The sequence below is a fragment of the Pelodiscus sinensis genome, chromosome 28, assembly GCF_052426305.1.
Source record: "Pelodiscus sinensis isolate ZL-2025 chromosome 28, ASM5242630v1, whole genome shotgun sequence".
Lineage (NCBI taxonomy): Eukaryota > Metazoa > Chordata > Testudines > Trionychidae > Pelodiscus > Pelodiscus sinensis.
Window position 1 is genome coordinate 12,850,330 of NC_143079.1, and position 66,523 is coordinate 12,916,852.

Sequence of the window (66,523 nt, forward strand, 5' to 3'; positions counted from 1 at the left end):
CGTCTGAGGCCTCGACTCGGCCCATCAGACCCCGTGGCCTGTTCTGTGCTGGGAAGCTGCCGCGCCTCCTGCTCTGCACGAAAGTGAGACTGAGCCAGCGACATTTCTCCCCCCCCCCACCCCGAGCCCGGCTCTGCTGAGGGCAGAATTCTGCCTCCCAGAAGGCGGGTTCACTGAGGGGGGAAACGCCCCCCCCCGTGGCGCAGCTGGTGTCTGTCCCCCCCCCCCCCCCCCCCCCGTGGCGCAGCTGGTGTCTGCCCCGCACCCGGGAGCTGCAGCCGAGCCCTCCGAGGCCGGCAGGGAATCCCCGGCCCCAGCTAGGCCAGCGTCCGCCCAGCGTCCGCAAACAGCCACGAGCCACGTCCCGGCGTGTGACACCCGCCTTCCTCTGCTGGCTCCCGGGCCCCGCGTGGCCTCGCCTGGGCCTGTGGGCTCCTGTGACGTCCCCCCGGGGGGCTCATTGCCAGGGGATGGGGCGAAGGCCACAAGGGGCCCGGTGCATTGCCGGAGCGCAGGCCGCCCCTAGCCAGCAGCCATGGGCCGGGACGCTCTGACTGCCGGGCGGTTCGCTCCAGCCGCCCCCCTTGGGACTCTCCCTCTGACGCACGCGGTGCTGCCAGGACCCTGGGGCCCTGCTCTGACCCGCTAGGGCTGGGCCCGTGCTCCAGTGTATTCCAGCAACGAAAGGGTTAATCCCCCCTCCCCGGCCAGCATGGTGCCTTGTTGCCACGCGTGGTCTAGTGGTCACTGGGCGTTAGTGCGTGGGCCCCGCTCTGCGGCGTACGGGCACTACGGAGGTGCCTTGCAAAGCTGTCAGGGCCATTTTGGGCCCCCCCCCCCTTCCTGGGAGACCGTCCTTTCAGGAGGGGTTGCAGGGCAAGGCAGGAGTCAGGACCCCCCGCCTCAATGCGAACCTGGGCTCTGGGAGGGAAGTGGAGTCTAGTGGTTATAGCCGGGCCTGGGTTCCAGTCTTAGCTCTGACTCTCACCATCGCTGTGTGCCTCAGTTTCCCCATGCGCCAGGGGAGCAGTCACCCCTGCCGGACAGGGTTGAGTCAAGGCTGACAGGTGTGCTCAGATCCTTGTGCGACACACAGGGTGGAGCCACCGGGAGCGAGGGGAGGGGAGACTCATCTGACAGGTGGGGACGTAGAGCCCCTGCCGGGGGACGCCTGGCCGGCTACTCCGCTGCCCAGCTGCCAGGCTGCTGGGACTGACGCTGTGCCAGGCCGGGCTGGGGGCAACGGCCTGTCTCCCAAGCACAGGGAAGGTGGGGCCAGGCGAGTGCCACCCCGCCCGGCTTTGGGGAGACCCACCCCGACAGGCAGAGCTGCAGCCACCCAGAGCAGCTAGAGTCCAGTGGGCCCGTGCCAAATTGCCCTCTGCCCTGCTGTTTCCTGGCCCTCGGAGCAGGCCCTGGGGCTTGGCCCTGCCGGGACCAGCAGTCACCTCCAGCTGCCCCCAGCACCAGGGACGCCTCTGCTGCCCCCCAGGCTGGGCTTGGCTAATCGGGGTGCAGAGCAGGGGCAGCCGGCGGGCGGAGCTGGGTGTTGGGTGGTGCAGGCATCTGCACGTAGGCAGTTTGCAGAGCACCCCAGGACACATGCTGGCTCACGGCCGCCCCCCCCCCCCCCCCGAGCCTCCCTCCTGCCCATCTCCTGGGTGTTGATCCTACAGAGCAGGGCGGGCCAAACACTGCCCAGCGGGGAAACTGAGGCACAGAGCCACCCAAAGGCAGCTTTGTTAGCAGGCTGAGTGCCACGCAGGCAGCCCTGCCTTACGCCCAGCCTGCTCGCCCAGGCTTCCCTGTGTGGCGCAGTGGGGGGGGTCTGCTCTGTGACCCGGGGTCCCCCTGCGCTGGGCTGTGCGATTCCCACTGACTCACCCACGAGGGATGGGCCCAGACACCCAGTCCCAAGGCTCTTCCCCGGGGGAGACAAAGGGAGGGAGGCGCAGACACCGGGTTGGGGGGGGCGGAGTCTAGACCTGCCCCCCAGCGAGTGGGGCAGGCTGAGTGCCCGGGGCTGCAGGGGACTGGGGCAGCCTTGGGATCTGCGCTGGCCTGGCCCCAGCAGGGGAAGCTGCCTGAAATGTGGGGCAAAGGGGGGGTGCCCAGCAGCAGAGGCAGCCTCCCTGTCCAAGGAGGAAGGGCAGGTCTCCCCAGGGCCCTGCCGGCTGCAGGGGACCCGACCCCTGGTGCCCTCACCTGGCTGGGGGGCTCTGGCTGCCCCTTGCGCGAGGGGGTTCCCGGAGCCCAGCCGGAGCGTGGCGGGGAGCGAGGTCCCCTGGCTGGTGGGGCTGGGGGCAGGGCCGTGCCTCTGGCCCGGGGATGGAGGACGCTTGCCCCGTGCCCAGCTCGGGGTGTGTTGGGGGCGGGGAGCCTGGCCTGCCCTGTGCCCAGAGGGCTCTGCAGCTCGTCTCCCCTGCACTCAAGGGGGCGCTGCCCGGAGGTGGGGGTGAGCTCCGTGGGTGGGGGTGGGGCGGGGGCGCTGCAGCCGGGCGCCCGTCGGGGAGGCGGGGGCAGCGCCGGCTGCTGGGCGGTGGGAGGGCGCGTTCCCCAGCCCGGCGCCGCAGACCCAAGAGCCTGGGCAGGGGCCCGGCCAGAGGGGGAGGGGTCACCAGAAACAGGGGTCACCCCGGGAGCCAGGCAGGGAGGCAGAAGCGGGTGCGAGGCGAGCGGCTCGAGGGCAGGGCCTGGCTCAGGAGGAGCCCGCGAGGCCCAGGCTGGGCCAGCTGCCAGCATGTCCTGCCCTTGCCCCTCGCCCTGCCCCCCATCCCTAGGGCTCCTTCCCTGCCGGGTGCTGGCCGGGCTGCCGGTGGCCTGGGGCGCCCATGGTCATGGCCGGAGCGAGCCGGAGCGAGCCGGAGTCCCGGAGCGTGTCTGAGGTCCAGCCCGCTGGGTCGTGGGGGGACGGGCCGGCTGGCCGTGGCCTAGAAATGACAGAGGAAGGCTCCAGGTCAGCAGCGTCGCGGGGGCCTCCGGCCTGAGGGGAGCGGCCGTCCGGGCCCTCGGGCTCGTTCCCACGAGGCAGGGAAAGCGATGGCGCGAGGGGGATTTCCTTGGGGCCAGCCTGTGGCTTTATGGGGGAGGTCCACGTGCCCTCTCTCCCCGCTCCCTGCTTCCTCTCAGGGCTGCGTCTCTTCCCACTTTTCTCCCCCGCACACGGCCTCCCAAACAGCCCAGCGAGGGGCAGCCCAGGCTGGCGCGGGGGCTCCCCCCAGTGGGCCGGGTCCCGGGGCAGGGAGTTTCGCTCACGGCCTGGCGGACCTGCAATGTGCGGGGGTGCCGATTGCCCGGCAGCAGCACTGGGACGGGCTGTAGAGCGCGCGCCCGGCTCTCCCGGTCAGTGCTGAGAGCGATCCCCACCCACCTCCCTTCCCGGGCCTGGCTTTACGTGCACATCGCTCTCGTAGCCCCAGGAGGAAAACCACGACGTGGCAGCCTGGCACGTGGGCAACGCTACACAAAACGTCCCCTGGGCTGCATGGAGCCCAGGCCGCCCACCGGTGGAACCATCTCTTGGCAGCCCCATTTGCAAGGAAACCCCTGAGACCACGGGACCGAGTGCTTGGGTGGTGGCTTTCCTCTCAGCTATCACTACATAAAGACTCATTTAATCGCTCCTCCCACTTAGCCTAAAAGAAAGGTGCTTAGCACAGCAGTTCTGGGATCCTCCATGTATCAAAGACCCACTTCCTAGCAATCATTAACCCTTTGCAACAGGATGGGGCAATTCTACCAATGAATCACATCAGAACCTGGAAAATGGGGAAATCAGCTGACTACACTGTCTTTGACCTGCGAACAGGCAGCGTGATCTCCAACTGTCTCCTCTCACGGCAGGTGACACAGAAATTAACTGATTTTTTTCCTGGTCATTTTCGCGGTGCAATTGGCTTTATTTGCTGTTCACAGATTGCTGCTGGCCCAGCTGTGACTTGGCTTCCGGCTCCAGGCGGGGGCGAGAGTCAATCATGGAACGTTTGCTGAACGATTTGGAAGGGTCAGTTCTCTGCAGGACCTCGGGGGAGGTCGCAGCCTCGGCACAGCCCGGCTCTGCCCCGCAGACTCCTGCAGGGAGCGTGGTGCGGAGCTCCAGGCAGGCGACCTGGGAAGGGGGGAACAAGCTGCATTGCTTGGCTGCTGCCAGGTAGGGGAGGAAGGCCTGAGAGGCGCCTGCAGGACGCCAGAGCGTTCTCAGCCTTTCTGGGGGTGCTTTGCCCCCGAGGATCGGGCAGGTCCTGGAGGAGCACGAAGCCCTCAGAGCTTGGCTGGCGTGTCCCGCCACATCCCCCATCAGCCACAGGGCCAGACCTGAATTGACCGTGTGAAAAGCAACCGGGCCCGCTCCCACCTGCATTCCCCGTCATTCAGCAGGGCACGCTGCCCTGGCCGCTGACCCAGGAGCGGGGTACAGGGTGTGAGCCCCCGGGCGATCCATCGGCACTGCAGGCTCGCTCCCTAGACGTTCTGCTGCAGTGCGTGGCGCCCAGTGGCCACGCTGGGGCCTGGAGTCTGTGGTTCCAGGCCAGCTCAGGGAGGGGGTGTCTGCAGAACGCGAGCTCCGGGCTTCGTACCACAGTAGTGCGCAACCGTGCACCCAGGGGCCAGGCAGAGAGCACCTGCCCCGCTGCTTTGCATCTCAGCTTTGAACAGTGGGGGAGAATGAATGTGTTCCCTGCATGCAGGACCCCTGCAGCCACTGCCTCTCTGAGCCCCTTCCCTCCGCCGAAGGAAGGTATCTTGGGGAGGGGCAGAGCTGAAGTACACAGTAGCACCTACAGCTGGATTTCAGCTTTCATGCAGGCAAAGCCCTTCCTAGCTGGGAAGGAGCAACGTTCCAGCCAGTGTGACACAGTAACTCCAACTGCCGCGTCTGTTTGACAGGGCTGTTGATTCTGAAACCTACTGATGGTAGCGGAAAACTTCACTACTACAGGAGTTTTATTCCACTTAGTGGAATCCATAGGGAAGGTCTCTGTTTTAAAGGTGAAATGGAGTGAATCTCAAATACATGATTGTATTTCTTAGGGCCAGAATCTTGGAAGGAGTGGAAGAAATGGAGGCGAGGGGGAGGTGAGGGTCCTTCCTATGACTGGGGACTCTAGAACTTAGCTAGACTCTGCCTAGGTCTGCTGGAAACTTGGAGGCTACGTTTACACTGCAGGCTTCTTGCACAAGAACTGTTTTGCATGAAGAGTTCTTGTGCAAAAGTTCTTGCACAAGAGAACGTCCACACTGCCATGTGCTTTTGTGCAAGAGATGTGCTTTTGCACCAGAGTGTCCATGGCAGTGTGGATGCTCTCTTGCACAAGAAAGCTCTGATGGCCATTTTAGCCATAGGGATTTCTTGCACAAGAAATTCATGTTGCCTGCCTACACTGGCCTTTTGTGGAAGAGCTCTTGTGCAAGAGGGCTTATTCCTCACGGGGAGAGGAATAACTCTTCTGGAAGAAGCCCTGTTTTGCGACGCTGGCTGTAAATTGTACTTGCGCAAGAACACGTGTGCAGTGTAGACACCCAGCAAGTTTTTGCACAAGAACAGCTGTTCCTGCATAAAAAGCCTGCCGTGTAGACGTAGCCAGAAAGGGTGCAGAGAAGCGTTACAAACGTTATTGAAGGGCTGGGTCTGTCTGGCCTGTGACATGATTGTGGTGTGAGTATTGTTATTATTCAGACTTGGCACAGGAGTGGGCAAGATATGGCCCATGGGCCAAACTGTTTGATCTGGCCCATGGCCCGCCCTGCCACGCCCCCATCCCCAGGCCAATTGAGACCCAGAGGGAACCGCCCCTTCCATCCGAGGCCTCACCCTTCCACGTGACGCCCCGCCCCTTCCGGGGTCAGCCCACCACCACTACCAAAATTGGTGAAGTGGCTCCCCTCCAGAAATGATTGCTCGCCCCTGCCCTTGCACTGAGGCGCCCCTGTCCTGGACCAGGTGCTGTGCACACACCCCACCTTCGGAGGCAGAAAACACTGGGTGCAGAAGGGCTGTTTAAACCAGAGAGCGGGGCCCGCAATGCCCTTAGCAATGAAGCACAGATTTGTACCTGGGCGGGTGACTAGTATCGACTGCCACAAACTCCTCATGAAGGCGTGAAATTCCTGGCCTGATCTATGACCCCTCCTGGCCTTAAAATCTGTGTGTGACCTTAGGCAGCACAGCCTGGGTTAGGCAGTTTGGGGGTGAAGAACCCCCCGGTCCATCCGCATCCAGCAGACTTGGCGACCAGAAATCCCCTTTGGCTGCACCCCAAACTGACCCCCTTCTCTTCTCTCCCAGGAGGGACCCAGAAAATTGCTGCCCTTTCCCTGCCCCTGTGTGCCACACATCTCAAAGTTGGGCAGTGTCATTTAGCCCCACATTACAGATGGGGAAACTGAGGCAAGGCACAGCAGCAAGGCCTGCTTTTAAGTTGAGTAGGAGGCCGAGGAAGAGCTGATCCGGGAGCCCGGGCTGCTAACCCTGGGCTGCAAGCACTGAAACGGCCCTGGAAGATCTTGGCCAGACAGGTAGGATTGTAATGAAAACCGAGATTAGCATGGATGAAACAAAATAACTTTTATTGGTAGCTCACCATGCACTCGCTAGGCTCGGACCCTGCAATTCCCCCGGGAGGGCTGGAGCTGGGACCCGAGGAGCGGAAGGACTGTGTGCACTGATGGTAACAGGCAGATTTGGGTCAATTTGCTTTAAAATCCCCCACTGAATCCACACAGAAAGTTCCCCAGTGGTGCGCAGCCTCTTACTGTAGGATACGAGCACCGCACAGCTTTTTAACAGGTTTATCCTCATAACCTCCCTGGGCACAGCTAGTAGCCCTGTTGTGCTGTTGGGGCCAGGGAGACCAAGGCTCAGATCCTAAAAGAGACTCAGTCTCTTGACTTCCATGGCATGATGGGTTAAGTGATATGCCCAAGGTTGCACAGGAAGCCGGTGGCAGAGCAAGATAAACTCCAGGCCTCCAAAGTCACAGGTTAGGCCTCACCATCACTGGTCATCCTTGGGCCGGGAATAGCCTGCTGATTTCCAGAGCCCCTTTATATCTCCGCAGCGTGGGGCACTGGCTCCAGATGTGCCTGGACACCTACCAGGCCTGGCTGTCCAAAGGGCTAGGGCTACATTCCTCCCCCAGCCAAAGGGGGCTGCAGGCTCCTAGCAGATCACATTCCCTGCCCCCACATCTGGAGCGCTCGGCCTAGGTGAGTGTCCGCTCCCGAGCCAACAGGCAGCAGCGCTGTCCCCTGGGAACAGGTGTGGCTGCTAACCCCCAGGAGTCAAGGAAGGGAGTGAGAAAGAGAAGGGGAGGAACAAACGGAAAAGGCAGGGAGAGGAAGTATAAAGGTGGGACTGGAGAGGCTGATATCATCGTCCTGCCAAGCCACATGCCTGCATTTACCCAGGGACTCAATCCCCGTTCACTCTGAACCCTACTGGCAAACCACATGGAAGTGCTGTGCACTGTCCCACGCTGCTCAGCCAAGGCCTGCTCTGAGAGCCCCACTGGCGCATGGCTGGCTCTCCGGCACCGTTCCCTTCGCCCTGTTACAACTCACACGGAAGATGCCCCTGCACGGGGGGAGGCTCAGGCGCTGGCACACAGAGGGCACCGAAATCTTACCCCAACCTGCATTCCACGCCTGAGCAGCACGGAGGAGGGGGCATGTTCCCACCTCTTTGGCCGCATGGCTGAAAATACGATGGCGATGAAACAAACCAGACTGGTCCCAGGAGACCCCCGACTCGTGTCCTGGGGAAAGCCAGACTCAGGAAGTGTCAGGAAGGAACAGGAACTGGTTTAAAAACGGAGGGAAAATGGCCCCCTTTGGCCTGGCCGCGCAGGGGGAGGGTCCCCAGCAGAGCTGCCGTAGGCCCCAGGGGGACTGTGGCCCAGTCGCATGCAAACTTGCCGGGGTTCCAGGCTCCTTGGAAGTCTCCTCCGAAGGCACCTGCTCCTCCCCCCGCTCCGTCCAACATGCCTCTGATCAGCAGGGGGGCCGGGCCGTGGGGGCGCGCACACTGAGACCACGCTGCAATAGTAGCGCACGGCGGGAGCTGGGCTCGGCCAACGTGGGGTGTTTCGGGGTCAGGTGGGGGGTGCCGGGTTCCTAACACTCCTCCGGAGCTGATGTATAAAAGCTTTTCCCCTGGGGACCATGTCCAGCTGGGGGGGGGGGAGGCTTGGCAGATTGGTGGGGCAGTGTCCAGTGCGGGGCTGCTGGCCGGGGTGTTTTGCCTGCAGGGCGCAAGGGGCCCTGGTGGGGAACGGAGTCGGGGAAGGCACGTCCGGGCTGGCGGGGATATTCTCTTGGCTGCCACCAGGACCCGAGCCTGGGCACCCTGGAGCCAAAAGGGCCAAGGCCAGGCCCTCCACGCCGGTTGGGTTCATACGCCCCTCCGGAGCTTTCTAGCGGGTGGGCAGGGAGCAGGTGTGAAACATCAGGTGGGGGGAATAGCCTCGGATGTGTGTGTCCCCCCCCACGTCTCTCTAGGACACTGCGCCCCCAGCGGTGGGAGGCAGATGTGCCCCCCCTCCCCCTGTCTCCGGGACACTGCGCCCCCTCCCCGGCAGGTCGCGGTGCCGGGATGGTGGGGGACAGAGCGGCCTGCCCCCCTGGTGTCTCCGGGACACTGCGCCCCCTCCCCGGCAGGTCGCGGTGCCGGGATGGTGGGGGACAGAGCGGCCTGCCCCCCTGGTGTCTCCGGGACACTGCGCCCCCTCCCCGGCAGGTCGCGGTGCCGGGATGGTGGGGGACAGAGCGGCCTGCCCCCCTGGTGTCTCCGGGACACTGCGCGCCCTCCCCGGCAGATCGCGGTGCCGGGTGGGCGGCGGGGAGCCGGGCGCACAAGCGGGCCAGGCGGGATGATCCTGCGCCCACGTGCTGAGCCCCCCGGCAGCGCCCTCCCCACAGGGGCGCCCCTGCCCAGCGGGCACGGCCAGTGGGGGGCGGGGTCCCCCCTTTCCCTGCGCCTGGAAGCCCCGCGCCGCGCGCCCAGCCTGGCCAGGGAGCGGAGCCCTTTGTCTGCCTTTCCCACCCCGGGCGTGCGTGCGCGGGCGCGGGCGGGGGCGGGGGCGGTGGGGGGGGGGAGGCTGCAGCTCCCCCCCCCCGCCTCCGGATAGGAGCTCCATTGCTCTGGCCTGGCGGGGGGGGGCGGGCCATGAATATTGATGAGGCCGCCGGGGCGCTATTGTGCAATTGGCGCGGGGCGGGCGGCAGGATGGAGGTGGGGAGCTGCGCGCAGCGGCTCACTCGCCCCGCGGTGGCTCAGGCGGCGGCGGCAGGGCGCGGAGGGGCCGCGGAGCCCGGGCTTTGTTAGCTGCACCCCCGCCATGGAGCCGCGCCCGCAGGCCCAGTGACCCCCCGGCTGCGCCGCGCCCCGAGCCAGGCGAGGACGGGAAGGGCCGGTCGGTCCCCTTGGAAGGTAGGTGCGCGCGGGGGGGCAGGGCGCTCCGCGGCGGGGGGGCCCTCGGGCGGGGGGGGGCGCCCCCCGGGGCCGGCGCGTCGGGCGGGGGGGTCTGGCTCGCGCCGCCGCTTTGTGCCCGGGGGCGCTGCCGGGGTTGGGGCTTTGTGCGCCGGGGCGCGACGCTGCTGCCCGCGCCGGACTTCGGGTGCGGGTTGCCCGGGAAAGGGGGTTTCCATGGCAACAGCGCGGATGCCCTGGGCGGGGCGGGTCGGTGCCGGGCGGGGGGAGCGGGGTCGCCCCGTTCTCCCCCCCCCCGGGGCGCGGGGGCTGGCGCTGCCCCGGGTGCCGGGAATTCACGCGCGGGGCTGCGTGGGGGCGGGCTGGGGGGTTTCCAGCCCGGGCTGCTGCCGGGGGGGCTTTCCCGTGCGGGCCCGGCCGGCTGCGAGTGCGGGGGGGTCTGGAGCGGCGCTCGGGCTGTTCCAGCCGGTTTCAGGCCCTGGACAGTGTCTCCGCGGGGGCAGGGCGAGCCTGGCCTCTGGGCCGGGGCCTTTCTGCCTGGCTGGCGGGGGGGGGGGCCAGGGTGGGGGCCGGAGCCCTCCTAGGACTGGCCGCTGCAGATCCAGCCCTGTGAGCCGGGCGGGGGGCGGGGGCTGTGCCACGCTGTGACCCCCCCCCCCGCTGCTGGCTTGGCTGGCCGGGGGGGCCCGCTGGGGTGTCTTACCTTGACTGGCGGCTGCGAGCGCGCAGGCCGGGAGCCGCCGGGCCCCCCCGTGTTCGCGGACAGGCGATCCACGTGCACCGCAGCTCCCTGCCCGGTGGTGTCGTGCTGCCACTGCCTAAAACTGGCCACGACTCGGAAGTGCTGTGGGCAGCAGCCCCCGCTTGTCAGCCGCTCGCTGGGGAGGCTTTGGTGGCTGCAGCCGGCGCTGGGCTGGCTTCGGTGCAGTGTGTTTTCCAGCAGGGAGCCAGGCCAGGAGGTGGGTGGGGGGCTCCGGGGTGGGGCCAGCTGGTTCTGAGCATCTGGGGAGCTGGAAGGGCTGAAGTTTGGTATCTGGCCTCCCCTGGTGGGCCCAGAGCAGGGCCATTCCCTGTCGCCCACTGGGACCCCCTGGCCAGGCCCCCTGTCCCTCTGCCCGGTTTGTTAGGACCAGCCCTAAATCCCTCCCTCCCTCGTCCTCCTGCGGACTTGCCCTCTGCACGTGGCCTGTCTGGAGTCTCCCGCCTCACTGCCCATTCCTGTCACTTTGACGCCAGCCCGGGGCGCGGCAGCGTGACCTTGTGGAAGGCTGGTTGGTTTGCACTGGGATGGGGAGGGGCTGCTGTGACTCGGCTCCCCAGTTTCCGAAGGCCTGGCCGTGCTGGCCCACGGAGACGTGGGGCAGGGCGAGTTCGTGCCCTGCTGCTGTGAATGGGCTCCCGTTCCGGGGACTCTGGACGCTGCCCCGGGACTAGCTGCTTTGGACACACTGGTGCTGGAAGCCAGAGGTGCTGTGGGGGCGGGGCTCAGCACCTCCCAGTGCCCGGGAGAACATCCCCTCCCTGTTTCGAGGGACTCCTGTGGCTTCCCTCTTGTCCCGGGGGGGCTTTCCATCTCCAGCCTGGACTCGGCAGCGCCGGCCACTCGTGTCGGCTTCAGGGCCCCCAGAAATGCCCTGGATGCCTGGTGGCTGCAGGAAGGCGGATGTGGCCCCTGGGGTGCACTCGTGAGGGGCAAAGCCAGGAGGCTGGGGAGCTCCGGGGAGGAGAGCTCACGCCAGGCCCCCCAGCCTTGTGCTTTCTTCGGAGGCCCCGACCCCCGGGGGGCGGGCGATGCAAACCCCCCTCGGATCAAACTCTGCCCGCCGTCCCACTGTTGCCAGGGCAGCAGCTGGCTCTGTCTCCGCCCTCCCCCGCTGGGTGCGGTGCCCGCTGTCCTGGCAGGTTCTCCGCTGGCGTGTCGGCTCAGGGCGCCTTGGAAATAGTTCACTGGGTAACTGGGTTAAGCAGAGGCTCCTCCACCCACCCACCCACTTACATAACGCTGGGCGGGCCGGGCGAGTGGCCTGGAAGGTCAGGTTGTGTTGCCTCCATGGCGACCCGGTTGGCGGGGGGAAGCAGCGTGTGGGTTCAGCCAAGGGCCAGTGGGGGGGCAGAGGGCTGTGTGACGCACCCACCCAGCTGTGGCTGAGCCCACCTGTTGTGAATCTCACTCGGGGCCCTGGCGAGCCAGGGAACCTGCAGCCACCTCCGAGGAGACGGGCGGTCCCGGGGCTCGGAGGGCAGGCGGGCAGCGGCACCTGGCCCCGGGGGGGCAAGCGCAGGACAGGCCCAGACCTTCGCTGAGCCGCACCTGAGAGCAGCCTGGGCCAGGCCCCGAGCTGCTTAGCAGCTGGATTCCCGGGCAGTCCGGCTCCCACGGTCCATCAGCCTGGGGCTTGTTTTGCTGCCCTTTGCCAGAGACCCCCAGCGCAGGGGGCCGGCTGGGCAGCCAGGAGCGAGCGAGCGGCAGAGCTCCCAAGGCAGAGGGGCTGGATGAGCCCTGGGACCGTAGCGCTGCCATTAGCAGGGGGAGGGAAGGTGGCCCCGGGGCCCGTCCCCAGGGCACTGCTGGATTGCCCTGGCTGGAGACCGGCGAAGCAACCACTGAGCGAGAACTGAAAAGTTACCAGCCGCTGAGCGGGCGGGACTGGCTGGAACCTCTGAGCACGGACCCAGAGCCCGGCTCTTGAGCGGTTAGTCGGGGGGCTCACAGTTTGGCTTCTGCAGTCCACTGACCCCCTGGGCTGGGCGTCTGGGGCCTGCACTTCACTGGCTGTCAAGGGCTTGGCGATGCAGGAGGGTGGGTGAGCTCAGGGCTGCAGCAGAGGGTCCTACGGGCATGGGGAGACCCTTGCGCCAGGCTTCCTACAGAGGTGTCATGGCTAAGCTTAGGGGTTGGTCTCTGCCAGGGTGTCGCTGGGTCCAGGGGCCAGTGCGCTTGAGGGGCTGGAGCCGGGGCTGTTCACGGTTCGGGCAGAAGGGGTGCAAAGTGACTTGTGGATCGGAGCCCTGAGAGGCTCCCCGAGCTGCGGCTGTTCAGCTTAACGCAGAAGGCTGGGGGGTCGTGGACTGGCAGCGCCCTCGCTCGGTGCCCGGCACGGTCTGCGTTGCTGGACACATTGGGACACCACGGCAGGGGACGTGTGCACTGACCGGGAACCTCGCATCCGGCTCCTGGAACCAGCATCCTCTCTGGAAGGTGGAACCCACCTGCCGAGTGCGCCCGCCCGCTCCAGGCCGGGGAGATAAATGGGGATTTATACGCTGCGGCGGCTGCGCACACGCAGCCGCTCCCCCAGCCAGCGTGGGAACGACTTGGAGAGCCGCCCCGGGCGCTGCTGCCAGGCTCCTTGGTGCCGCGCACCCCGATGGGGAGAGACCGGAGTCCCCAGCCTGGCCGGAAGGGCGGGCGCACCTGGGCAGAGAGGTGCCTCTGGGGGCCACAGGGGCGGAGCATCTGTGTCCCCGTGCATGGGCCTGGGGAGCAGGCTCGCACGCGCATGTGCCCCGAAGGAGGAGTGTGTGTGCACGTCCACTGGTGAGTGTAACCAGACCCTGCCCCACTGGGGCACCGCGCTTGGGGGAGGTGAAAGGTCCTGGGGCCAGCCTCGGATTCTTTTCCATGACAAAGGAGCCTCTGATGGCAGAGCCAGTCCCTTTGAATGGGAGGCTCCTGTCCCATGAGCCGCTCTGCCCCACAGGCCCTGGGGCGTCAGAGCCGGCCCCTCCTCTGCCCCAGCTTGTTCCAGTGGGGGCTGGACCTGGGAGAGGGAATTCCCCCCCCCCCATGCCCCGAGGGGGGGGGGGGGGCTCTGCCATCTGAGATGGCGCCTTAAACTCCCCAGGGACCTCTGACCTGGAGCTTTGCTTTCCAAGCTGCCATGGGGGGGTGGGGGGGGGGGCAGCAAGTGCACGTGCCCTGCAGCTGGGACCCCTGGGCTGGGGGTAACAACCCCTCGGGTGCTGCCCTGTTGCTCAGGTGCCCTGAGGGGGGTGTTGCTGCAGCGGGGGCCCTGGAGAGGAGGCGGCTCTGGGGAGAGCCGGGCGAGGGGCCAGGGGGTGCTCGGAGCCGGCCTGGCATTGCCTTCCCTGTGGATTGCAGCATCCCGGCTCCTGGGGAGCTGGGTCAGAGCCCTGCGCGGGGGGAGGGGCGGCCAGCTCTGGGGCTGAGCCGTGACGTGTCAGGCTCGCCTGGGGCCCAGCGCCTCCCGGCAGGAGCAGACACCAGGGGGAACCGAAAGTGTCTGCATGGCGCCCGCAGCCGAAACCCAGCCATGAGCCGGGAATTACCCGCCTCCCCCGGGGGAGGGGCCTGTTGTGAGCAGGACCCTGGCTGCGAGCGAGGCGCATCCCCGGGCAGGGGGTGCCTGGACCGGCTAGCGCCCGGGGGCTGGTTCCCGTCGGGGGCTACCGGCCCCTACGCAGCCCTCGCCCTTCCCCCGGCTGGCAAAGGACGCCCAGGGCTGGTGTGGGGGGGCAGACCCCTTCCCTGGCTTCGTTCCCCGCCCCTTGGGCGGACGCTGCTTCCCCAGGCTGCAGGGCAGAGCCCACTGTGGGGGGGGGGGGCTGTGGGAGAGCTGCTCGTACCAGCTGCTGCTCTGGGCTGGGCGCTAAGCGGGGGGAGCATGGGAAGCCCCTGTGATTCCCATGGGGGGGGGCTGCTACGCTCATTCCAGACATTCTCAGGACTGAGGAGTGTGATCCCCCTGGTGTGTCATCCTGCCCCCCCCCCCCGCTCCCAGCGACCCTGCCCCCCAACTCTACTTCCAGGAGGCTGGCGGGCAGGGCCGGGGGGAGACACTGGGTGTGTGTGTCACGGGGGGAGGGGGAGACAGCGGCCGGGGGGGTCGTAGGACGTAATGAGGGGCGTGGGCCCGGGAGCCCCTCCCCATCCTCCCTGGCCTGGGCTCAGACGCTGGGCCGGTGGGAGGCCCGTTGTCAGCCTAGGTGCCGCCTGGACCCATCTCTGGGGGGCTCCCATGTGCCGGGGCAGCGGTGGGGGCCGCCTCGTCCCTCACGCGGGCAGCTACCGCCCCAGTGGCCCCGTTTGCTGGCAGCTTCTGCAGGGTGCTGGGCCCCGGGGCCTGGCTGGGCTCCCCAGGGCTGGGGGCATGGTGGCCGGAGCAGGCTGCCCGGCATCCAGGGCTCCACCCGCCTTGCCACTCCCGGCTATTGCTGCTCTGCCTGCGCCTGGCCCCGGGCCTGTGCCGTGCCCAGCTGTGTGTCGCGCCGGCCCTGCTGGCCGGTAGCAGGTCTCCGCTGGGTGCCACGTGGCTAACGGGGGCGGGGCTGGCGGGGCGGGGGGCACGGCTGGCGACCTTGCCGGCGTTTGGGGGAGGGTGGGATCAGCGCTCGGCCCGGAGGGAGGCAGGTGGGAAGCGCCGCGCAGCTCCTGCACCCACTCTGCCCCCGCGACAGGCCGGGGGGAGCGTGCAGGGGGCCCGGCGATGGGGCTGGGCACGGGGCACTAGGGGTTGCTCTACTGTGACAGCACCCAGCGAGCCTGGGCGCTGCTGCCAGGCCCTTCTCCTTGCTCCTCTGCCTACGGAGGCCCCGTTTCCATGCTGGGGCAGGAGCCCAGAGCCCCTGCGGGGCAGCGCATGTGTCTGCTGCCCCCTCCCGCCGAGCAGCGCCACGGGGCCCTGCCACCGCCTCCTTGCTGGACACGAGGGCAGCTGCCACCTGCAGGCCCTGCCTGGGCTCCTGGCTGGCTGCCCGCTGGGCCCTTCCCAGGCTCGGGTTACGCCCGAGCGCAGCCAGCCAGGGCAGGTATCGGCTTCTTGGCTCCAGCTCGGGGCACCGAGGGACTCGCAGGGCTCCGGCCCGGGGCACCAGGCTGCCCAGCGGAGCTGCTGGCGAGGGCTGGGGGCGCGTGTCCCGGGCGTGGGGCGGGGGTGCTGCAGCCCTAACGTGGGGCTCCCCGACCACTGGGGCTTAGACTCCTCCCCCAGCGCCCCTGGAGGCAGCTCTACAGCCTGGGGGAGCTAGCGTCAGCCAATGGCTCCGCTCCTTAGCCTTAGCACCCCTCTTCCTGCTCCCCCCGCACTGCCCCCCCGCCCCATCAGCTGTCGAGTAGCGGGGCTGCCGACCCTGCTGGCAAGGGGGAGGTGCCACCTCGGGGGCGGGGCGGGGGGGGGGTTCCCTGGCAGGAGGCTCCATGTGACTGCCCAGTGCAGTTTACTGGGGCATCCCCCTGCCCCGAGCAGCTGTGTGTGGGGATCGCCCGGCGTGGAGTCCGCCAGCGCCTGCCCTGGCACAGCTGGGACCACCCCCAACTCCCCCGCTGACCCGGCAGGTGGGAACTGCATTTCCAGCCCCCCCGCCCGGCCCTGAGGGCTAAGAGAGCTGGGCCCCTGCTCCCAGCCCTAGAATCTGCTCCTGGCCTGGCCGGGGTGGGAGGCGCTTCCCCTCCCCACACAGCGGAGCCTGCGGTGAGCAGGCCCTGGAGGAGCAAGGGGGCCAGCAGCACTGGGCTGGGGGAGCGCCCGGTGACTCCATCCCAGCTGCTCCCAGCAGGGGGCGCTATGTGGGAGGGCATGTGTGGGTGAGGGGGGAGCTCCCACAACTCCAGCCCAGTGCTCCCAGCAGGGGGTGCTGTGGGGGGGGCGGGCGCTGGGTGCATGGGGGGAGCTCCCATGACTCCAGCCCGGCGCTCCCAACAGGGGGCGCTATGGGGGGGGGAAGCACTGCCTGCGGGTGGGGGGGGGGAGCTCCCAGACTCCAGCCCGGCGCTCCCAACAGGGGGCGCTATGGGGGGGGAAGCACTGCCTGCGGGTGGGGGGGGAGCTCCCAGACTCCAGCCCGGCGCTCCCAACAGGGGGCGCTATGGGGGGGGAAGCACTGCCTGCGGGTGGGGGGGGGGGAGCTCCCAGACTCCAGCCCGGCGCTCCCAACAGGGGGCGCTATGGGGGGGGGAAGCACTGCCTGCGGGTGGGGGGGGGAGCTCCCAGACTCCAGCCTGGCGCTCCCAACAGGGGGCGCTATGGGGGGGAAGCACTGCCTGCGGGTGGGGGGGGAGCTCCCAGACTCCAGCCTGGCGCTCCCAACAGGGGGCGCTATGGGGGGGAGCACTGCCTGCGGGTGGGGGGGGAGCTCCCAGACTCCAGCCCGGCGCTCCCAACAGGGGGTGCTATGGGGGGGGGAGCACTGCCTGCGGTTGGGGGGGGGGCTCCCAGACTCCAGCCCGGCGCTCCCAGCAGGAAGGGTGAAGTTGATTGCGGCAGTCAGGACTCGCTGGGCTTGTCCCGGCCCCCGGCAGGCCCAGAGGCTGCGGCCGACCCCGGGACCCCTGCTTGGGCGGCCGCTGGGTTAGAGCTCACACTGGGGCAGTAGCTGGAGCGGGCTCGCCGGCTGCTCCAGGTGGGTGCCACTTCCCCCATGCCAGGGCCTGCAGCCTCCCTCCTACTGCTTCAGGGTGAGGCCCCGGCCCACTCGGCCTCCTCCACGGCCGGGTACCAGGCCCCCCCAGCCACACTGCTCACAGCTCCATGGGGCCTGCAGCACAGAGCTCCAAGCAGACCCCAGGCGCCGGGGCCCGGGCTGCTGCGGAGGGGAGGGGTTAAGGCAGCGAGCGGGCGGCTGATTCACAGGCAGTAATCCCTGGGCAGGAACAGCCTGTTTCCTTGTTCAGGGACAGAGGGTTCGGGCGCATGCGCCACGGGGGCCGTGTGCAGCTGGCTGGTCCGCGCCAGGGAGCGTGGGGCAGCCCCATGAGTCACACGGGCCCAGCTCCCCAGGGCCGCCCCCTCCCCCAGCCATCTGTAGGGACCAGGACTCCCTGCCCCCAGCCCACCCAGCTGAGTCGCTTCCCGCAGCGGCTCCCCCGCTCCAGCTCCCTGGGAGGAGCCGCTTGGAGAAGCCAGAGAATGGGGCCCAGGGGGGGAGGGGAGAGCGATCTGCCCCCCGGGGGTGGGGGGGCTGGGGAAGGACCCACCAGGGCACCCCCAACACAGGGGCCCCTGGCTTCAAGAGTCTTGATCCCGGAGTTGGGGAGCAGGGGTGAGGGGCTGGAGTCTCTGCTCTTGCACAAAAGGCTAGTGTGCGGGGCTCAGGGCAAACAGGCATCCAGGCCTGGCGGCTGACAGGGGCTCCGGAGCAAGGAGCCTGCCCTGTGCCTCGGTTTCCCTAATAAGCGTGTGAGTCATGTGCATACAGAGCTGTCCCCTGCTGTGCTCCCCTGCACCCAGGTCCCGCCCCCCCCCCCCGACGTTCTCTTGACCCCTTGCTGCCAAGTTCTTTGAAGAGAACGCCTGCTCCCACCCGCCCTGTGCCCTGCTGGGCCCTGGTTTAAACTGGGAGCAGCCTCTGGAGGACAGTGCATCCCGCGCCCCCGGCAGGGCAGTGCCCAGGCTGGGGCCCTCGCCCGGGTGCCGGCAGCCAAGTGGAGCAGGGCTGCTGGTCGCTGTGCTTCCCCGGGGGGCTCTGCCTGGGAATGCAGGAGGGGCCACCTGCTAGCAGGGGTCCCCTGGGTCTGAAACTGGGCCCCGCTGCGAGCCAGAGGCAGGTCAGTGCCCGGCTTCTGCGCCCATCAGGGCAGCCAGGGGCCAGTGCCCTTGGGTGCCAGGGAGCCGCCTCCAGGTGCCCACCCTTTGTCCCTGCTGGGCACGGTGTTGGTGGCCCAGTTTCACCCCTGGGCAGTGCCAAGTCCCCTCACCCGCTGGCTGGTCACGGGACCTTGTGAGTGACTCAGGGCCCCGTGGAAGGGTGAATCGCTGCCCCCTCCCCCAGTAACCCCCCTCGTCCAGAGTCCTGGCCTGGCAGCGGCACATGGGCGCCCAGGTAGGGGGAGGAGCTGGCACACTGCCCCCCGCCCCCCCATGCAGCACATGCTGCCCCCTCCCTCACCCCTGTGGCCGCGAGCCCGTCCCAGGCCTGGCAGTGCTACCGCAGTGGCTCTGGTTCACCCCTGCAGTGCCCACGCCAGCTTGCAGGGCTCTGTGGGGCCGCTGGCCCCTGCTACCCGACCTGCCCCACAGCAAATGGACCCTTGCTCACATTGCAGGGGTGGGGCCATGCACAGCAACTTTACACAAGGCAGGAAACCCCCCCGCAGGAAGGGTGGGGCTAGGCAGCAGATTCAGCACCCACCCTCTTGCAGAAAGCGCTGGAGAGTCCTTCACGGGGGCAGACCCCTGGTGTCAGCACTGCCCGGACCATTGCCCCGGCCTGGCTGCGGGGCCCCCGTTCCAGAGAGGAGAGCACCCCACAGTGGGCCGGGTCGCTGCCTGTGTGGCCGTCTCAGCACGGGCTATAGCTAGCGCTGCTTGACTTGGTCCCCTGCTCCTGTTGCTTGTGCTCGGAGCAGCCCAGGATGTGTGTTGGCTGCGGAACTCACTGCTGCAGGCTAGCGCTGAGGGCGAGAGTGCTGACTGACAAGGCCGCTTGGCTGGAGCATATGGCGGGGGGGTGGCTGTGTGGAACCGGGTTATTGTTGCCTGTTAGCCCTCCAGACACCGGGGCAGGCTCCTGCTGGCCCCAACCTCCCTGCTGGCCCTGGAAAGCACCTGAGCTCCAGCTGCCTGGATCCCCGCCTCACCCTGTGCCCCGAGGGCACCCGCCCTCCCCAGGCGCAGACGCACGCCCTCCTGCTGGGGGCACGAGCCAGCTGCTGGCCAGTGGCCGCCGGCGCAGCTGGACATCGTGGGGTGGGGCGTGGCCGTTCCTGGCATTGTCCTTGGCCCTGTGGATTGCTTCTGCTGCCCCAGCTCCCCTGCCCTTTAAAAGCAGCCTCCCCCGCCCACCTTGGCAGGGCCCGGTGTGGGCCGCTGCCGCTGTCCGAACAGGGCCAGCCCCTCTCCCCGTATGTGGCGGGCCAAGGGGTGCGAGTGGGTTGGCGGGTTCCTTCCGTGCCGGGTGCCGGGTGGCCGTGCTGGGAGCAGCCCCGAGCTTGGAGCAGTGGGTTCCGCTTCGTCAGACACGCCGAAGCTGAAGGGGTTAACTGATTAGCTGGGCGGGCCCCCTCCCGCCCGGTGGTGGGGGCTCTGGGCAGACCCTCCCTCGCCTTGCCGGGCCAGTCGCAAGTGGGACTGTGGCCCTTGCCCGCCTCTCACACCTCCCCACGGGGCAGGATCGGGCCCTGACGGTGTCTCCCCTCCGCTCAGCACCAGCTTTGTCTCTGGTGCTCCCCCTGGGAGCAGCCCCCGTCTTCCTTGCAGCAGCCCCGGGGCTCAGACTCAGGCTAGCTCTCCACTGCGCTTCTCTGCATGGTCCCCAGCCCTGCGCCCTGCGGATCTCCCAGAACACCTGCCCTGCTGTGGGCCAGCGGGTGGGTGAGGAGCCCTGGCCCCAGGTTTCACCGAGGGGGGTCGTGCCACCCCTTCCTGCTGCTCCCTGAGCTCACGGCGCTTCCCTCGGCGAGGGGAATGGGGGGGCTGCGCTTTCCAGCCTTGGGCTTTGCCTAGGGGTGTAGGCCCATGTAAGGCAGAGAGAAGGGACTCTGTTTTGGGGGCACTGGAAGGGGGTGCCATGCCTGAGTCATCACAGAGGCACTAGTTCACGCCAGTGTTCCCTCTAATCTTCTCCATACACATGGGGTACGTCTACACAGGCGTGATTTTGCGCAAAGACTTTTAACGGAAAAGTGTTTCTGTTAAAAGTATTTGCGCAAGAGAGGTCTACACTGGCATGTGCTTTTGCGCAAGAGCATCCGTGCCAGTGTGGACGCTCTCTTGCGCAAGAAATTAACGTTGCCTGTTTACACTGGCCTCGTGCGCGAGAGGGCTTATCCCTGAGCGGGAGCGTCAGAGTGTTTGTGCAAGAAGCCCTGATTTCGTACATTAGAGCGTCAGTTTCTTGCGCAAGTACTCGTGGCCAGTGTAGACAGGCGGCTGCTTTTGCGCAAAATCTTGCCAATGTAGACACAGCCGTGGATTTATTCCACCTACGTGCAAAATACTTTTTATGTGCACCGAGGCACGTGTGAATACGCACCGCCCGGAGAAACAAAGCCCAGGTGCCCAGCTACGGGCACTTTGCTAATCTGCTGGGCGGGATTTGAGCATCTCCTGAGCGGCCGCACAAGTGCACAGCTTACAGGGAACTTTAAACCCCTCTCCCCAGTCTCTGCTACCCTACTGGTGCCCGACCTGCTCGCTCTGCCAGGCTGCAGGAGATGGGGGATCCCCCGGGACACGCGGCCTCTCTCCACTTGAGCGCCAGCCCGAAGGATCCCCAAGTCCTTCGTTGAGACTTCACTGCCCACCAGCTGTTTTCACTAGTGCGAGGAGTTTGGCGTGCTGAGCGGGAGCTGCCCTGCTGCCCCAGTCTGGCCTGGGGGAGGGGGGGTTGATACGCAGGCTCTGGGGTTAGCGGGGAACCAGGAAGTCTGAGAAATCAGCTGGGCGAGGGGCTGCTGGCGAGGGGCTGGCTGCTGCTCCCATTCTTCCGTTAGCGGAACCAGCCACGCAGCAACGGGATCTGCTCTCCGCACACGCCCAAGTCAAGGGCCGTGCGCCCCTGGGTGCGTATCCATCGGCCCTGCCCCCTAGCACTCGGGGACTGACGCAGGCTTTGGCTGCGGGCGCTCTAACCCCAGGGCACACTGCGCCTTTCACCGCGGCGGCCCCGCGTCTAGCCCAGGGAACGGGCCGTGCTGCGCCGCACGGGGCAGACGCTGTCGCTGTTCCTGGCTGGAGGGCGTGTTGGCCGGGGGCGAGGGAATGCAGCTTGTAGAAGCTCGATGAGTGGGGACAAGGGAATCCCGCCCGGGGCCGTGTCCCTGTGAGCTCGCCGTGCGGCTCTCAGCCAAAGGTCAGGTCCTGCCCGAGGCTTCGCTTCCAGCTCCGCGCCAGTCCCGTGCATGTAGAGTCCAAAGAAGCTTCGCTTTAGCCAGGCTGCCACTGCTTCCAGACTTGCCTTCCTTTCCAGGGCCTGCCGGCAGCTGCGTGAGTTAGCCCTTCGGCATGTCTGCGCGTCGCTCTGCCCGGCATTGCCGGTTACTCCTTGCTCTGGGCTAGGGGGCAGCCGCAGTCGAGTAACCGAGCAGCAAACGCTTAAGGGTTAATGCTACAGATGATGCGCATCCCCCGCCAACACATGTTTTACCAGGCTGGCCAGCAGCCCGGCTCAGTCCTGGCTCACACCGGGCCTGGGACCTGCCCCTGCTGCGGCTCTGCATGTAAAGTGCATTAGGAGCCGGGTGGGCAGGCAGCCTGGCTTAGTTCCGGCTTGCGACCGGTGCGGGAACTCAGACCCGCTCCTGGACAGGGGCTGCTGCCACCCCACGCTGCTGCCTCCTTCATAGAGGGACAGGCAGCCGGTCCACGAGGAGGGCTGGTTTTTAAACGGGCTCCCCTCCCGGACCAGCTCCCGCCTGGCACCCCGCACTGCTGCCTCGGATTCAGAGGCAGCAGGATGGAGTGGCCGGGACTCACTGGCTGCCAGCCCCGCCCCCTGGAACGGTAGAAAAGTCGAGTAACCAATCGGGAATCGTGAGGTTAATCGACTATTCAATTAACGGATCCTCCGGCTTGGTGGGGAGCCCCCCTCGTCCGTGCAGGCTACAAGGGGTGGCCTGTTTGCTAGCTAACGCGCCTCTTCTGCTGCTTCTCTTGGGTGGGGGGGTGGGGGGCAGGGGTTTCCGTGACCAGGCCAGTCCGTATGTGACCGTTCGGTAGGAAGAGCAGTCCCGTTTTCCCAGCAACGCGCCACACGAGGGCTTGCTCCTCCCAACAGCAAAGAAATGAATTTGCCTTCTGCTTACGAGGGAGCTGCGTTGCGGGAACAGGAGGGGAGAGGTCGGGGGTCTCTGGGAAGCCAGCCGCTTGCTGGAAGATGAATCTCTGTAATCGTTTCCTGCCAAGAACCGTCATTCCCGTGCAGGTGTGTGGCTCTTGCCCTGCGCGCCTCCCACAGAGCACGACCCTGGTGGCAAAAATGCACCGAGCTTAACCGGAGTCAAATGCCTTTGGCGCGTCGTGGCTGGAAACGGGAGGCTGGCCCCTTGCCCGCACAGGGACCCACGGGCCTAGAATTCGTGTGACGTCAGCAGAGCGGGGCCACGAGCAGGCGCTGCCAACCTGCGGGGGAAGCGTCTGCTGTCTCCGAGGTGCAGGACCCCAAAGACTGGCCCCAAATAGCACCTTAGGGAACCCGGCTCAGGCTGTGGACGGGGTGGGGGAGAGAGCAGAGTGTGGGGGGGGTCTGGCCCTGTGGACGGGGTGGGGGAGAGAGCAGAGTCGGGAGGAGGTCTGGCCCTGTGGACGGGGTGGGGGAGAGAGCAGAGTCGGGGGGGGGGGAGCAGATCTGGCCCTGTGGACAAGGTGGGGGAGACAGCAGAGTCGGGGGGGCGTCTGGCCCTGTGGACGGGGTGGGGGAGACAGCAGAGTCGGGGGGGGAGTCTGGCCCTGTGGACGGGGTGGGGGGGAGTCTGGCTCTCTGGACAAGGTGGGGAAGACAGCAGAGTCGGGGGGGGAGTCTGGCCCTGTGGACGGGGTGGGGGGGAGAGAGCAGAGTGGGGGGGGGGGGGAGTCTGGCTCTCTGGACAAGGTGGGGAAGACAGCAGAGTCGGGGGGGCGTCTGGCCCTGTGGACGGGGTGGGGGGAGAGAGCAGAGTCGGGGGGGGGGGAGTCTGGCTCTCTGGACAAGGTGGGGAAGACAGCAGAGTCGGGGGGGAGCGGATCTGGCCCTGTGGACAAGGTGGGGGAGAGAGCAGAGTAACCCGGGGGGGGAGAGGGGAGTCTGGCCCCTAGGTAGCAGCCTGGGCTGAGCAAGGCCTGGCGCAGAGAAGTGGGTTTGTTGAGTTTTCAGTGTAACTGGCGAGGAGTCGTGTGGCACCTGAGAGACTCACCGACGTGCTGGAGCACAAGCTTTCGTGGGCAAAGTCCCACTTCGTCGGATGCATACCAAGCTGTGCAGGCCTCTGACGGAGTGGGGCTTTGCCCACAGAAGCTTGTGCTCCAGCACGTCGGTGAGTCTCTCGGGTGCCACAGGGCTCCTCGCCGCTCTTGCGGATCCGACTCACCCGGCTCCCCCTCTGATCCGTGACAGTTTAACTGGAAAAACATTGAGGATTTTGATGATTAAAAAAACACAGATGAGGAGCCAGTGCGGAGGGAAGGATGGGGGGGGCGCGTGACTGGAAGCCCCGGTCTGAGCGATCGGATGAGACTGGAAACCAGCTGCAAAGCTGCCTGGCCCTCCTTCCCTTCCATGGGCACTGGGGTGAGGGTGTTAACAAGAGACTGGCAGGAGGAGCTAGTGGTTAGAGCTGGGAGCCAGGACTCCTGGGTTCTGTGTAGGTAACCTCGGTCCGGTCCCCGCTCCGTGCCTCAGTTTCCCTCACTTTAACAGGGATAACGTGCCTGACCGGGAGGCGGGGGTCCATTGGTTAATGTTTGCTGGGAGCGCCTTAGGAAGCCCTCAAGCTGGGTGGAGTGTCCCTGCTCTGGGATCCCTTGTTTGGATCCTGCCCTCCGCGCCCAGAGGCTTGGGGCTGCATGTGTCTGCAGCCGCTCTGGGCACTGGCCCCGGTGGGAGCAGGATGGGCGGTCTCTGGAGGGGTGGGGGTAGGGGTCACTGCTGCTCCAGCTCACAGGACTGACCCCAGGGACGGGTCCCCCGGCTGGGGCCAGCTCCCTGCAGCCGGAGCGAGGCCTTGGACTTGCTGCTGCCTGTGCTAGAAAACCAGCCCTGTCTCCCCACCCCCACTCACCAGGGCCAAGCTGTGGGGCTCCCTGCGGGGGAGGAGTCTGGCCCGGGGCACTTTGGCATTGTGCAGAGAGCCTGTCATCTGACCATGCCTGGTCTCCCCGATTCCCCCCATGGCTTCCTGGGGCGGGGCAGGGAATCCCCCATTAGCTCAGCAGCACTCCCCTGTGGGATGGGGGGGGTGTTGGGAGTAAGGAGATGTGGGGGGGGGGGGGGATGGCAGGAGGCCCTGGGGGCCATGTGCTGGGTGTGAGGAACAGGTTTATCCCACACCCAGCTAAGGCTGCTCCAGCAGCTGGATTCCCCTGGCCAGGCCGGAAAGCAGAATTCCAGAATCACTGCCCCTGGCTCCGGGTGCAGCCCCTGGCATGGAACCCGACCGGGCTTCGGGCCGCTGGAGCCGGCTCTGGGTGCAACTCCTGGTATGGAGCCCAGCCAGGATCTGGGCCCCTGGAGCGGGCTCTGGGTGCCCAGGGCTGGGAGAGCAGCCCGATCCATATCTGGGCCCCTGGAGCGGGCTGTGGGTGCAGCCCCTGGCATGGCACCTGACCCAGATCTGGGCCCCTGGAGCGGTGTGTTGTGGGCAGTCAGAGAGCCTTCTCCTGGGGGAACATCCCCTCCCACAAGGCTTTGGAGCCGGGTTCCGGCGCTCCCCTGGCCCATCTGCCCCACGTGCGTGGGCGCAATGAGTGTCTGGTCAAAGCCCCGCCCGGCCGTGGCTGAGCACTGCTGCCGAGGGCGCTGTGCCTGGCAGCCATGCCGCTCGCTGGGCCGGCAAGGCCGGGTGTACGTGGGCTCACACAGGCCCCCACACACCTCTCCCCTTGTGGCAGAGGACAGTTCACACTGGCGTGGGCTCTGAACGCCCAGGCCACGGAGGTAGGTGGGCCGGCACACGGCTGTTCGGAAGGCTTGAGACGTTGCTGTGCATGCTGCTGGACGTCTGTCCGGTAACGACGGGTCAACTGACACTGGCAGTGTGGCCAGCTGTGTTTCTCTAGGGTGATGAAAGGGGGCACGTTGTTGCAACTGATGTTCTAGCCTGCAGCTGTGTTTGGCCTGGCGGAAGAGCTATGGGGAAGGGGAAATGAACTGACTCTGGACCCCAGCCTGCTGTTGGCTCTTCTGAAAGGCTTGGAGAGATTTTGTTCCTGCGTTTTCACTGCAAACGAGCACAGGGGATGATCACAGTTTTCCAAAACATGCTCTGTGCAGGGCAGGAATTTTCCAGGCCTGGGAGAGAGAGGGGGGGCGCTGAAGGAAATTGTTTGTTTTCTTGTTTGGGAACATTTGAGCAAAAGCTCTCTGACCCTTCGGCAAGGGGGGAAATAGCCAGCGGGGCTCAGGGCACCGCCGGTGGGGGGTGAATCCAGTCTCACCTGGAGGCAGCAGCCTTGGCTTGGTTGGCAGACGGAGGTAGGACGGGCTCTGTCTGTGCCGTAGCTATTGGGATCCTGCAGGCGGGTCTGAGCAGATGCAGCCCTGGAGAGATTCTCATCCTGCTCATCCGGTCTGTTTGCAAGCTCAGTGCGCAGCTAGCGAGGGTTGCCTGCGAGAGGCTGTGTGGCCTAGTGGAGAGAGCGCTGAGAGGGCCCGGGCTCTACCCAGCTCTCCTGCTAGCCTGCAAGGTGCTTGACGAAGCCACTAAGTTTGGATTCCTCTCCTGGGGCTGCACCTAGGGACTGAAGTGGCTGTTGTGAGGGGAAACTGTGCCTCAGTTTCCCCCATCCTCTGCAAAATGCCTTGAGCTCTCCCGCTGAAGTGCTGGATGTATTGGTGGTGGATGGGGCGTCTGAAAGCAGCGGAATTTTCGTTCCATTTTAAAACCCTGGGAAATTCAAGCCCAAGACCTGTGTTAATGCAGCCCTAGGTTTGCAGAGGCCAGAGCGCCGAAGTGCAGGCCAGCTCGGAGGCCGCCTGGCGCTGGGCAGTTCCAGGGGTCTCGACTGCTGCTCCGGACCTCAAGCTGGAGCATTTGCTGACTTGCTCTTTGCTGACTGCTCGGCAGTCGTGCCTAGGCCTGCCGGGCCCAGGCCAGGGGCCGGACACACCCAGGACGAGTCCCTCCCCCGAGGTCGCTGGCCCCGGCAGGGGGAGGGGCGTGGGGCCAGGGCGCGGGAGGGAGGCGGTGGCGGGGTGGCCCTGTGGGCCGGGCAGGTGGGCCGGGCGGCTAGCGCCAGAACAATCCTTGCTGTGTGTTCCTGTCGCACGCCGAGCTGCCGCCTCCCCTCCCCCAGCCCCGTGCAGCAGGGCCCCTCCCCCGCAGCCCCCCCAGCCCTGCACCAGGCTGCCTCCCCCGCAGCCCCTTCGCATCCTGCCCCTGAGCTCCCGGGCGCCCCTCCCCCACGGGGAGCGCCAGCCTCGGCCCCCTTCCCCGCCCGGGGCCTCTGTCTGCTCGGCCAGGCACCGCCTGCTCCCGGGGAGGGGGGCAGCAGCCGGGGGGCCCTGCCGAGGCTGCCTGGGCATGGGGTGCCCCGGCCCCGGGCCTGGCTCCAGCACACGAGGGGGGTGGGCGGTGGCAGGGCGCCAGGGTTTAGTGTTTCCACCGCTCCGGGGTGGGGGAGGGGTACGGTTATTGTCCCATCTGCTCCCCCCCAGCACCAGACGCAGCCTGTGGCCCCCTCCCCCCCCCGCTCCGGTGGGCCAGAGCCGCCCGGGCGACGGGGGCCAGGCCGGATTCCTCCGCGGCGGCTCCCCGCCAGGAGGCCTTGGCTCCACCACGGCGGTGCAAACCGGATCCAGGAGCTGGGCTGGGCGGCTCCAGCCGGAGACGCTTCCCTTCCTCGCTGGGCGCAGGACGGCGGGGCGGGGCCACGGCACCTCTTAGACAGCGCCTGCCCCCCCAGCCGGCACCCTGCTCCCTCCCCGCGGCGCCCCCCAGCCAGCATCCTGCCTCCTCCCTGTGGTGCCCCCCAGACAGCGCCCCCCAGCCGGCGCCCTGCCCCCTCCCCGCGGCGCCCCCCAGCCGGCACCCTGCTCCCTCCCCGCAGCGCCCCCCAGCCAGTGCCCCCAGCCAGCATCCTTCCCCCTCCCCATGGCACCCCCCAGCCAGTGCCCCCAGCTGGCGCCCTGTCCCCCTCCCCGCAGCGCCCCCCAGCCAGTGCCCCCAGGCCATGCCCTGCCCCCTCCCCACAGCGCCCCCTGCCCCCTCCCCGCGGCGCCCCCAGCCAGTGTCCCCAGCCGGCATCCTGCCCCCTCCCCACGGCGCCCCCCAGCCGGCGCCCTGCCCTCTCCCCGCAGCGCCCCCCAGCTGGCGTGCCCCAGCCAGCATCCTGCCTGCTCCCCAGAGCCCCCCACACCCCCCCAGCCAGTGCCCTGCCCCCTTCCTGTGGCGCCCCCCAGCCAGCATCCTGCCTGCTCCCCAGAGCCCACCCCAGCCAGTGCCCCCCCAGCCAGCGCCCTGCCCCCTCCCTGTGGTGCCCCCCAGCTGGCGCCCTGCCCCCTCCCTGTGGCGCCCCCCCAGCCAGCATCCTGCCTGCTCCCCAGAACACCCCCCAGCCGGCGCCCTGCCCTCGGCGCCCCCTGCTGGGCGAGGCTGGTTTGGCAGGGGCAGCGCCGCGGGCCGGGGAGAGTTAACCCGGCAGAAGTCGGCCAGCCTCCGCCCGCGCACGCCAGCCCTTGTTTTGCCAGATCTGGGCAGGACGCCAAGTTCCTGCCGGCCCCGCTGTGGAGGTGACGTCGCCGGCGCTGCCGAGCCCACGTGCCCCTTCCCTCGGGGGCGCGGCCTGGGGCGCAAGCGGGGAGCCGGGGGCCTGCGCGGGGGGCTGGGGCCGGCCCATGGGGCGGGAGGCGTTGAAGGGTTCACCCTGCCTGACCCGCCCGAGGGGGGGCCGCCCCCACCCGGCCTTGGGGGGCGGAGAGGCCGTGGGGTGCGGACTGGGACCGGCACTGCTGGGCGCTGGCCTCCGTGGGGGACGGCTCCCTCCCCGCATGAGCACGCCCGGAGGACGCCGGGCACCGCGTGGGAGCCACGGCTCATGTGGGGGCAGCAGGCCTGGCAAGACGGGGGGGCCAGCTCTGCCCCGCTTTGCCTGCTGGCCCCAGCCCCGGCTGCCCCGTGGGCCCCGAGCACTTAGACCGTCACCCTTCCGGGGGGGTTACAGCGCCCTGGCAGCCCAGCCGCGGAGCAGTCGTGGGGCACAGAGGTGGGGGCAGCGGGCAGCCTGGGGGTGTTTTGCCTCGGGGGCACATCTGCAGGGTAGCGTCTGAGTGGGCCGTGTGCACCAGGGTATTTCTTTGTGGGGGCGGTGCATGCGTGTGTTGCTGGGCCGTGTTTGGGGAAAGCTGGGGAGGGTGTTTGTGGGGGGGTTGGCAGGGAGGGGGATGTAGGGCGGGGGGTATTTGCAGGGGGGTTGTCGGGGAGGGGGATGGGATGCAGGGGGGTTGTCGGGGAGGGGGTTGTCGGGGAGGGGGATGTGGGGCGGGGGGGGTATTTGCAGGGGGATTGTCAGGAAGGGGGATGCGGGGCAGGGGGTATTTGCGGGGGGTTGTCGGGGAGGGGGGCTTGTCGGGGAGGTGGATGCGGGACGGGGGATTTTGCGGGGGGGGATTGTCAGGGAGGGGGAGTTGTCGGGGAGGGGGATGCGGGGCAGGGGGTATTTGCGGGGGGATTGTCGGGGAGGGGGATGCGGGGCAGGGGGTATTTGCGGGGGGATTGTCGGGGAGGGGGATGCGGGGCGGGGGGGTGTTTGCGGGGGGGTTGTCGGGGAGGGGGATGCGGGGCGGGGGGGTGTTTGCGGGGGGGGTTGTCGGGGAGGGGGATGCGGGGCGGGGGGGTGTTTGCGGGGGGGATTGAGGGAGGGGGAGTTGTCGGGGGGGAGGGGGATGCGGGGCAGGGGGTGTTTGCGGGGGGGTTGTCGGGGAGGGGGATGCGGGGGGGTTGTCGGGGAGGGGGATGCGGGGCAGGGGGTATTTGCGGGGGGATTGTCGGGGAGGGGGATGCGGGGCGGGGGAGTTTGCGGGGGGTTGTCGGGGAGGGGGATGCGGGGCGGGGGGGTGTTTGCAGGGGGGTTGTAGGGGAGAGGGATGTGGGGAGGGGGTGCGGGCGGGGGGATTGTCGGGGAGGGGGATGCGGGGCGGGGGGGTGTTTGCGGGGGGGTTGTCGGGGAGGGGGATGCGGGGCGAGGGGGTGGGGGGGGGGGGTTGTCGGGGAGGGGGATGCGGGGCGGGGGGGTGTTTGCGGGGGGGTTGTCGGGGAGGGGGATGCGGGGCGGGGGGGTGTTTGCGGGGGGGTTGTCGGGGAGGGGGATGTGGGGCGGGGGAGTGTTTGCAGGGGGGTTGTCGGGGAGAGGGATGCGGGGAGGGGGATGCGGGGCGGGGGGATTGTCGGGGAGGGGGATGCGGGGGGGTTGTCGGGGAGGGGGATGCGGGGCAGGGGGTATTTGCGGGGGGATTGTCGGGGAGGGGGATGCGGGGCGGGGGGGTATTTGCGGGGGGATTGTCGGGGAGGGGGATGCGGGGCGGGGGGGTGTTTGCAGGGGGGTTGTCGGGGAGAGGGATGTGGGGAGGGGGATGCGGGGCGGGGGGATTGTCGGGGAGGGGGATGCGGGGCGGGGGGGTGTTTGCGGGGGGGTTGTCGGGGAGGGGGATGCGGGGCGGGGGGGTGTTTGCGGGGGGGATTGGGGAGGGGGAGTTGTCGGGGAGGGGGATGCGGGGCGGGGGGGTGTTTGCGGGGGGGATTGTCAGGGGGGGGAGGGGGAGGGGGATGCGGGGCGGGGGGGTGTTTGCGGGGGGGGGGTTGTCGGGGAGGGGGATGCGGGGCGGGGGGGTGTTTGCGGGGGGGGGTTGTCGGGGAGGGGGATGCGGGGCGGGGGGTATTTGCGGGGGGATTGTCGGGGAGGGGGATGCGGGGCGGGGGGGTGTTTGCGGGGGGGTTGTCGGGGAGGGGGATGCGGGGCGGGGGGGTGTTTGCGGGGGGGTTGTCGGGGAGGGGGATGCGGGGCGGGGGGGTGTTTGCGGGGGGGTTGTCGGGGAGGGGGATGCGGGGCGGGGGGGTGTTTGCGGGGGGGGGTTGTCGGGGAGGGGGATGCGGGGCGGGGGGGTGTTTGCGGGGGGGTTGTCGGGGAGGGGGATGCGGGGCGGGGGGGTGTTTGCGGGGGGGTTGTCGGGGAGGGGGATGCGGGGCGGGGGGGTGTTTGCGGGGGGGGGTTGTCGGGGAGGGGGATGCGGGGCAGGGGGTATTTGGGGGGGATTGTCGGGGAGGGGGATGCGGGGCGGGGGGGTGTTTGCGGGGGGGGGGGTTGTCGGGGAGGGGGATGCGGGGCGGGGGGGTGTTTGCGGGGGGTTGTCGGGGAGGGGGATGCGGGGCGGGGGGGTGTTTGCGGGGGGGGGGTTGTCGGGGAGGGGGATGCGGGGCGGGGGGGTGTTTGCGGGGGGGTTGTCGGGGAGGGGGATGCGGGGCGGGGGGGTGTTTGCGGGGGGGGGTTGTCGGGGAGGGGGATGCGGGGCGGGGGGGTGTTTGCGGGGGGATTGTCGGGGAGGGGGATGCGGGGCGGGGGGGTGTTTGCGGGGGGGGGTTGTCGGGGAGGGGGATGCGGGGCGGGGGGGTGTTTGCGGGGGGGTTGTCGGGGAGGGGGATGCGGGGCGGGGGGGTGTTTGCGGGGGGGTTGTCGGGGAGGGGGATGCGGGGCGGGGGGGTGTTTGCGGGGGGGTTGTCGGGGAGGGGGATGCGGGGCGGGGGGAGTGGGTTTAGGGGCACACACGTCACTGGGTTGGAAATGACCCTTGGCCCCTGCACTGGCGTCCGCGCCCTCCTGGACCCAGGGCTGGTCCCCCCGGGCTCCGCTCCAGCTGTGGCGGGGTGGCCCTTGGTTGCAGGGCGGTGGCCGCGCTGGCTGCCAGGATGCGGCTGGGTGGGCTCTGTGACTCGGAGTGGAGCAGCGTCCCCCAGGCCTGCCGGGGGGGGCTGGCAGCGGAGGGTCCCCAGGACTAGGCTGCCCTTTCTTGGGGGGACAGGCCGAGCCGGGAGAGGCCCAGGGGCTGGAGGAGGGATTGGGATGTGGGTGCCCCAGGAGTGCGCTGCCCGGGGTGGGGGGGCAGGGAAACACTGACGGTCTGGTGGGCCCCAGCGCGGAGCAGGAGCCATTTCCACAGGGAGAACCGTTCCCAGAGCTGGCCTAGCTGGGGCTTGCTCCTGCCCCCCGCAGCGCCCCCTGCTGGGAGAGGCCGGGGCTGGCGGGGCGGGGAGCACCCCCCAGCCAGCTCCTCACGGTGCCCCGGGGGCCGGTGCTCCCCCGCAGCGCCCCATGCCGGGGGGCCTGCCCAGAGCCGGCGCTCGGGCTGCGGGGCCGCTGGCTGTGGAGTGTGGATGCCGACACTCTCGTCCCTCCCCAGCCCCGCTGGAGTCACCCAGCAGCCCCAGTCGCACCTCGGCCACCTCAGCACCCGCCCCGCTCGCCTGCCTGCAGCCAATGAACTCCATGAACCCAATGAAACCATCCCTCCCGCCCACGCCGCATGGGTGAGTGTTTCCGCCTCTCTGGCGCACCTTGGCCGTCTGGGGCGGGCTCTCCAGGGAGCTGTGGGGGGCCTGGGCTCCTCCCTCACCCCTCCTGCCGTGACTGGGGGCGACCACGCTGCTCTGGCTACACGGCTCCCGCCGCACAGCTCCAGCACGTCGCACCCAGGGCACTGGCGGCCTGGGCGATGCGTGTCGCGTCAACTCCACACCAGCCTCGCTAATGACCTGGTGTTGGGTCCAGCCCTGTTCCTGCTCCCCCAGCTAGACTGAGCACCTCCTCCTGGGCCACAGATCGCCCCACTCAGTGCCCTGGCCACAGATCCCGCCCGGCGCCTCCTCCCCGGCCACGGATCCCCCCACTCAGCGCCCTGGCCAACGATCCCTCCCCCGTGGCACCTCCATCCTGGCCACGGATCCCACTCGGTGCCTCCTCCCTGGCCACGGATCCCCCCCACGCAGCGCCCTGGCTACGGATCCCCACCCAGCACCTCCTCCCCAGCCACGGATCCCCTCCGCTCAGCGCCCTGGCCAACGATCCCTCCCCCGTGGCACCTCCATCCTGGCCACGGATCCCACTCGGTGCCTCCTCCCTGGCCACGGATCCCCCCCACTCAGCGCCCTGGCCAACGATCCCTCCCCCTTGGCACCTCCATCCTGGCCACGGATCCCACTCGGTGCCTCCTCCCTGGCCACGGATCCCCCCCACTCAGCGCCCTGGCCAACGATCCCTCCCCTGTGGCACCTCCATCCTGGCCACAGATCCAACTCGGTGCCTCCTCCCTGGCCACGGATCCCCCCCCACTCAATGCCTCCTCCCTGGCCATGGATCCCCCCCCACTCAGCGCCTCCTCCCCAGCCATGGTCCACCCCCACTCAGCGCCCTAGCCATGGATCCCCCCCACTCAGCGCCTCCTCCCCGGCCATGGATCCCACCACTCAGCGCCTCCTCCCCAGCCATGGTCCACCCCCGCTCAGTGCCCTGGCCACGGATCCCCCCCACTCAATGCCTCCTCCCCGGCCACGGATCCCACCACTCAGCGCCTCCTCCCCAGCCATGGTCCACCCCCGCTCAGCGCCCTGACCACGGATCCCCCCCACTCAATGCCTCCTCCCCGGCCATGGATCCCCCCCCACTCAGCGCCTCCTCCCCAGCCATGGATCCCCCCCACTCAGCGCCTCCTCCCCAGCCATGGTCCACCCCCGCTCAGCGCCCTGGCCACGGATCCCCCCCACTCAATGCCTCCTCCCCGGCCACGGATTCCCCCCACTCAATGCCTCCTCCCCAGCCATGGATCCCCCCACTTGGCACCTTGCTCACAGTGCCCCTCCCCCGTGGCTCCTCCACACCAGCCATGGATTCCATTCAGTGCTTCCTCCTCAGCCACAAATCCCCACACCCTGACCACAGATCCCCACCCTCACAGGATCTCCCCCCCAGCCATGAATCTCCCCCCCCACTCAATGCCTCTTCTTTGGCCACGGATCCCCCTCTGTGGTGCCTCCTTCCGAGCCACGGATCCCCCACTCCGTGCCTCCTCCCTGTCCACGGGCCCTCACTCATTCCCGCAGCCCCTCCTTCCTGGTCACAGACTCTCTCCCCCCCCCCACCACCACCACGTAGCACTTCCTGCTTGGCCGTAGATCCCTCCCCCGCTCTTCCCAACACTCCCAGAGACTCAGACGGGACCACCCTGATCATCTGCTCGGACCCTCTGCACGTCACGGGGCAGGCGACCCCCCAGGTCCCTCCAGTCTGACGGGGGAACGTTCCTTCCCGGCCGCTCGCCTGGCAGCTGGGCCCCCTGGGTCTAGCTCAGAGCCCTCCCCTGGGGCCCCTCACCAGACGGCCCCCGAGCTCCCCCGTCAGGCCAGGCAGCCTCTCGCCCCCGGGCTCCCCCCGAACTCCGGCTCCTTCCGCCCAGCCCAGGCCTACACTTGGGGATGGCCAGTTTGCAGCCGTTGGGTCTTGCGTCCATGTGGGTGCTTAACTTCAGGAACTCCCCTCCCTCCCTCGGACAGGCCCCCTGCCTGGCCACCTGTGCCTCCGCCCCCACCAGCCTCCTCCCAAAGGGGCTTTTAATTGCCTTGTTTTTCTTTCTAGTGATGGTTCATTTGCATACGAGTCAGTTCCTTGGCAACAGAGCACCAATCAGCCTGCAGGATCTCTCTCCGTGGTAACCACCGTGTGGGGCGTCAGCAACAACACGTCCCAGAGTCAGGTACCTGCGGCCACCTCCCAAGTCACGGGGACCCCGCTGGGCGTCCCCGGCGTGCCAGGGGCGGGGCTGGCACGCTACCCAGAGCGGGGCATTGGGGGCCCTGAGACGTTTCCAAGGGGAGAGCGTCCCTGAGACCCACACTCCCCTCTGCCAGTCCTCTCCCCAGCCCAGCCCCCGCCACGTTCTGCCTCTGCCCCCAAAGTCCCCCCGACCCCTCACCCTGCCCCCTCTCTCCTTCCAGCACACTGCTGGGGCCCCGGCTGGCTCCCCTCTGCCAGTCCTCAGCCCAGCCCCCGCCACGTTCTGCCTCTGCCCCCAAACGCTGCCCCCAGCCAACTCTGTGTCCTCCCCCCCACCCGACCCCTTCACCTTGCCCCCTCTCTCCTTCCTACTGCTGGGGCCCTGGCTGGCTCTGGGGGGGGGGGTGAGGACACATGGGTGGTCTGGGGTCCCCTGCTGCCTCCCACCCCCTCATGCTGCCTCTCTTGGGCTCTGTCCCGCACAGGTTTTCGGAAACCCCATGGGCCCTGGGGGAAACACCTCTGGCAGCCCCATGATGCCCGGCATGGCAGGCAGCGGCTCTGGAATGAACTCGCCTCAGTTCATGGGACAGCAGCCGTTCCCGGAGGGGGCCGCCGGCAAGGGGTACGTGCAGCAGGGGATGTATGGCCGCAGCACGTACCCCGGCGGGCCGGGCTTCACCGCCAGGTAAGGAGACCCCTTGGCCTGGCTGGGCTGGCCACGCCCTGGCTCTCTGGGCCGTGGGTGGCCTGGGCAAGTGGGGCTCGGCTCTCAGGTCGGCGCTCCGACACCCCCAGGCTGTGCTCCCCCTGCCGGCCAGGTACGGAGCCACCCCCAGGCTGAGGCGCCGGAGCCCAGCTCTGGGATGGGGCTGCGGCTCCCGCGGGAAGGTGGGGGCAGCCCACGTTTTCCAGGGGGTCCCACGGCCCCTTGCAGGAGTGGCTGAGTGACCCCCCCCGCCTTTCTCTAGTTACACAGGCAGCCCCAACGGCCCTGGCGGCATGGGGCTCCCTTCGCACGCTGGCCGCCCCCCCACCGACTTCACCCAGGCCGCGGCTGCAGCCGCCGTGGCCGCCGCCGCCGCCACGGCCACCGCCACGGCCACGGCCACGGTGGCCGCCTTGCAGGAGAAGCAGAGCCAGGAGCTGAGCCAGTACGGGGCGGTAAGAGACGGGCCCCCGTGCCGCAGGAACTGGGGGTCCAGCAGCCCCGGGGTGGGGCCGGGGGGCCCGGTGGTGATGCAGGCGCAAAGGTTGATGGGACCCAGCACTAACAGATGCGGGGGAGCGGGAGCTCTGGCAGTGGGGCTGGGGGGGGATTGCTTGCTGTGTGTCGGGGGTGCTGCCTAAAGGGGTGCAGGGTGGGGGTTTGGTGCTGGGGTTGAGTTTTGGGGAGTGCTGGCTCGCGTGGGTGCTGGCTGTGGGGGGATGGGTGCTGGCTGGGGAGGGGGCGGGTGCTGGCCGGGGGGGGTGCTGGCCGGGGGGAGGGAGATGGGTGCTGGCTGTGGGGGGATGGGCACTAGCTGGGCGGGCTCTGGCGGGGGGGGGAGATGGGTGCTGGCTGTGGGGGTGCTAGCCGGGGGGCGGGTGCTGGCTGTGGGGGGGCGGGCGCTGGCTGGGGGGGGTACTAGCCGGGGGGGGCGGGCGCTGGCTGGGGGGTGCTAGCTGGGGGGGCGGGTGCTGGCTGTGGGGGGGGCGGGCAGTGGCTGGGGGGTGCTAGCCGTAAGGGGACGGGTGCTGGCTGTGAGAGGGGTGCTGGCGGGGGGGGCGCTGGCCGGCGGGGGGGGCGGGTGCTGGCCGGGGGGGAGATGGGTGCTGGCTGGGGGGGGCGGGCGCTGGCCGGGGGAGATGGGTGCTGGCTGGGGGGGGCGGGCGCTGGCCGGGGGGGAGATGGGTGCTGGCTGGGGGGGGCGGGTGCGGGGGGGTGGCGGGGGGCGGGGGCGCTGGCCGGCGGGGGGGCGGGTGCTGGCCGGGGGAGGCGGGCGCTGGCTGGAGGGGGCAAGCGCTGGCTGTGAGGGGACGGGCGCTGGCTGGAGGGGGGTGCTGGTGGGGGGGGCGCTGGCCGGCGGGGGGGGCGGGTGCTGGCCGGGGGGGTACCGTCTGTGTGGAGGGGGGCGCCGAGCGCTGGCGAGCGAAGCGGGGGTTCATTCCGCTCCCCCAGCTGGTGCCCCGAGGGCGGTTCCCTCCTGAGGCGCTGAGGGCCAGCCCCTCTCTCTCTCTCTCTCTCCAGATGGGGGCCGGGCAGTCCTTTAACAGCCAGTTCCTGCCTCCCTCGGGCCCCCGCGGCCCCGCTGGGCCGGCCGGCATGAACCCTGCCAGCATGGGGGGCGTGATGGGCCCCTCAGGAATCTCGGCCATGAGCATGACGCCCACCAGGGCCCCGGGCATGACCCCCCTGTATGGAGGCCAGCGGCTGCCCCAGCACGGGTACCCGGGGCCCCCCCAGAGCCAGCAGATCCCCCGGCAGGGGGTCAAGAGGGCGTACTCCAGCGAGGTGAGTACCACGGGGGAGCGGCCTGCCTGGCAGGGGAGACCTGAGGGCCCCTGTAACCCGGAGCTCGCCGAGGCAGCCGGCTGAGAGCCGCCCAGGCCGGAGGAACCCCCAAGGGGCTCGCGGCGCTGCTGCGAGTGCAGCATTTTCAGCCGGGCGAGCGGAGGTTCCTGGGGCCAGGAGCCATGCGTCCCCTCCCTGCTGGCCTGCATGGGGCTTCTGCTCTTCCGGGCCTCACGCCACCTTCTCTCCCTCGCAGGGCTACGCCGCGCAGCCGTACATCCAGGGGGCCCAGTACGCCCCCAGCGCACCCCAGCCCTCTGCCCCCTCCCCCTCGTACCCCAGCCACAGGATCCCCCTGCAGCAAGGAATGGGCCAGTACCTCTCCGCCCCTGGCTCCGCCGGACCGTACTACAAGGTACCGGGCGGCCTGCGGACGGGCGGGGCGGCGCCAGCGGGAACGGGAACACCCTGGAGGTGGCTGGGGGGGTGACTTTGGGCCCCTCCCCACTTTAACCCCAGTTGCTCCAGCCCCCTGCTCTGGGGAGCCCTGCCCCGGAGCCCCGCTGCGGAGGCTGAGCTGGGCAAGGAACCCCAGAGCCTGGAGTCCCGGCTCACGCCTGAGCCCCAAGACCACCCTCCCCAGGGCCCATGCCCGGCCCCTCCTGCTACCTCCCCGCAGGGGCTGGGGGCTGTTCCACTAACGCTGAGCCCCCTGGGCCGTCTTCTTCCCAGCCGGCTGACCAGTTCAACGGGCAGAGCGCCGGCTTCACCAGCTACAGCCAAGCCTCCATGAACGGGGTGAGTCGCCGCGGCCAGGGAGCCGGGTCCGCTCCGCCCCCCGCCCTGGCGCTGCTGCCCAGGACTGCACTCGCTGTGCGCCCACTGGGCGTAGTCCATCCCCGCGCCCCCGCCGGGCTGCTCAGGGCGGGACCAGAAACTTCCCCAGGGGTGCCCCAGCCCCCCCTTGCCCGGGGAGGGAGGGGTGGTCCTGCCCCGCTCCCACCCTCCCTCCTGCTCCCGCTGCACCGAGCGTCGGGTCCCCCCAAGGCCGGTGGCTTTGCTCTGCCACTGACGCTGCCTGTCTCCCTGCAGCCTGGCCGGTCCATGCCCGGCTACCCCAGCTCCCCGCTGCCCGGGAACCCCACGCCCCCCATGACGCCCGGAAGCACCATCCCGCCGTACCTGTCCCCGGGGCAGGACGTCAAGTCGCCCTTCCTGCCGGACATGAAGCCCAGCCTCAACTCCCTGCACCCGTCGCCCTCGGGTGAGTCCCGCCCGCAGCCTTAGGGGTCCGGGCGCTGCCCCCGGCCGGGCTGAGGCTGGAATTCGGGGCGATGGAATTCTGGGGGTTCCGCGGCAGTTGGAAGTGGCAGTTGGGGACGGGGCAGGGGTGGAATCGAGTTGGGGGAGGGGCTGGCGGGGGGCATCTGGGGCTCCTCCCGAAGGGGGAGGACGGGCGCCGCCCCCCAGGCATGTTCTGGAGGGGAGGAGGGGGCAGGGAGCTCCGAGCCGGGCCCGTGGCCCGGCGTCCCCTGCGGCTGCTGCCCGTGGTGCTGCGGGTGCGGTGCCTGCCGGTGCCCATGGCCCTGCGCTGCCGGCCTGCCCCCTGCCTCAGCCCCCCTGCTCCCCCCGCTGCAGGCAACCCGTGCGAGGAGCTGCGCCTCACCTTCCCCGTGCGGGACGGGGTGGTGCTGGAGCCCTTCCGCCTGCAGCATAACTTGGCCGTCAGCAACCACGTCTTCCAGCTCCGCGACTCCGTCTACAAGACGCTGATGCTGAGGTGAGCCCCCGCCCCCCGAGCCCGCTGGCAGCCCCCCCCCCGAGCCCGCTGGTAGCCCCCCCCCGAGCCCGCTGGCAGCCCCCCCCGCCCCGCTGGCAGCCCCCCCCTCCCCGAGCCCGCTGGCAGCCCCCCCCCGCCCCGCTGGCAGCCCCCCCCCGAGCCCGCTGGCGAGGGGCGGCACAGGCAGAGCAGGGCGGGGGGGTGCCAGCCAGCCTGTCTGGGGAGCAGCTTTGGCATCCCCACGAGGGCAGAGACCCCCAGCGTCCCCACAGCTGGGTCTGCTCCTGCGCCCAGCCCCCCAGGCCCCTTTGTAACTGGGGTCCTCATCCCGCCTGCCTTCTCTCGGCAAGGGAGGGAGCTGGCCGATGCCCAGCCAGGCCCTGGAGCTACCCTTCAATCCCCGGGCCCGTACCCGCCGCGGGCGTCCCGAGAGCCCTGAGTCACCCCGCTCGTCTCCTCCTGCCCAGGCCGGACCTGGAGCTCCAGTTCAAGTGCTACCACCACGAGGACCGGCAGATGAACACCAACTGGCCGGCCTCCGTCCAGGTCAGCGTCAACGCCACGCCCCTGACCATCGAGCGGGGCGACAACAAGACTTCCCACAAGCCCCTCTACCTGAAGCAGGTGTGCCAGCCCGGGAGGAACACCATCCAGATAACCGTCACCGCCTGCTGCTGCGTAAGTGAGCCCTGCCCCGGCACGTGCCCTGCTGGGGCCCTGGCCCGGTTCTGGTGCCCACACTTCAGGAGGGGTGTGGCTAAGCTGGTGACGGGGCAGAGAGCCACCAGAGCGCGGCCAGGCTAGAAACCCTCCGGCAGTGACACTCAAGGAGCCCAACAGAAGGTTACGGGTGGATTTGCTCCAGGCTGGCGGTGTCTCCAGGGGCAGCCAGTGGAGGTCTGGGCTCTGCGCGCTAGCAGAGGGTCTAACCCCGGCCAGTGCCGGAAGCAGAAGCTGGAGGAATTCAGACGGGAAATCAGGTGTCACTATTTCACAGGGAGAGTCCTTAGCGTGGAGGCATTTCACAGGGGCTGCGTCTCCATGTTGCAATGCAGGGGGCTGCTCTTCCAAGAGATCTGCTCTAGGACCGATTCCGGGGAGCGCTCTGGCCTGGCTCTGGCTTTGCTTTTCATCACATGCAGCTCCCCCACCTCCTGGGAGTCCGGTTTCCCTCCAGGTTCTCCAGCCAAAGGCCCGTTCCCATGATGCACCACGTAGCTTCATCATGAGGGGAAAGGGGTCAGAGATGGGGTGGGGGACACACCTTAGCGCTGCTCCTAGCTCCGGGGAGCACGGCCTCCGGGATCTGGGCAGCCAGAGACTGCGCCGTAGCGCCGGGGGGGAGATGCTTCCTACAGTGTATTTCTGATGCTGCAGGAACTCCACCTCCCAGCAACAGCAGGCTGGGCCTACCCCGCAGAGCTCCGGCACTCGGGATGCTCCATAGCTACGTCAGTGGGTGGAGCAGGGGGCTCTGGGAGCCCGGACTCCTGGGGCCCAATCCTGGGGTGCCACTGAGTCGCCCTGTGACCCGGGACTGGTCCACTCGCCCCAGCTGTGCATACTTAGCTCAAGCAGATGGGATCTTCCATTGGCAGGTGCTAGAGAAGGGCACGATTACTAGCGTGCCGGCAGGAAGTCTAACCCTGGCCAGCCAGGGCCACGGAGCCCATGCGGTGGAGAGGTGAAAGCGTCCTAGTGGGGCAGGCGGATTGACCTCGGGGCAGACGTGCCTGACGTCCCAGCCTGGGGACCCAGAGCAGGATTTCTGTGCTCCCTGGGGCGGGCTGTGAGCGAGGCTGTGGAGAATCGAAATTCATAGTTATTGGATCCTTCAGCTGGTCGGTGGAACCCTGGCCGGGGCCTGCCCTGAATTAACTCCTCTTTGAATGGAGCAGATCTTGTCGCAGAGCACCCGCTCTTGTGTGACACGTGGCCAGCGAGAGAGATGCCACCCCAGCCCTTGGGAGAGGCTCCAAAGGCGTCTTGCAGTTGTTCAGCCCGAAACCAAAACCTTTTGTGAAAAGAATGTTCAGGTTGCAAAGCCAGGCACCGAAAACTAGGAAATTCCGCCGCGAAGGGGCCTGTGCACCTTGCGGACGCGTCCCCCTGCCAAAGCCTGGGCAGAGACGGGGTAGGAGACGCCTTAGTTCTGCAGTTCTGCTTCTCGCTGACATGCTGGAAAGAGGGTTTGGACCTGTGGGCAAAACGAGGAACCGTTCCCTAGTCGTGGTCTTGGGCCTTGTCGCTGAAACAAGCCCAGAGAATGCAGCTTGAAGCAGACTCCCGGGGGGGAAGAGATCAGCCTGAGCAGCGAGCATCTGGCAAAGTTAAACCCAGCTGCAAACAGGGGTTTCGAATGGGAAGTGCCCTGAATTCTAGCTGGCACCGCCCCTGCCAGCTCAGCTAACCTCTCTCCTCCTCTCGCAGTCTCACCTCTTCGTGCTGCAGCTGGTGCACCGGCCCTCCGTGCGCTCCGTGCTGCAGGGGTTAATAAAGAAGCGCCTGCTGCCGGCCGAGCACTGCATCACCAAAAGTGAGTGTTCCCCTTGGGGCCGTGGGGCACGAGCTTGGAGGCCCCAGCTCTGTGGGCAGCGCCCCTGGAGCTGTGTGGATGGGAACTGGCGGGGGGGGGGCTGCAGTTAAAGGGACTCCTGGGTTCCCACTGTGGGCAGCGCCCCTGGAGCTGTGTGGATGGGAACTGGCGGGGGGGGGGGGGCTGCAGTTAAAGGGACTCCTGGGTTCCCACTGTGGGCGAGCCCCTGCCCTGCCCTGCTCTGCGCCTCAGTTTCCCCCATTGGTGACTGGAGAACAGGACCCTGAGCCAGCGATTCAGGAGCCTGGAGATGCTGAGGCCCAAGGCAAAGGGGCGGGCGGGTTAGGAATTAGGGCTCTGTTCAGCCTCTAGCCCTGGGCTACCCTCAGGGTGACCAGCACTGACCCCCCCACTCTGAGTTGCACTAGCCGACCCATAAGGGCAGGGAGGCCTGGCCATTAACTCCATACAAGCTTCCCCCCACTCCTCCCCCGCCCGCCCGGCAGGCTGGCTCCCCAGCCCCGGAGCCCCCCCGAGCCCAGCCCCCGGGAAGCGGCGGTGCCGTTCCAACGGCCTTTCCCTCTCACCGCCTAGTCAAGCGAAACTTCAGCAGCGGGACGATCCCGGGGACCCCGGGCCCCAACGGGGAGGACGGCGTGGAGCAGACGGCCATCAAGGTGTCGCTCAAATGTCCCATCACCTTCCGGAGAATCCAGCTCCCGGCCCGGGGGCACGACTGCCGGCACATACAGGTGAGACCCGCCCCCGTCAGGCGAGAGCCAGGCCGGACAGCTGATCGCTCTGGCTGCAGAAGAGGCTTTACAGGGGAGGCTTGGGGGTGGGCGACCCCTCCCTTGGGACGTTGTAAGCTGGGGCGGGGCGGGGCAGGGCGGGGCTGGGGTCTCTCTCTGCCTTGCTGTCCCCTCCCCCGTGGTGACGGCTTGTCTCACTTTCTCTCCGTGCTCAGTGCTTCGACTTGGAGTCCTACCTGCAGCTGAACTGTGAGAGGGGGACGTGGCGGTGTCCTGTCTGCAAGTGAGTGGTCGCCGCACGGAGGGGCATGGGCTGCCCGGGCTGAGCCCCCCACACGCCGGGTGCTGGCACGGCACCAGGGTAGCAGAGCCTAGTGCTCAGAGCGGGGGTGGAGGAGCGGGGCGGTACCCACAGCTCTGCCCCTGGCTGGCCTGAGGTCGGCCTGCGCTGCGTAACGGGGAAAGCAGCGGCCACCTTTGCAGCGTGCCGCACGCTTGCTGCCAGGGCTGGCGGAGCACAGCTGGGCACCTCTGGCTCAGCCCCTCCCTTGTCTTCCCGCAGTAAAACGGCCCTGCTGGAGGGACTGGAGGTGGACCAGTACATGCTGGGGATCCTGGTCTACATTCAGAAGTGAGTGCCCTGCGCCCCGCGGTCGTCTCCCCCTCTCGCCACCAGAGGGCAGGCGTGTGCCCGAGAGAGGCAGGGCTGGGGGGTCCGGTTGGGGGCCCGGCGGCCCCCAAAAGCCAGGCCACTAAGGGGCTTGCCCCCAGAGCCCAGACATGTGGGGGGGGGGCTCCTGGGGAATGCACAAGGGCTGGGGGAGGGGCACAGGCCCCTTGCGGTGCCCTCTAGAGACCCGGCCCAGCCCTGCCTAGTGGGAGGGGGACATGGGGGAGGCTCATTTTCCTGGGGGCCCCGGAACAACACCGATCGGGGTGTCCGTGCAGGATCCAGCTGGGGGAGTCCAGCCAAAAGCCCTGCTTGGCAGCCTCCGTAGAGAGGGTTGGGACCCCCTCAACGGGGGGCCCTGCAGACAGATGGGGGGGCTGCACCTCGAGAGAGGGCTCCTGTGTGTGCAGCTCCTGAGCCTGCCCCCCACTGGCCTGCGGCTAACGGGGCCCCTCCCCAGCCTGCCCACAGCTCAGCCCCCGGGTGCCGGGCTGGCTGCTCTCGGGCCCTGGCTGAGCGCTGCCCGCTGTGCCCGCCCAGCTCCGACTACGAGGAGATCACCATCGACCCCACGTGCAGCTGGAAGCCGGTGCCCATCAAGCCCGACATCCACATCAAGGAGGAGCAGGACGGGCCGGTGCTGAAGCGCTGCCGGACCATGAGCCCCACCCACATGGTGCTGCCCAACGTCATGGAGATGATCGCGGCCCTGGGCCCCGGCTCCTCGCCCTTCGCTCCCCTGCAGCCCCCGCCCACCAGCGACTACAGCAGCCAGAGTGAGGGGGGCAGGGAATGGGGGCGCGGGGGGCGGGGGGCAGGGAATGGGGCCTCGGGGCGTGGGGGGCGGGGGGCAGGGAATGGGGCCTCGGGGCGTGGGGAGGGGGGCAGGGAATGGGGCCTCGGGGCGTGGGGAGGGGAGCAGGGAATGGGGCCTCGGGGCGCGGGGGGCGGGGGGCAGGGAATGGGGCCTCGGGGGGCGGGGGGGCAGAAAATGGGGCCTCGGGGCGTGGGGGGCGGGGGGCAGGGAATGGGGCCTCGGGGCGTGGGGAGGGGGGCAGGGAATGGGGCCTCGAGGAGGGGGGGAGCAGGGCATGGGGCCTCGGGGCATGGGGGAAGGAGGGCCTCTGGGCGGGGGGGCGGGGAATGGGGCCTCGGGGCGGGGGGGGGGCAGGGAATGGGGGGGCGGGGCCGGGGGGCAGGGAGCGGGGGGCAGGGAATGGGGCCTTGGGGCGTGGGGGACGGGGGGCAGGGAATGGGGCCTCGAGGAGGGGGGGAGCAGGGCATGGGGCATGGGGGAAGGGGGCCTTGGGGCGGGAGGGGCAGGGCATGGGGCCTCTGGGCGGGGGGGGAAAGGGGCCTCGGGGCGGGAGGGGCAGGGCCTGGGCCTCTGGGCGAGGGGCAGGGGGGCAGGGCATGGGGCCTCGGGGCATGGGGGAAGGGGGCCTCGGGGCGGGAGGGGCAGGGAATGGGCCTCGGGGCGGGAGGGGCAGGGCATGGGGCCTCTGGGCGGGGGGCAGGGGGACAGGGCATGGGGCCTCGGGGCATGGGGGGAAAGGGGCCTCGGGGCGGGAGGGGCAGGGCATGGGGCCTCTGGGTGGGGGGCAGGGGGGCAGGGCATGGGGCCTCTGGGCAGAAGGCGTCCCCGCCGGCGTCCTGTGGGGGAGCGGGCAGGGCAGGCGCCCGAGGACACCGCTGCTGGCGGGTGTGGGGCGGCGCCCAGCAGCAGGGGCGGGTTCCCCCGGCACAGCACCGACAGCCTGTCCTCTCGCAGGTTCCAGCTTCTCCGGCTCTGGCAGCTTCCCGGACTCGTTCCCTCCTGCGAACCCCGGCACCCCGACGCTAACCGAATTCACTCCAGGGCCTCCCCCTATCTCCTACCAGTCGGACATTCCCAGCAGCCTCCTGACCCCCGAGAAGCCGCCAGCGCCCTCCGTGGCCGGACAGGTCAGCTGGGCTGCCCCGCAGCAGCAGTTCCCCCCGCCCGGGAGCCGTGCAGCTGGCGGGACACCGCACCTCCTGGCTGGAGCTGGCACCAGTGGCTGGGCGTGCCCAGGCTGCCCTGGCCAGTGGCTCCTGCCCGTTGAGTGTGGGCCTCTGAGGCAGGTGTGGCTATTTGCCATCCAGCGCAGGGGAGCCGGAGCCGTGGCCAGTCCCTGGCAGCTGGTGAGGAAGAGGGCGCCCCCCGTGGGGAGCGGGCGTGGGGAGGCCCCTGCTGGCCGCTCACATCAGCTGTAAAACACCAGGCTGCTCACGGCCATGGGGGCCGTGGGGCAGGCGGGGCAGTGGCGGCTGTGGGGCAGGCGGGCGTGCCGGGTGTCCGGGTGGCCTGGCTGTGGTGCAGGGTTCTGCTCCCGGCCTGGCCTCAGGGACGGTTTCTCACGCCGCCTTCTCTTGCTCTCAGATGCCTCCGTCTGGCCGCATGGACCCTTCCCACAATCCTGTGCAGCAAGGCCTCCATCCCCCCAACCTCAGTGGCCAGTCCGGACAGCAGCTCCATCATCGGAACCCGCCCCCCCCGCAGTCCCGGCAGCCCATGGGGCAGGCAGGCTCCGGGGGCCCGGCGCATGCAGGAGAGCTTGCCTTTACCCCCGCGTCCGGGATGGTGGGGCAGCCAGGCATGTCGGGAGCTGGGGAAGGGCCGGAGCCTTCCCTCGATGTGAGTAAACCCACCCCCAGCGGCGCCCCCTGCTGGCTGAGGGGAACCCCGGGCCCAGTGCAGCGGCGCCCCCTGCTGGCCGAGGGGAACCCAGCGCAGCGGCGCCCCCTGCTGGCCGAGGGGAACCCCGGGCCCAGTGCAGCGGCGCCCCCTGCTGGCCGAGGGGAACCCCGGGCCCAGTGCAGCGGCGCCCCCTGCTGGCCGAGGGGAACCCTGGGCCCAGCGCAGCGGCGCCCCCTGCTGGCCGAGGGGAACCCCGGGCCCAGCGCAGCGGCGCCCCCTGCTGGCCGAGGGGAACCCTGGGCCCAGCGCAGCGGCGCCCCCTGCTGGCCATGGGGAACCCCGGGCCCAGGGCAGCGGCGCTCCCTGTTGGCCGAGGGGAACCCAGCGCAGCGGTGCCCCCTGCTGTCCGAGGGGAACCCCCATGTGCCTTTGCCCCATGGCCGGAGGGCTGCAGGGGCATATGCTCTTCAAATTTTCCCTCTATTAAAGCAGATCAGGTAGGTCAGTTTCAGAGCCAGTCAGGAGGCAGCAGCGTGGCCAGCCCCCTTGGTCTGCCCTAGCCTGATGGGTCGGGCCACACTCTGCACTGGGGGAGCTGGAGTGTTAGACCCCCCCCCCAAGCCACGCCCTCCGTGCGCCTTCCCCACGCAGCCCAGGGCAGGGCTCCTCCCCCGCATGGCCTGGCTGTACCGGCGCCCCACAGGCTGACGGCCCCACTGCCCTCTGGCCAGGGCCTGATCTCCAGCCCCACCCCATTGTTCCTGCCAGTCCCCTTGGGTCTCTCCTGGGTCCTAGGTCAGGGCCCAGCTGGTGCCCTGGCGTGGAGGGCCGAGGAAGAGCACTGGCCTGTAGCCCTCCCTTTTGCTGCTTGGAGTCCTTCCAGGTGTTAGCGCGGCGGGGGCCCTGGGCCTGGGTTCTGCAGGCCTCCCGCCAGGGCTGATCCCGCTGTGCCCTGCCGGCTGACCCCGGAGCCGGCTGCACCGCCCCACAGCTGTCACTGGCATGCTCTGCAACCCCGGGGAGCCCTGCCCCCAGGAGCCTGGTCTCCCCGCCCTGCAGCGCCTCGCACTCTCCTTACACCAGTGCAGGTGGGTGTGTCTCACGGGCTGCCCGTGGCTGCTCCTCAGTAATTTCTTCCCGTGTGTTGCCCTCAGCTTCTCCCGGAGCTGACGAACCCCGACGAGCTGCTCTCCTACCTGGGCCCGCCAGATCTTCCCAACAACAGCAATGACGACCTGCTCTCCCTCTTCGAGAACAACTGAAGCCGTCCCCAGGGAAGGCAGCCCCCCGACCCAGAGGCCCTCCACGCCCCGCCCACGCCTCTGCCCCCAGGCACCGCCACACTCATCCATCCCCCAGCTCCCCAGACACACGCCTCCTCTGCGCCAGGAACCCCTGGCCGGACTCTGAACCTGCCCCACGGAGCAGCGGCTGTGGGGGGGATGGCCCTCGGGCACCGTGACACGCTCGGGCCATGCCAGGTGCCCGGCTCTAGGCGCCCCGCCGGTCGGCCCTGGCCATGGCATACTCCCCACAGCTGGAGCAGCTCCTTGGAATGGGGCAGCCGGCACCCGGCCTCCCCCAGCCGCCCGGCTCTTGGTGCGCAGGTCGGAGCCTGGCACCCGCACGGCAGAGCAGCGTCACGGCACCCAGAACGTGGCTCGCGCCCAGGCCTGGCAGAGCAGGCGCCGCGTTGCCCTTGCAGGCCACCAGAAGCCATGTCTGCCCGGCCCAGCTCCTCGTGGGCCTGTGGGCGGCGGCTCCCCGGCGCTGTGGCTGCCACCTCGGGGCCAGCATCCTGGAGGTGCCGCGTGGAGAGCCGCCTCCGCTCCCCGCCCAGCGGGGGTAGGGAGGGTTGCAGCAGAAGCAGGGGCTGGCAAGCCTCGTCCATTGCTTCCCCCTGGACTGCAGCAGCAGCAGCGGCCCCTGGCGCCGTGGGAGAGGCCGGGCGGTTCCCGGACCCGACGGACTGACTCCATCTGGCGATGGGGCTTCTACAAGCACAATGATGTACATAGTTAGAAACACTAAAGGAAACAAACCCAACCTATTTAAAGGCAAACGTGTCGCTCTGGTGTCTAGTCCGGGGGCCCAGCCCCGCGGCAAGTCCTCTGTATAAATGTGCATACGCTCCCCCGTTTGTAATATAGACCATTCCACGCGGGGCCGCCCGCGCCCACCGGCCTGCCGCTCGCCCCAGCAGGAGCCCCGCCCTCACCTTCGAAACATCGCTCCCCCCAAAGCGGGATGGGACGCACCCAGCCAGCCCCAGGAACCCACGTGCAGTCGGTCCAAACCACGGTGGTTTTGGGACCCGCTGCCCCGCCCCACCCCCCAGTCAGCACCTCCCTCCCGCCACGGCGGAGAGCAGCCTGACTGGGGCAAGCCAGCCCCTCGTCCCCGGCCGGAGTCCTGTGTCTGAGTGCTGGTGACTGTTGAGTTCTGTGTATCCTATTTCATTATCGCTCTATATTAAAGGATTTCTTTTTGGTGGGGCTCACTGAACGCCAGGCGTGTTGGTCTGAAATGGGGGGGAGCGGTGGGGGGGCAGGCCCAGGGCTCCCGCCACCTCTGCTCAGCCAGTGGCCTTAGCCTGGGCCAGCAGAGAGGCAGACACAGGTGCAGCGAGAGCCTGGTGCCAGGCGCCTGCAGACTCCAGTGGGCCCGGCCCCGCTGGCCGATGCTCCGAGCTGCACCGGGGCCAGGCAGTGAAGCATCCCGGCCGTGGAGGGGGGCCAACCTGGGTGCTTGATGCCTGCCGGCCTGTGCCGCCATGGGAGAGTGGAGAGCAGGGAGGTTTCCGTCTCACGCAGGCAGGGTGCGAGCCAGGGCAACAGGAAAGAAGGTGCCGGTTTTCACAGCGAGGGGTAATTAATCCTCAGCCAGTTTCCTAGGGACTTCTCCTCCTTGGGAGCCGGAACCCCCGGCTTTCTAACCGAGACGCTCCAGCTCGAAGGCGTGGCTGGGATGCAGGAATCCTGCTTCTCAGGCTGGCATCTTGCAGCACCTAGATTAGAGGATGGTGTGAGCTCTTCTGCTCGGAAACCCCCAAATCGTCCCTCCTTGGACCGCCCCGCCTCTGTTCCAGGATCTTTGAAAACTTGGAGTGGGGGGGTCCCAGCTGATTGCAAAAAGACAAATGTAGTGGCCATCTTTACAAAGGGAAGGAGGAGGATGGGGAACTACAGACCGGCCAGCCTCACCTCCACCCTGGAAACGCCAGGGAGCAGGCCCTCGGGAACCCATTCTGAAGCGCTCGGAAGAGGAAAGTGAACAGGAACCGTCAGCGTGGATTCACCAGAGCCCTGCCTGACCAACCTGGAAGTCCAGGGGATGTCGGTGAACGTGATATTCCTGGACTCTAGCAGAGCTTTCGATACGTCTCCCACAATATTCTTGCCAGTGAGTTAAGGAAGTCTGGGTTGGATGAATGGACTGTGAGGTGGATCGAAAACTGGCGAGATCGTTGCCCCTTGAGAGCGACAATCATCGGCTTGATGTCTGGTCGGGGCCGGTATCCAGTGGAGAGGCCTGAGGCCAGTTTTGTTCCACGTCTTCACTAATGTCCCGGCTGTGTGGATGGATTGCACCCTCAGCAAGTTTGTGGCTGACACTCAGCTAGGGGGAGAGGTAGACACGCTGGAGGGCAGGGATCGGGTCCAGGCTGAGCTAGACAGATTAGAGGATTGGGCCAAAAGAAATCTGAGGAGGTTCAACAAGGACAAGTGCAGAGTCCTGCCCTTGGGATGGAAGAACCCCAAGCATTGTTACAGGCTGGGGACCATCTGTAGGCAGGTCTCATGGGCCGCGTAGCAGTTCTGCAGAAAAGGCCCTGGGGATTCCAGTGGCTGAGAAGCTGGAGATGAGTCACCAGTGTGTCCTTGTAGCCAAGAAGGCAAATGGCATATTAGGAGGAGCATGGCCAGCAGATCCAGAGATGTCATTATTCCCCTTTATTCGGCTGGGGGGAGGCCACAGCTGGAGTGTTGTGTCCAGTTCTGGGCCCCCCACTACAAAATGGACGTGGTCACACTGCAGAGGGTGGAGCGCCCGACTTCCAAGGAGGGGCTGAGGGATTTGGGCTTGTTTACTGCAGAAGAGCAGAGGGAGGGGGGATTTGAGAGCAGCCTGCGACTTCCTGAAGGGGGGTTCCCAAGAGGCTGGCGAGAGGCTGTTCTTGGTGGGGGCAGGTGGCAGAGCGAGGAGCAACGGGCTCACGTTAGTGGGGGAGGTCCAGGCTGGCTATTAGGAAAAACGATTTCCCTAAGGGGAGGGGAAGCTCTGGGCTGGGTTCCCTAGGGACGGGGGGAATCTCAGTCCCTAGAGGTGCTGAAGGCCCGGCTGGACCAAGCCCTTGCTGGGAGGATTGAGTTGGGGTTGGTCCTGCGTGGGGCCGGGGGCTGGACGCGCTGGCTCCTGCCAGAGGTGACTTGTGATGCAGAGAGCGGTGGGGGGGCCACTCCGACCCGACAGCAGGAACAGCCCGAAGCCGGGGGGAGCTGGGACGAGGGGCAGGAGAGGGCCCCAGGGCAGCGGGAGGCCTTGGTGGGGCTGAACGCGTTAACACTGCCAAAGGGCGCAGTGGGACTGAGGCGCTGGGCACCCCCACGTCCCACGAGACTGGCCTGGAGGGGACAAGGGGGGGAAGAGCCCTTGGCACGGCGGCCCACAGCGCAGCCAGCAACCCCTTTGAGCACCGTGGGGGCACCGACGTGCTCAGTCAGCGCCAGCCCAGGCCCCACGGCCTCGCCCGGCCATGCAGCGGGGGCTACGGCGATTAGCGAACAGCCCTCCTGCCTGTGAGCCGGGGCTACCACAAAGCGTGTGGGTGCCAGCCTGGCGGGACCGGCCCGGCTGAGGCGCTGGGTGGAGCCGGAGGGGGATAATCCGCCCCCAGCGGCGTCTTCTCCGAACCCCCCAGGGCCTGGAGGACACGTGGGGTCTGTCCTGCAGCCGCGGGGGAGCTAGCGGGGCCCTCGCTGGCTACCCTGACACTCACCCCTTCGGGGTGTAACCCCCTCGGGGCCCTGCTCAGGCAGCAGTGCCTCATGCTGTTAGAACAAGCCAGCCCCAGCCTCGTGCTCCCCTGTGCCCCTCAGCTCCAGCCCCACAGCTCGTGCAAGGGGGCCGCAGCAACGCCTGGCTCCACAGAGCCATCCATGCCCCCCCCTCCCAGCCAGGCCCTCCTGCCGTTTGGGTGGGGCTGGGCTGCGCTGCGCTGGGCATGCTCTTCCAGCACATGCAGGGCCTCCGCCCGCCCTGCAGCCTGCCCCGCCCACACCTGGCAGCCCTGCAGCCCGCCCCGCCCACACCTGGCAGCCCTGCAGCCTGTCCCGCCCACACCTGGCAGCCCTGCAGCCCGCCCTGCCCACACCTTGCAGCCCGCCCCGCCCACACCTGGCAGCCCTGCAGCCTGCCCCGACCACACCTGGCAGCCCTGCAGCCTGCCCCGCCCACACCTGCCAGCCCTGCAGCCTGCCCCGCCCACACCTGCCAGCCCTGCAGCCTGCCCCGACCACACCTGGCAGCCCTGCAGCCCGCCCCGCCCACACCTGGCAGCCCTGCAGCCTGTCCCGCCCACACCTGGCAGCCCTGCAGCCCGCCCCGCCCACACCTGGCAGCCCTGCAGCCTGCCCCGACCACACCTGGCAGCCCTGCAGCCTGCCCCGCCCACACCTGCCAGCCCTGCAGCCTGCCCCGCCCACACCTGCCAGCCCTGCAGCCTGCCCAGGCTCCTGGTTACTGCTGCCACTGGAGGCCTTTGTAAATTGCCTGGGCCCCTGAGCTATTGCCCCCGTACCTCCCACCAGTGGGCCTGCCCTGAATGCTGGGGGGGAAGGGGAGTCCATGGGGAGAGGCAAGGGGACGGCACCGAATAGCCCAGCGGGGGGGCAGGGCCCCACCCCTACTGCGCTCAGAGCCCCCCGCACTCTGGACTCCGGGCGGCTCCCTAAGGGGAGATGCCGTGGCCTTGGCTCAGGAGAACGGACTCGGCAGTGCAGGGCTGCTGCTGCCCGGCTGGAGCGCTCGGGCGCTGGGGCGGCGGCCCCCCGCGGGGGATCCAAAGCTCGCGATGGCCGGCGGGGGGGGCTCCCGCCTGTTCTCGGCTACTGGCGCTTCACGGCCTGGTCTCCAGCGGGCCGCAGCCGGGGCGGCAGGTGTAACCGGCCTGGGGGCCTTAGCCAGGCCCTGGCCCCAGCCTCGCTGTGCCCCTGCCAGCTCCCCTTCCCCGGCTGGGGCCAGCAGCAGAGCGGGGCTGTTGGACTGGTCCCCGCGGGCGCACGGGAGGGGCGGGTGGCAGCGCGGTGCCCTCTGGCACGCGGGAGAGCAGAGGAGCTGGGGGTCCCCGTAGGCCCGGCAGGGATCAAGTTGGCCCGTCTCGCCCCGACCAGCCCAGAATCCAGGCCCCCGCTAGCTTGGCCTGTCCCAGCTGGGCAGCTCCTGCTGCCAAACCTCCCCTACACGGCTGGGGGGGGAGGGTCCTGCCCCTCCCTCACCAGCCATGCCCAGCTCACAGCCGCCTGGCAAGGCCCAGAGACCCCTGCCCAGCCGGAGCCAGCCCAGGGCCACACTCCTGCCAGACCCTGCAGATGCCAGGGACTGTTACCCCCACAAAATTCCCATTCACCCCCTTGGGGGGCACCCACCCCCACCCGTCCTCACGACTGGGGTGTAACAATCTCGGCACCCACGTGCCCCCATTTCTAGGGCTCGGTGTGACCTCACGCTGCGGGTTTACGGGTCTTGTACCAGTGAAAGAGCCTGACCAGGGCCCACCCTGCCTACAGCCGAGAAACCCCCGCGCTACGCCCAGCCCCTACCGAGCCCGGTGGGATCAGGCCCATCGGGGGCTCCACGTTCTGCCGGCGCCACTGGCCCAGCTCTGCTTTGGCGCTGGGTCCTGGGGCTGGCGCCCCAAAAAGCTTCATCTGGCTCCAGTTTCTGGAGTCCTGCTGAGCCACCGTGAGCGAGTCCTTCGCTCAGCTGTTACCGAGCTGAACGTTGGGGCAGAGTCGCCGGCCTCCCTGGCCCCGCCACCGGGCTCGCTGTGCACCTCGCACCCGCCACAGGATCCCGCCCGGCCGGGCCCACGCAGACCAGGCCGCGCTGAGGGTTCGAAGCGGTTTCTTGCCGGACGCAGTTTTCTTTGCCCGGCGTGAGCTCTGGATCCTTGCCTGGGACGGTGGAGCCAGTAGGCCAGCCGGGCAGGACGCTACGGGCTGCAGCCCGATGGGTTGGGAGGCTGTGGCTCCCTGCCTGATCACGGCGGCTGCTCTGTCAGGTGCTGCAGACGCAGGCCAGCCAGCATGGCCGCAGCAAAGCACCTTCTCCTTGCCCAGCTTGCTGCGCCATTAGCAAGAGAAGCTCCCCCTCGGCCCCGCGTCTCTCCCGGAGCCTCGGCAATCCAGTGGCCGGCTGCTGAGCGCCTTGGAGACCCTCTCTGCCCAGGCAGGGGATCCCGGCTGGCCAGGCCTGCAGCTGGGCCGGGCTCTTTCCTGGCAGTTAGTAACGTTATCAGATCTCGGCAGCATGAGCTCAGACATCACAGCGGCCCCCCGCCCACGGTGAGAGGGGCGGGGGGGGAGAGCTGCCGCTGGGGGGGAAAGCTTAGTACGTGGGGGGCAGGAGATAATCCCAGGGGATCGGTCTCCAGGCTGACACCCTGCTCCAGGGACTCTCCAGAGCAGTAGCAACCCACAAGCACCCTGGTGGCCGCGTAACCCTGCGGGGTTGCCTGCAAAGCCCCCAAGCCCTGTCAATGGTCTGTAAGGCACAGAGTGTCCAGCGGTAGGTGGAGGGGTCAGAGCCCGGCCTGGCGTCCAGCAGGCCCCCCTCAGGCCCAGGCGCTGGGGCTACGCAGAGCAGGCTTCCCTGGGGTGCGATGCCCCAGCAGGGGGGTGGCTCTCAGCCAGACGGCTTCACGCACCCCACGGAGTCCTGCCCTAGGCAGCTGCCTCTTGCAGAGGACTCTGCCGACGTCCCCAAAGCAGCATCTCCCGGCCTCGCCCTCTTCCTTCCTCTCTGCTCGGGCGTAAGCTGGGGCCCTCCCAGGCCGGCGAGGCGCCGCTTACCCAACCTGCTGGGGAGCAGGAGCCTGGCACCAGACCAGCCTCCCCAAGATGCTTTTCAAGTTGCCACTTGCTCTTAGGCGCGACACACCCAGCGCGGTGCTGACGCGCTCGCTGGGAAACCGAGGCGAGCCCTGCAAGCTGCACCACTCGGGGTACAGCAGGCCAAGGCAAACCCCTCGCATCCTCGCCCCCCGCCGGACGGGGGCTGTACCCACTTGTTCCGAGAGGGAAACTGCAGCACGGGGCTGCCAAGTGACATCACACAGGGACTGGAGGATTCACACCCCCACCCCACCCCCCGTGCTTGGCTCATGGCTGCCTGCCCCTCTGCAGTTACTGGACCTTGTTGTGGAAGATTCCACTCCTGCACCCGGAGCAAGCAGCTGACTCCCCCCAACCCTCCCGTGCAAGGAGACTAGAACAGTCTCCCCCCTCCCACGTGGTGGTTCCCACACACACCTGTGGGGGGGGGGGGGATTTTTTTTCTCCCCTCCTGGGCCTGCCCTGGGCTGTGCAGGGGAGCGATGTGACAGCACGGAACATGCCAGCAGCCCGGCTCTGGCCCCACGTGGCTGGCAATCGTTTCGCAGGGACGTTTGCAGGTAAGTCAGCTGTGGGCTGAGTCCTGGGGCAGCCCTGATGTGCAAGGCCTTTGGCTTCTGGGCAGGGCCCCTGCAGGGCCAGCTTCCCGCGTGCTGATCTGCGCAGGGGCCCCGGGGGCAGCTCAACCCACGACCCTCGCGGCTCTCGCTCTCCCTGCCTGTCAGTGCACTGTGCGGAGCCGAGCTCGGGCTGGAGCTAAGACCCACCAAACTCATCTCCCGGAACCCTCCGCCCTGCAGAGGTCAGCTGTGGGAGAGCAACTGAGCGCGGCTGCCTGGAACCTGACGCCCTCCAGCCCAGGCAGTGGGGGCAGGTCGTATATCCTCTTCCCTCCCCCGATCTCTGGCCGCGTCACAGAGGGAGGGGGGCAGTTCTCCACAACAGCCACCATCTTGTCTGCTTCGCTGTAGGAGCTGTCAGGGCTGTTCCCCACCCTGGCACTGCACCAGAGCTTCAAACCTGCCTCTGCAGGCGCTGGGTACAAAAACCTCCCCCCAAGCCCTAGTATCCAGATTTGGGGAATTTTGCTGCCAACCTCAAGTGCTTTGATCCCCTAAAAAAAGACAGGGGGGGTGAACACTTGAACCCCCCCCCCCCCCCGGGGCACCCCTAGCTTCTTTGCCCCAAAAGAGCTTGAAAAAGAAGAGAGAACAAGCTGAGTCTCTGGTAGCTGACCCCTCAGGCAGAGGCCTGCAGACACCCCCAGACAGACCTGCCAGGACACAAGAATCAGCTCATCACCTTAGAAGTGATTTTTATTACCAAGCAAAAGAGAAACGTGAGGAAGCAGACTGGGCTGCGAGATGTTACAGAGCAACTGAGGAAAAATTAAAACAGAGAAAAATCTCTGCCCAATGCTTAGATGGTTGGGGGGGGGGGGGGGGGCATCGATTCACAGAGCAGTTCAAACAAAACCACAAAATAAAGAAAAATGACACTGAACGGGCTGGACTCTCACATCCCTGGTCCTCGCTCCCCACAGCTCTCTGTTCAGTCCATTCCCCCCCCCCATCCTGAATTCTACAGGGGGGGGGGGGTCTTGTCTGGGTTAAATCAGTCTGGCTGCGTCTAGACTGGCAAGTTTTTCTGCAAAGGAAAAACTTTCCAGCTGTCTACACTGGCCGCTTGAATTTCCGCAAAAGCACTGACTTCCTGCTGTCTGAAATCAGTGCTTCTTGCGGGAATACTATGCTGCTCCCGTTCCGGCAAAAGTCCTCTTGTGCCAAGCTTTTGTGCAAAAGGGCCAGTGTAAACAGCTCAGATTTGTTTTGCACAAAAAAGCCCCGATAGCAAAAATGGCGAATGGGGCTTTTTGCGGAAAAGCCCATCTAGATTGGCATGGACGCTTTTCCACAAAAAGCTTTTGCGGAAAAGCATCCGTGCCAATCTAGACGTGCTTTTCCGCAAATGCTTTTAACGGAAAACTTTACCGTTAAAAGCATTTGCGGCAAATCCTGCCAGTCTAGACACAGCCCCTGTGTAAAGCAGCGGGCAGGGAATCTATATCCAATTCAACTGCCAACCCTCTATCTTGGCAGCCCACTGGCCACCACCTTTGCTCGGTACCTGAGTAAAGCCCTTAGGCAGCAGGTGCTGGTCAGGCCTACCCTCCCGGGGATGGAGAAAAAAAAGTAGGGTGGGTTTGCGAGGGGAGGGGGGGCAGGGTGTACCCGGTCACAGGGCTCCTGGAGCACCACAGGGGGGGTCGGAGGGTGGCAAACCCCATGCTCCAGGCGAGCACCCCTGGATCCACCCAATCCCCGGTGTAGGCCAGGAGGGCTCCGACTAGTCAGGCCTGGCCTCCCCCGCGCCACCTCTCCCCGGGCACCCGCGGAGGCCAGGCTGGCGTCAGCCCTGGCTCCTGGAGACAAGCCCCCGGCAAGGTGGGGGTGCGATGGGGCGGCGCTGCTGGAGTGAGCGGCTCCCGAGGCCCGGCTGCGCGAGCTGGCTGCCAAGTGGGCGGGGAGGGGGCAGCTCCCAGGGCGCTCGAGCCTCCCGCTTGCCCCCGAGGCTGCACCTGCGGCGCCGCCCGCCACGGTCCCCGGCTCGCCCCGCGCCCTGCGCTGCGCCCCCGGGCTCGCGTTACGCGCGCGGCTCCGGCTGGGTCCGCGGTCGGGAGGACGCCGCCCGGGTGCCATTTGCATACCATGAATATGCTAATAAGGGGGGGGCACAGGCTGGGGGAGCCCAGAGACTCGCAGGGGCTGGATCTTTGGGGTCGGAGGGCGCCCCCCCCCCCCGGCTGCAGGCCTTGGCAAGCGGCGGGCGGAGCCGCGTTCCTGCCCTTTCGCGGCTCGCTAAGGGCGTGCGCGGGGAGCTCCGCTTCCCTCGGCCTCTGCCAAAGCAAACACGCTGCGCGCTGCCAGCGCCCGGCCGCCCCGGAGCCCCGGCCCGAGCCGCAGCCGGACTCCGCAGTCCCTGCAAAGCCGTCTCGCCGCACACGCCAGGGCCCCGGGGCTGTGGAAAGCGCCCTGGCATGACCCCCCCGGCCAGGGCCAGAGCCCCGGGGGCGAGCGGGCCGACAGACTCGGGCTCGCAGGCTCTAAAAATAGCGGCGCAGACAAAGCCGCGCTGGGCTCCGACGCGCGCGCCCTGCCCGCAGCCAGCGGGAGCGCAGGGGCCGGGAGCTCCGAAAATCAGGCCACTCTGAGTCACTCTTGCTTGGAGGAGCAGCGCATTCTGGGAGGGGAAGCGACCGCTCCGTGCTCGTTTTTCATGGAGCTGCAGAAATCCGTAGGGGAGGGTCCGGGAAGATCTGGGCATCACCGCCTTGTACTGGGCGGTGCGGGGGGGGGGGGGGGGGGGGTGTTCCCTTTCCAGAGCATGCCTGCTGAGCGCCAGCTCCCTGCGTCCTTATTGCTGCAGGTGTTTGCGGGGAGTCACCCCCTGTGCCTCTCCAGATGGGGATGATTAATTATTGCTAATAATACACGGTGATTAAACTGTCAGGCAGGCGCTCCATGCCAAAGCAGCAGTGGCAGGTCCCTTTTCCCAACTGGCTTGCAGCTTAAATTAGACAGAAGAGCGTGTGGGCAGGTTTCGCTCCCCAGATTTGTTCTGGAAGACACAAGCACCCCCGGGGCTGGAGCGACACAGGTGTCACTGCGGGGATGCTGTTCCGCCACAGACTGGTGCATTGTGGGTATGTCTACGCTACAGAGTTTTGTCAGAAAAATGGCTGTTTTTCCGACACTTCTTGAGGAACATCCACACTAATTACGTTCTTCCGCAAGAAAATCAAAAGAGCAGAGGGGGGTTTCCGGGGTTGGTAACCCTTATTCTACGAGGAAGAAGCCTTTTTCCGAAAGAGCTCTTTTGGAAAAGGGTGTGTGTGGACAGGGAAAAGGGAGTTCTTTCGGAAGAAGAGGAAAAAGCACAGGTGCCCTGGTGGCCATTCCACCCCTAGCAATCACAGCGGACGTGCGAGACAGCCTCCGTTCAGTGTGGATGCTCTCTTTCGAAAAAGCAGATCGCTTTTTCGATGCACTTTGGCAGTGTGGACCCTCTCTTCCGTAAGAAGCCTATAGTCTAGACGTAGCTGGTGAGTCATGAACATGGGCAAAGCTCTCTGGCCCCATCCTTGATGTGCTACTTCTGCAGCTGTTACAGCTAACCACGGGAGTGGTGATCCGGGGACCTGGCGTTCAAGAGGGAGGCCATTCTCCACCCCTCGCCGTGTGACAAAACTGCTATCTGCTTCCCACAGCCTTAGACCCAAAGGGCCTGGTTCCAACCTGACCCAGATTTTACCCATTCATTTCAGTGGAGTTACTGCTGAGTTTTGCAGGCCCAAGACCAGAATGAGGCCCAGGGGACCAAATTCAGACCTACGGATAAAGCGGAAAGAGTGTGGATCTAAGGAGCATGCCTTGTAGAGGGAGATGGAGATTACCTTGCAGCAAGGGAGGGTTAGGCTGGAAATTACTTCCTGCCTGTCAGGGGATTAACCACTGGAGTCAATTGCCTCGGGGGGTTGTAGAATCTCCATCACTGGAGACATTTAAGAGCAGATTAGACAGACACTGTCAGGGATGATCCAGGCGGTGCTTGGCCCTGCTGCGAGGGCAGGGGACTGGCCTTGACCTCTCGAGGTCCCTTCCAGTTCTAGGAGTCTCTGATTTAAGACCTCCAAGTCCCAGCTGTGCCTCAGGAGGGTCAGCTGGCCTGTGGCTCTTGTAATTTACATGGGGTTGCCAGAGGTCCATATGGACACACTCTGGCCGCCTGCGTTTCAGGAGTTGCTGATTTCTTGGCCGCAGACCCGTGAGGAGGTCGGTCAGCTGCTGTCCCCTCCCTTCCTGAGCCCCGTGGGCATGCTCTCCGACAGGCTCGTGGCCTAGCCAGTTCCATGACAGTTCCAGACAGGACTCAGTTCCAGACAGAGGCCTCTCGGGTGAGTCGCTTAGCACTTTGAGCCTCCGTTTCCCCTGTGCGATGGCAGTGAGAGCACTCCCTTACCTCAGAGGCCTATGAATGTTCATAAATACATTTCAGATGTGGAGGGTCCCCGATGCTCTGGACACGGAGGTGGTAGAAGTACCCTGCAGGGCTTGGGTGGTGCTGCAGGCCCTCAGCCCGGGAGTCCAGTGGCTGTTACTAGGCTCGGGTGTTGGAAATCTGGGCCTCGATTTTCACCTGCTGTGGTTGTTCACGGCTTGTCCCTCGTAAGCAGGAAGCTGGAGTTGGTCTCCAAGCCAGAGCGTTCTCCCCTCTGTGGAGAGAGCGTGGGCCCATGTCTGTGATCAGTCACCTCAGCACCCCCGGTCACTTCCTTCCCTGGCATGTTATCATGGGGCACTCCCAAGAGCTGGGCGCATGCAGGGCCAGAATTACCAAGAGACTCATCACCCAGGAGGGACGGGCTTCTGTTTGAGATGGGTGCTGTCCCTGTGGGCAGCTGGTATATAATTGCAGTGTTGCTCACTAGGGCTAGGCTGCCGGCCAGGAGCCACCCCCAGCCTGAGTGACTAGGCTAGAACCATTGTGGCTTTCTACTCCAAACCCCTCGGGCTCCACCACCTGAACCTTAGGAGAAAGGTGCTAATTGTGGGTCCCTTTGCTCCCTGTGGGCCCAGTAGCGAGCCAGCCCCTGGCAGGCAGAGCTGGAGCAGAGGAAACCGGGTTCCCAGCAGCCAGACACCAAACCACAACAAATGCACATGCTGCAGCCAACAACCCCCGGGGGGCAGGGCGAGATTCCAGTCCCACCACGCTATGGGCACCCTATGCATGGCTCCTATGGAACTGGGAGGGCCTGGAGATGGAATTCACCACTTTCAGCATTCAGCCAAGGGCTCCCTGTGCTCCAGTCCATGGTGTCTGAAAGGCAGGCGTCTACAGACAGCTGCTAGGTGAGTGCTTGAGTCCAGGCAGCAGGGCCCAGCACACCTCAGGGCGGCTGCTATGAGAATGGCCCTACCAACTTCACAGCCAGGAAAAATGCATCACAGACCATGAAATCTGGGTCCCTCCCTCCACTGTACAATCTGACCTTGTGTGCTTTTACCCTACACTTGACAGCTTTCATGGGGGAGACCAGGGTTTCTCAAACAGGGAGTCCTGACCCAGAGCAGGTTGTAGGGGGATTGCAGGGTTATTTGGGGGGGGGGGGGCGTCGCTATTGCCACCCTTACTTCTGTGCTTCCTTTAGAGCTGGGCAGCCAGACAGCAGCGGCCGGTGGTCAAGCATCCAGCTCTGAAGGCAGCATGTTACCAGCAGTTGCATAGAAGTAAGGGCAGCAATACTATACCAAGCCACCCTTACTTCTGTGCTGCTGCCTTCTGAGCTAGGAGGTTGGAGAGTAGCAGCAGCTGCTGACTGAGGCCCAGCTCTGCAGGCAGCAGTGCAGAAGGGTGGCAATTCCACACCCTGACTTCTGCACAGCTGCTGGCTGTGGCTCTGCGTTCAGAGCTGGGCTTCCAGCCAGCAGCCACTGCTTTCCAGAGCCCAGCTCTGAAGGCAGCGCTGCTGCCAGCAGCAGCACAGAAGGGTAGCAGTACTGCAATGCTCCCTAAATTAAGCTTGCAATGCCCTCCACAATTCCTTTTGTGTTCAGGACCCTGCACTGAAGATACTGTGACATTTTAGATTTAAATAGCTGGAATCATGAAATGTACGATGTTAACAATCCTATGACAGTGAAATTGACCAAAACGGGCTGTGACTTTGGTAGGGCCCTAGCCATGGAGCACTTTTGGAGAGCAGTGTATGGCACAGCCAGGACTGGGAGAACTGGTTCTACATGGTTCTTTGTTCACCACATTTAGGGGAGGTGATAGGGTCACAGCTTTCTCTTGCCTTGGCCCCCGTGGGCTGTGCTCCGCACACTTTCCCCTTTAGATTTCTTTTCCCTGGTTAATTCCTATTTCAATCTCACTGGGGCGTCTTTCTCTTGACTGCTGCCCCCTCCCTGCCTCCAGGCACCAGCACCAGGAGACATTTCCATGTGAGGCCTCTACCTAGAGAAGCCTGCTTGGGGGGGGGGGGGGGAGCCACATTGTGCAACTTTGCCTAGGGGTCTCTGTGGGATAAAAATGACCTGTGGGATAAAGCATCTGAATGTGACCGAGTGAAGGGCAGTAACATGACAACTTGCCTGTGCTGCTGAGTAAGCTGAGGTATGGGCCACGGGCCCAATTCGTAGAGGTGCTAAATGTCCACAAAAGTAGCTGGGGTGCCCTGGAAGTCAGACGCTGTCTCCTGTCTCATGGTTGGTTCACCATCCTCTCAGAGAAAAAAGCCTTTTGCTTCCTCAGACTCTACACTGAGGGTGTATTATTATTTATTACTATTCTGCTGCTTGATCTTTTGCCTTAGGGATGTCAGGCCACAGAGGAATAGGGCCCTGGCTCTATAGACAGCAGCAATGCCCTGACATAATTGTATTTTGCAGGAAAACAACAAACAGAATTTAAGATTGCTAAAGGCAGACTACCCATAGTGGCTCCATTAGTGACAGTCCAAAGGAAACTATTGGCTCACGGAAGGATTCACAATGTAATAATGCTAGGCAGTATAGCCTAGTGGATAGGATTCTAGACTGAGATTAAAGAGATTTGGGTCCAATTTCCAGGTTTGTCACTGGACTGCTGGGTGAGCTTGTTGCAAGTCCCCTCCTGCCCAGGGCCTCAATTTTTCCATCTGTAAAATGGGAGTGATAGTCTGCATTGTGAAAGAGCCTTTTTCCAAACTGTTGCTCATGTGTTGGAGTTAAGTGACTGTTACTGAAAAACAAATATTCCAAATACATATCTCATCCTCTCTCGGTTGGTCAAGTCACACTTGTATGGTGGGTCTGGTCTCATGATCCTACCAGGTCCTCGTAAAAACTAAAAGCCCGCTCTGCTGATTTAGGAGAACAGCTCCAAAGTTGCTCACACAACTAACCCTTCTGCACAAACACTTGCATGTGTGGGCTAAGCACATGTCAGACAGCTGCTCCAGCACGATTTGCACGTGCAGCTAAGGAGGCCAAAAACGCCTCACAGAAATCCAGCAAAATCTGTCAGCACACCCAAAATATGAATACAAAAATCATCAGGCCCATTTCCCAGGTCTGCCTACCACCTTCCACGCAGCTGTCTAGTCCAGTGGTTCCCAGACTTTTCGGCATCACGCCCCCATTTTGATTATGGAGAACCTTCATGCCCCTCCCCCCCCAAAATAGCAGCAAAACTTGTTGAGCCAAAAAAAAAAAAAAAAAGGAACTGACTGCTGGGGCAGCAAAACTTGATGGGGGACTGGGTCGCCGCGTGCCCCCCCTGGAATTTCTTCATGCCCCCCAGGATGGCACAGCCCCCAGTTTGGTTCATTCCATCTCTCATTCCAGAGACCTACAGAGCCACAGCCCGCTCTGCTACCTCCAAGCCCCTATCCTGTTCCCACGCATCATGCCCTAGCTCAGTGTGTGTCAATCTTTTTGTATAGAGTACTCCTTTAAAAAAATGTATAAGTACCTACAGTTTTCGGACACAATTTTTATCCTACCGTTGCAACACATTTGTATAAACAACTTAATTGTAGCCGGGTGGGTGATGAAATTTTTGGGTGTAAAAAGTACAAAAATAATCCAACTCTGTAAAACTTAAAACAAAAATTCAGTTTTCTCCAAATTTCAGTTGTATTGACGTATCCCGCCCCCACAGACTTCTCTCGGGTACCCCCCGGGGTACTCGTACCACTGGTGGAGAAACACTGCCCTAGCCCATGGAGCTCAGCCTGCAGGGTCAGGAAGCGGTCTCAGGGGGATTTTTCAGTTTTGTGTGGCTAGATGGACAGGACAGTCCCAACGCTTTTTGTCTGGAGGGTGGCATCTGTAGAAAGCCCTGTGGGTACAAGGCGGACAATGGCCTCATGGGGCAGGGAGGGGTTTACAGTTCCTGGCTGGTAAGGTGCTGTAGGTAGGGCAGGAGTCTCATTCCTCCATCCTTAGCTGCAGAGGCACTATCCTGGCTCGTCCGCCACACATGCTACTCCAGAGGTTACGTGGCCCCAGTCTCCCCCCCTCATTTCTGCCCCAAATCCAGCCATATGTCCCCATTCCCAGCCCAGCCTTCTTCCTGCCAGCCCCAGCCAAATCCCTCCTTCCCAGCCCCACAGCCTAACCCCTAATTTCACACCCCAAATCCCAGCCCCCAGCCCCTTCCCCAAATCCCATCCCCCATTCCCAGCCCCAAATCCCAGCCCCTTCCCCATATCCCATTCCCCATTCCCATCCCCTTCCCTAAATCCCAGCCCGCATTCCCAGCTCCAAATCCCAGCCCCTTCCCCCATTCCCATCCCCTTCCCCAAATCCCAGCCCCCATTCCCAGCCCCAAATCCCAGCCCCTTCCCCATATCCCATTCCCCATTCCCATCCCCTTCCCCAAATCCCATCCCCCATTCCCATCCCCTTCCCCAAATCCCATCCCCCATTCCCATCCCCATATCCCATCCGTCACCCCTTCCCCAGATTCCAGCCCCAAAGCCTCCCTCCCATCCCCCAGCCTCTGGCAGCCCCGCCCGCTGCAGCGCCGCAGTGCGCATGCCCGACATCTCCCTCCCGCTTCTCAGCGGGCACCGCCTTGCCCGAGCGCGCGGGCTGCCGCAGCCCCGCCCCTTTGTAGCGATTGGCTGCACCGGCCCTCAATCGCCGGCGCCGCGGGCGCCGATTGGCAGCAGCCGGAAGGTGGGCGGGCGGAGCGGCGAGTATATAACCATAGGGGGACGGCCGCTTTCTTTCCGCTGCGCCGCTCTCGCTGCTGAGGAGGAGCCGCCCGCCCGCCCGCTCGCGCGCCCCCCTCCCTCACGCGACGCGCCATGGCCGCCAACCCCATCGTCTTCTTCGACGTGTGCGCCGGCGACGAGCCGCTGGGGCGCGTCACCTTCGAGGTAGGGGCGGGGCGCGGGGGGGGGGGGGGGCCGCGCGGCGCCCGGCGGCGCCATTTCCTGGCCGGGGCACGAGGCCATTTTGGGCGGGAGGGGCGCGCGCTGGAGGGAACCGCCCGGCCGCGGGGGGGGGAGGGGGCGCGCGCGCTGGAGGGAGCCGTCCGGCCGCGGGAGGGGCGCGCGCCGCAGGCTCCACGTGGCTGCGGCCGCTCGGTGCGCGAGGCGGCGTCCCTGGGGGGGGGGACTCTCTGCGGGGGAGGGGGGCGCGCCTCGCCCCCGCCCCTCCCCCCCGCCCAGGTGAGCCGAGCGGGCAGCGCCGCCGCCTTTGTCCGGCGCCTCCATTTTGTTCGGGTCCCTCCGACTCGGCGCTGGCATTGGGCGGCCTGCGGGCCTGGAGCCCCCGTCCCCAGCGCCTTGGCCCCGGGCCATGGGACCCACTGAGGGGCCGGGATCGGGGCGTCGCGGTCACCCCGCGCCGGGCTCTGCTCCTGGCCGGAGGGAGAAGCCCCAGGGCAGGTTCGGGAGCGTTTCATAGCGCCCCACGTGCTGCCCTGCGAGTCTGCATCTGCAAGAGCCGCGTTGGCGCAGAAGCTTCCGTGGTGAAGCCCCACTTGGTCCGATGCGCACTAAGCTGTGCAGCCTCTGACCAAGTGGGGCTTCGCCCACGGAAGCGTCTGCTCCAAGGCTTCGGTGAGTCTCTCAGGTGCCACAGGGCTCCTCCCCGCAATGGCACTAAAGGGCGCAAAGCCGGGCTCCGGGAATCCTGGATGCTGTGGCCGTGAAATGGCTGCAGACATCTGTCATGTGGTTTAAGGGTTGGAATGTCGCCGTAGCACAACTCGTGGTGTTATGTTGTGGTAACTAAACTGAAATGGTTTTGTTCCTCCTTTAATAGTTGGCAAACCAACTGAAGTCAAGCAAAATGACTAAGTCACTCTCTTCTCTTACAGCTGTTTGCAGACAAGGTTCCAAAGACAGCAGGTTCGTAAACCCTTCGGGTTCGTGGAGACTGCATTGCAGTCCTCTGTTACTTCTATTTAAAATAAGTTGGAACATTTCACCCAGAGGCTTGATAATGGGTGTTACCTATAAATACCATCTGGTAACAACTGTCTTCAATTGGCAGAGAACTTCCGTGCCCTGACCACTGGGGAGAAAGGATTTGGTTACAAGGGATCCTGCTTTCACCGAATCATTCCTGGGTTCATGTGCCAGGTATGCATCACTGACTCCCCTTGGTTATGGCCTCAGTCATTATTTTTGTGTTGCAGTTCTCACGCTTTTCTCTTTGAAACAGAGTAATTCTGTATTTATATAAACTGTCTTGCTTAGCGGCTTGAATGGCAGCATTCCAGTCTGTTTGCTGTCACTATCCTTCAGGCTTTGTGCCTTATGGAGTAAAAGAGATGACGTTGGTCTCATAGACGTATAAGTGCTGGATCTATTAGAAGGGTTGGTATTGGTGTGTTTCACTTGCAGTGCTTGTTCGTTTTTCAGGGCGGTGACTTTACATGCCATAATGGAACTGGTGGCAAATCCATTTATGGGGAGAAGTTTGCTGATGAGAACTTCATCCTGAAGCACACAGGTCCTGGCATCTTGTCTATGGCAAATGCTGGCCCCAACACAAATGGATCCCAGTTCTTTATCTGCACTGCTAAGACTGAATGGTAAGTATGGAGAAATGAAGAGTAGAGATTTCATTAATGTAATTCTAAAAGATGTTTAGCCCTCTGGTGCATTGTCACAACTCATTGTAGTGTGGCCAGCTTAGAGAACATACTCACCCCAGCTGTTGTGATCCTTGTCAGTGAACATGAGGAAACCTCAAATCTGGTTTCTATGTAGTGAGGCTTCACAGAACCCTAAACTGTAGCTGCTCTGAGTGATAATCCTCCAGATCCCCTCGTATCTGACAAACTGTAACTTCCTGTCTGGTGGCTCAACTGGCACTCCTTTTCATTGAGTGTGATGGGAGGCTGGTAACATTATAGCTGAGTACTAACCAGCTTGCTGATTATACAAGCTGCCTGGAATGGGTGTTTGCATTCAGTAGGTCAAACAAGTCACTCTCAGCAATGTGATCTATAAAACATGTGTTTTATCTTAGGTTGGATGGGAAACACGTTGTCTTTGGCCGTGTCAAAGATGGCATGAAGGTGGTGGAAGCAATGTCTAGCCTTGGATCAAGAGAGGGTAAAACAAAGAAGAAGGTCGTCATCAATGACTGTGGGCAGCTGTCATAAAATTCCTTACTGTCTTAACCAACCATTCCTTCTGTAGCTGGGGCTAACATGCCATGGTGTGTTTTTTAGCTCCCTGTAATACTTGTGTTCCTGACTTACTGCTGCATTTCTATTGGGTTTCATTTCCCGTAACTTCACGAGTCTAGCTGGACTGCAGAGTTGAGTTTATGATTATGAAATTAAATAAATAAAACAAGCTAACCACATGAGTTTTCTTTTTTGTAAAGGAAGTGTGCCTTGAGAGGATTGAGTGTAGTGACCATCTCTTTTCCTAGCAGCAGCAAGAAATCCCCTTCTGAAGGAGCATCGCCTGGCTACTACAACCGTATGTGGGATCAGCAACTAGGTTTCTTAAACGGTCCAGCTTGGGATTCCTTATGGGGAAACCACCAGACTAAAAGGGGTTTTGGAAGCCTGTAGCTTGGCATGGATGACATCCCAGTGGCATGGGAGTTCACTTGGCAAGCATCCCCACTAATGCTCTTAAGGCTGCTATAGAGCAAATGGCTAAGCAAGTTATTAATGAGAATGACACACAACCAGTGATGTTCATAGTAAAGGTCCTATTGAGTGCAGGGTAAAGTGCGGAGGCCTTAGCAAGAACTTTATTTTGTGAGGTGGAGTCTGTGCAAAGACACTAAGCTCATCTGCAGGCCTTGCCACCTCAACTTACTGGGCTGTTCAGCATCCTGGTCAGGGATAGCCAGACTGAGCCACATGACAGTCTTTCAGCAATTCAAAATCTGAGGTTCTGCAGGAGTTGATGGTGCATTCACATACCTCTGTACATAAAGCCTATGCCCCAATAGAGAAACAGCCTAGCTGTGGGTGTTCTGCTAGTCGGGGGGGGGTACTGACTTTCTCCTAAGTGGCTGCACACAGCTTACAGGGAACACTAGCTTTCACTTTGTGGGCTACAAGTGCCTCCATAGCAGAGCAACAGCCCTGACTCTGCTGTGTGGGGCTGGCTGCTAACTTTGGACCCTGTCATGCATGTGCTGTGCTAATGGGGCTGTGCATTGAGAACTGCTGCTCTAGTCCCTACCATGCAGTAGTTCTGGGTTTCCTCCTGTAGTCTGTTAACCAGAGTGTGGTGAGGGTCAGTACCACAGCATTTTGAAGGGCTAGCCAGCTGAGGCTTGGCTGCCTTGTGCATTTGATTCTACTGTGCATGGGATCTTGCACTAAAGATATAAAACATACTAGAGAGGGCCTGGAATAGTTAAGGAAAAACACAACTTATGCTTTGAATGGTCTCTAGCAGCAATAATCCTGCAATCCTCAAATGCTTTATCAATAACTTCAAGAGAAAATGGCATGTGTAATAAAACAAGTATTAGCAAAGTAAAAGCTGACATTTAGTGCGAGCCATGCAACTGCAATGCAGTAATCCCTTCTACCAACATAGCAAGAACACCATGCCATGTAAGCTGGGCCTTCTGTCACACCTCAGTAGCTGCATTTATCAGAATGAAGTGTCTGCTTGCTAAATGTAACCCTGCTCTCTAACAGTTCTAATTCACTGTCTAAAGAATACCTGTTGCCAGCCTTATAAAGCTCTTGCAATAACTTC

At 65.9% G+C, this 66,523-nt stretch overlaps 2 protein-coding genes across 4 annotated transcripts; both read left to right on the forward strand.

Annotated features, from left to right (window-relative positions):
- Positions 1-9,238: 9,238 nt before the first annotated feature.
- ZMIZ2 (zinc finger MIZ-type containing 2) lies at positions 9,239-47,167 on the forward strand. Of its 3 annotated transcripts, none has more exons than XM_075911005.2 (19): positions 9,239-9,427; positions 31,406-31,532; positions 33,634-33,751; positions 34,257-34,459; positions 34,743-34,935; positions 36,002-36,265; positions 36,522-36,680; positions 36,998-37,063; positions 37,358-37,529; positions 37,904-38,045; positions 38,513-38,723; positions 40,476-40,581; positions 41,176-41,333; positions 41,549-41,616; positions 41,896-41,964; positions 42,544-42,779; positions 43,775-43,947; positions 44,405-44,659; positions 45,817-47,167. In XM_075911005.2, the coding sequence occupies exons 2-19, from the start codon at positions 31,483-31,485 to the stop codon at positions 45,922-45,924; spliced, it is 2,751 nt and encodes a 916-aa protein (XP_075767120.2). In that variant the 5' UTR covers positions 9,239-9,427; positions 31,406-31,482; the 3' UTR covers positions 45,925-47,167. The 3 variants fall into 3 exon arrangements, with proteins under 3 accessions (XP_075767120.2, XP_089629856.1, XP_089629855.1); XM_089773730.1 differs by lacking the exon at positions 9,239-9,427 and adding an exon at positions 28,077-28,218; XM_089773729.1 differs by lacking the exons at positions 9,239-9,427; positions 36,998-37,063.
- Positions 47,168-62,543: 15,376 nt separating this feature from the next.
- PPIA (peptidylprolyl isomerase A) lies at positions 62,544-65,151 on the forward strand. Its single transcript, XM_075910676.2, has 5 exons — positions 62,544-62,707; positions 63,655-63,685; positions 63,831-63,919; positions 64,202-64,374; positions 64,815-65,151. The coding sequence occupies exons 1-5, from the start codon at positions 62,636-62,638 to the stop codon at positions 64,948-64,950; spliced, it is 501 nt and encodes a 166-aa protein (XP_075766791.1). The 5' UTR covers positions 62,544-62,635; the 3' UTR covers positions 64,951-65,151.
- The last annotated feature ends 1,372 nt before the right edge of the window (positions 65,152-66,523 follow it).

Excerpts from the sequence above, each read along its gene's own strand:
- ZMIZ2 (XM_075911005.2), top strand. The coding sequence starts at position 31,483 with ATGAACTCCATGAACCCAATGAAACCATCCCTCCCGCCCACGCCGCAT. Across the intron at positions 37,530-37,903 it reads CCTGCACCCGTCGCCCTCGG|GCAACCCGTGCGAGGAGCTG; the intron begins GTGAGTCCCGCC and ends CCCCCGCTGCAG. Across the intron at positions 41,334-41,548 it reads ACGACTGCCGGCACATACAG|TGCTTCGACTTGGAGTCCTA; the intron begins GTGAGACCCGCC and ends CTCCGTGCTCAG.
- PPIA (XM_075910676.2), top strand. The coding sequence starts at position 62,636 with ATGGCCGCCAACCCCATCGTCTTCTTCGACGTGTGCGCCGGCGACGAG. Across the intron at positions 63,686-63,830 it reads CAAGGTTCCAAAGACAGCAG|AGAACTTCCGTGCCCTGACC; the intron begins GTTCGTAAACCC and ends TTCAATTGGCAG. Across the intron at positions 63,920-64,201 it reads TTCCTGGGTTCATGTGCCAG|GGCGGTGACTTTACATGCCA; the intron begins GTATGCATCACT and ends TTCGTTTTTCAG.